This window comes from Saccostrea echinata, unplaced genomic scaffold (assembly GCF_033153115.1).
Source record: "Saccostrea echinata isolate AGI-Se365-2 ecotype Australia unplaced genomic scaffold, CSIRO_AGI_Sech_v1 ptg000010l, whole genome shotgun sequence".
Classification (NCBI taxonomy): domain Eukaryota; kingdom Metazoa; phylum Mollusca; class Bivalvia; order Ostreida; family Ostreidae; genus Saccostrea; species Saccostrea echinata.
The window spans coordinates 3,206,796-3,278,884 of NW_026889759.1; the positions used below are offsets into that span (position 1 = coordinate 3,206,796).

The window sequence follows — 72,089 nt, forward strand, 5'->3', positions numbered from 1 at the left end:
ACTGGATCACCTGGGAGATGGATGACGTCGTTCCTATAACATCCGTAACAATAATGTGGTGTACAAAGATTGGTCAAAAACATTGTGAGGTACAGTAAAAAAAAAAAACCCATGAAGAGATAAACAGTTCGATCCCCTTTATTTTCAGTTATTAATCAGTAAAGGTGTAGCTGTATTCGTTAGTCGTTTGAAGCCTTTCAACATCAGATTTGAAATTTCAATTTTTTTTAGCTCACCTGAGCTGAAAGCTCAAGTAAGCTTTTCTGATCACACGTTGTCCGTCCGTCCGTCTGTAAACTTTTCACATTTTCAACTTCTTCTCAAGAACCACTGGGCCAATTTTAACCAAACTTGGTACAAAGTATCCTTTGGTGAAGGGAAGTTTAAATTATTAAAATAAAGGGCCAAGCCCCCTTACAAGGGGAGATAATCAAGAAAAGACAAAAATAGGGTAGGGTCATTAAAAAATCTTCTTTTCAAAAACCACTGGGCCAAAAAGCTGAAAATTATGTGGAAGCATCCTGGTATAGTGTAGATTCTAAATTGTTCAAATCATGACCCCCGGGGGTAGGGCGGGGCCACAATAGGGAATCCAAGTTTTACATTGAAATATGTAAGAAAAAAAACTTTAAAAATCTTCTTCTCAAGAACCACTGGGCCAGAAAAGCTGAAACTTATATGGAAGCATCCTGAGGTAGTGAAGATTCTAAATTGTGCAAATCATTGCCCCCGGGGGTAGGGCGGGGCCACAATAGGTATTACAAGGGGGGAAATCTGGTAAAGAACAGCATGGCCAAAGTTACTCAGGTGAGCGATGTGGCCCATGGGCCTTTTGTTTTACTTATTTTGAATGTTATTTACACAGGGTGACATTAAGTGGAAAAATTTCCAGAGGCCTGGAAATGGTGTACGTCTTACTGACATAGAGCACAACAAATATTTGATATTTGGGGTCTCTGTACAATACAAAAATAATACCTCATCAGGACTCACATTTGCAACATGCTATTATCAACAACCTTATTCTCGGGATGGTACGTATAGAGTCGAACTTGTTAATATGGAGTTCCTGATGGCACTTAGTTCTTTATTATATTCAGATAAGAAAGTCCTTAATGAAAATTGAACGTTTCCTATAATCAAAAGTGTTCAAGAATGTTTTGAGTGTTAAAGCGTAATCACCAAATTTTTAAAGATATTTATACTAGTACTTCATAATAAATACAATTTAGTTTACCTTAGGGAAATAATATTAATAAAAATTGGGGGGGGGGGCATAAAAAGCACATCCCTTAAACAGATTTCACTACTTGAAGTAATATAATAAACAATGGGGGATAATCTTTGCTTCATTGTAATTGAGATGTTTATACTTTATTAATGATTTTCCCCCTCAAATATTATATAGAAAAGAAGTGTGGGTCTTTCCTTGGAAGTATTTTACCGTGTTTTTCTCGGCATATTAAGATTTTTTTAAAAATGCATTAAGACGAGAATATGTTTGCCACTTTATTCAAACATCACATCTGCCGATCGATTTTTCTTGTGTTCACTTTGATTATATTTTATTCTACTTAAAGTTTTTTCACCATTCGTTTCAGTCACTTTAGTATACATGTATTTGAAAGTTTTTTTAATTACTGCTTCCTAGATTTTTCTCTGCCAAAAAGTTTCAAAATTAGATACTGATATTTCTTTATATTAATTTTCAAAAAGCAGATCGAAAGTATTTCTTTAAAAATTATTCTGTAGTGAAGGCTGCAATTCAAATTTCAGACTTCAAATTAGCTTTCAATGCCAGACATCTAAAGAAGAACAGTAAGCAGGAACTGGTCATTGACCTTGTATCATCTGTTTGTCAATATGAAAGCAGACCATTAACTTACCAAGTCTTCTACCAAAAGCATAGAAATGTGAACATGAGGTGCCCAGATGGTAAGTTTTATTTTTAATCCAATCAGATAATAAATAAATACATTTCTTCACCAAAAAATACCATGTAAATTATTCATCATTATTTACGAATTCAAATAAACATATTTTTCTTAATTCAGTGTAATATAGTAAAATAAAGGGTTGTATTCAGTAGATACTTTAAATAAATGTTAGCTTGCCCTCTCCCGACTCAGCCGGTCGGGAGAGGGCAAGCAAACATTATTTTATTTTACAAAGTTGCTTGGTTTTGCTTAAGTATTTCTTTTTTCCAGATTTTTCATTGAACAGAACAGAAAATGTCAGACACGATCTTCGAGACGTATCGTTGACAAATATATATCCTGGAGAGCAATATGATATTTGTTTGGGTGTAATACTAGCAAACAACCACACAGTATATAGCGAAATCCAGACCGTCTCATTTCCAGGTAAAAAAAATAGTTTAAATAAAAAAAAAAAAGAGAATATAATTTACCCACGATGAAAACAGGGAAGATAGAGCAACAGGCTTATATAATGAAAAAGGTGAAGATAACGAACAGTGATCGATCTCATAAAAACTTTAAACAATACTAATCTGTGAATAGGGCATAAACATGGACCTTTGAAAATTCCAGAGGTGGGTTCGGGTGCCTAGAAGGAGTAAGCATCCCTCGTTGACCCGTCACAACTGCCGTGAGCCCTATGTATTCATCGATTATTGATCAGACGGAACATTCCGTAGTCAAATTTAGCACAAAAACAAAGGACTAACAAGTCAAAAATACGACCCAGTGACAGGTTATATTTGCTAATAAGGTCATTATATCATGATACAGGGTAAACTATATTTCCTTTGTAATGTATAATAAACATCACACATTTCTACATAAAGTATTCTTAAATCTAAATGTCAATTTTATCAGATTGAGAGATAAGTTACACTGCACTGTAGATCTCTAACTAGAAATATGAAATGCTACGTATAAATTAAGAATTTAACCATAGCTTTCATTAACTAACTTTCGCTTCTTTTAATCTAAAATTCAAAATACAATTTCTATCAAATAGCCATTATATTTGAATATTTAATAATAACTATTGTAAATAAATGTTACATTTATGTCATTAGAAAGCGATACTATTGCTGATGATGAAACTACAGCAGTTGCCATTCTTGTGCCAATCTTAGCAGTGTGTATAATGTAAGTCATTAGTTAATAGTTAATAGTCAATATTTTTTAATCGGTTTAGATTAATAAGATAGGTAGGAATCTATAATGTTGGTTTTAAAAGTTAAAGTTACATTAATCATGGTGAAAAATGCAAAGAAAGTAAGTGAATCTGTTATTGATTTATTGGTGATGATTTAATTTTCAGTCAAAATTAAAATTATTGCAAAACTCTATCGAATAGATTTTGCATTTAATTTGTAAATGTCCAAATACTGCGACTAGATTTTTTTCATATTCTGATAGTGCTTATCTTTTTTTTTTTTTTTTTTTTTTTTTTTTTTACAGAATGTTCATGGCGTACTGCATTAAACGAAAATGTACTTTTGAAAAACCTGATATCAAGATGCCTGACATTGAATCATATGTGGTACGATTTCATCTCTAATTAATTATTTAATTCAAAAGGCATTTTGCTTTTCAAATGTTCACCTATTTAATATTAGCATTCGAATTTTGTGTATACAGCCCGTGTCGTCAGTTGAGACTGTAAGTAAAGCAGATGCACCAATAGAACTCTTATTTTCGACATCTTTAATTTTCTTCTCTACTTTGTGTACTTTATAATGAAAGGTTAAATGCTTAGATCTATACTAACTTTTGATTCTTACTTTGTAGTTAAAAAAAATACAGCACACTTTATCATATCATAATTAGTTCTATTCAGTAGTGATTTAACATTGTGTTATCAAGGGAGTTTCTTTGCTATTTAGTTATTCACTATTTCCTTTTGAATAACAGTATATTCATGCATGTCATCTTTTGCAAAATACACTTATTAACCTCTTTCTCGATTTGTATATATGTTTCTCAACCTTAATAATCACGAAATATTGAAATTCAAAATGAACTCAATAACAATATAAAAAATTTGCAAGTTGATTATTGCATCATTAAACATTTTTGAAATAATTTTGATTTTAGCTAGCAGACTGCTAATATTGCGTTCATAAACATTCAAACTAGCTTTACATGTGTACATGTACCTTACTATTACTTTTTCGCTATCATTTAGTAGTGATACGTTGAAATTGATTATAAATTCGATTTTTAAATATTTATTGTAGAATCCAGGATACAACAATGGTCTGTCAGATGAAGAAAAAGATATACGTGTAAGTAGTCAACATTGGTTTGATTTGGTTTGAAAAATTTTTATAATATTATTTTATAGAAAAAACTTGGAAACAAGTTCGATTTACATTCCAGACTATTCCCAAACATTACTAAAAAAACCTAATTATGATAACCTATTGACTTTGCAAATGATAGATAAGGTTATAATCTATCCTTTTGTTTATGAAATTCTGTCTTTCTATGATTTGACTTTGTATGTCATCATAACAAGTCTTCATTTTTCAATGATTCAACGTTATAGATTGTGGGTGATATATTGACAATAACATTGGAAGAATTTAAGGGATCTGCAAACTCTTGTTCTTTTCCCCCGAAAATGCCACTTTTTTTTATTCGTATTACAACTTTAACTATAAATTATTTCTCTCAGGATATGGGTGATAGTGGTACTCATAGTTCGCCGGAATCCATTTCCTCTGAGGACCAAGGACCGGAAGTTGATAGGGAAAGTGTAAGCAGTAGTGGCATAGGGTCCACGAAATGTGAATCCGATGTCTTTTCAGTGCCAACTACACCGATTGACTCAGACAAACAAACCCTTATATTCAAAATGATGATGGAGAAACCGAAGCAAACACACACGGATCTCACAACCTGCAATGTTTCAGTTATGCCAGGTGAAGAAAAGGCGAAAGTAACCTATACCTCAGAAATACCTCACATTTCTAGTAGTTGTTCAAGCCCAATTGATAGCTACAGCAGAGTGGAGGAGGAGGGGAATACATTGCATGACATGATGGATGATGACTCAGGAGATATTTCAGGAGGTTATAGAGATGTGATGTGTTCTAATTACTCTTCCACTTGTGCTTCCGATTCTGAAAATTTAGACACGTGTCCTTCCACTCCAGAACTCGAGAGACAATGTAATCCCTGTGATAGTGACACGGTTGTAGGCACTTCTCAAACATTTTCCATAGGAAGTGACAGTTCCCAAAGTACAGTTCCCTATGCCACAGGTTTTGAGATTGATTCAAGTGGGAAAAATGGGATAGATAGTTGCCAAGAAAGCAAAGATAGCGAGTTTGCTATAACATTATAGGAAAAATAGTAACTACAAATGCAATGTCATAAATAAATCATTCAAGGCAACAAATCCATCAGTTCTGACACTGAATGCATGCAATACTGTGTTGTGCTCAAGAAATATCAAATGGTTTGCCTAATTAGTGTTTCAGGAACTATTGCACCAATATACTCAGGGACTTTTTTAACTGAAATTTTAATCTCGTTTGAGTAAATAGATATACATTATTTTAAAATTAGGAGACCATAATTTTAAATCAAATTCCAAAGTATTATTGGATACGGATTTAGTATTATTAAGACAGGAAAGATGGAGTTCGTACAGAAGTTCGGATGAGGTTAAACCTCATCTGTTCAAGCAGGAGAGGTATTCAGATGAGGTTACACCTCATATGTTCACACAGGAGAGGTATTTAGATGAGGCTAGTTTTCGGATTAGGTTAGATCTCGTTTCTTCACAAAGGAGAGGTATTCAGATGAGGCTGAATATTCAGATAAGGTTACAGCTCGTTTATTCACAAATAAAGGTATTCAGATGAGGTTTCACCTCATCTGTTCAACAGTAGAGATATTCAGATGAAATTAGCTATTCGGATGAGGTTAAATCTCGTTTGTTCACACAGTAGAGATATTCAGATGAGGCTAGTTATTCAGATGAGTTTAAATCTCGTTTGTTCCCACAGTAGAGGTATTCAGATGAGGTTAGTTATTCAGATGAGGTTACATCTCGTTTGTTCCCACAGTAGAGGTATTCAGATGAGGTTACGCCTCGTCTGTTCATTATGTACGTATTTGACATTTGGTATATATATTTGTACAAGCACGAATTTGGAACTCAAAAGCAAATGAAAAGGAAATGAGTTTGTTTAGAAATATCACAGTGTTAAAAGCAACCTTTAACTTGGACCCGGAAAAAGTGGGAAAATGTTTGCTATCGGAAGCTAAATTAAATTCTTTTGAATTGTACATACTGAATTCCCAAACTGGGAAAAATATTCTTGGAAAAATTTCAATTACATTTTTAAGACGTTGTTATACAAGTGTGTTCATGATATGAAAGTTTTTAAAATCTCTTCAATATTTATTTCAATTTAACATAATATTTTTATGACATAGTTCTCAAACTTTACCTTTTCATGTATTTACATTTACTTTAGTTTGTGACAATCGTGAAAGAACTAATTTTGACAGCTATTGCTATTATTAAGTCATACTAATAAGTATTAAGTTTGAATGGCAAGGATTGCTTTGGAAATAAATGGGAAATTAACCACTTTCCTTTTCTTCTAACACAAATGGTTTCAACTGCTGAAATTTGTAAACAAGAAACTCCTTAATATGATGTTGAATTTTTATTTGATTTTGTGATTAGTTGAGTCACAAAAAATGAATCTGTCTGTTTTGTTCCGGAAATAAATGGGAAATTAACCCACTTTCCTTTTGTTCTAACACAAATGGTTTTAACTGCTGAAATTTGTGAACAAGAAACTCCTAAATATGATGTTGATTTTTTATTTGATTTTGTGATTTGTTGAGTCACAAAAAATGAATATGTTTTGTTTTTGTTAAGTCGGGTTTTTCTGTTACTTATATTCAGGTATAATGTTTCTGTAAGCCTCATCCACCTAAAAAGATCATTGTTTTCCCCTAAAAGTTACATCATAGACTGTTTGATCACACTACCATTTTCCTTATTTACGTTTTATCATTCACAATATGACTGATTGTTGATGTTGGACAGGAGTTTGCTCTGAGAGTTATAAATAAAGTGTTCATTATTAAGCAAGTTGTTTGTATTTGTATTTGAAACCAACATTTTACAATTTCCTAAGTAAACATATTGACATCAAACATAAAAAAAACAAGCACATATATTTCCAGTAATGTTCTGCCAAAATATGGCTGAAATATTGCCGACTCGGCGTTAAGCAATAAACAATCAGTCAATCCAACAACAAATATTCATTTCTTCCCAGTTTTCCCATTTCTAAGCATTCCCTTGAATTATCATGCATTCCCTTGAATGATCATGCATTTGATGTAAATTGTCTTTGATTCCCGTTTGTAAATCTTACTCTGGATTAGATTACTGATGATTTGAAATGCAGTTTAAATGCTTAGGTTAAAATTATTAAATCAGAATTGGATACGGTAAAACCATTGAGCTATGATTTCAAAGTAAGGACTTCTCGTCACAAACCCGGTTTTTAGTTAAAAAGCTTTATAATTACTGATCTAGTTTTAATAATTTTGTTTTGGTAGTAAGACATTTATAAACCTGTAATTCAAGAACTAAGTATATAAGAATGAAGATCCTTCGTTCTAACAATGATAAAACTGATATTGAAAAAGGCGCACACAATGGAACATATTTTACCAGTATCCTGATATTTTGTTGAATACAAAACATTAATATATATTGTTATTTTTATTTTTTTAATTTTCGATTTCACACTTTTTTGCTTAAGAAATGTTTTAAATATTTTTTTAATCAATATTCAGAAATGCATAAATATCGCTTAATATATCAAATGTTCTTATAGAATACAAAGTATGCCAATGGTTTTTAATGACCAAAACAATTTTTTTTTAAGATAAATTTTGTTTTTACACTTATGTCTTTTTTTCGAAAATGTACATTGTTTTACGTCTTATATTACATTAACATGTATACATGTTTTTTTTTCTTCCTCTTTTTTTCCAAAGCCAATAGATATTACGTTACGATGTTTAGCTGCTGTGTGATTCAACTGCAGATTTCCAGCCATTGGTTCCGATTTCCAATCAATAGAAGCCTCCTGTTGGGAGACCTGTGACTGAGATCTGCCTGGCACAGTCCGTGAAGGAGGATAAACTAAAAAAGAGGAAGTTGAGGCATACCTTGAATAAACACAGGAATGTGAAGCACACAGAGAAAACAAAGGTACAGTAGCTCATGTAATGTTTGTTGATGTGCTTGTATGTTGAATGAGATCAATGTGAACATTTGTTATCAAAGTGATCACTATTTTCATTGTTTATTGCATTCGGAAATGTTGTAGAGTGTTTAGCAAATGAAGGTTTTATGACTGTATATCAAGACATTTTTATTATTTTGATTTATCAAACATGAATGATTTGGGCGTTAGAAACTTTAAGGTGCCTTAACTTATCAAATCCTTCATTTTGCATCGTGACAGAAAATTTAATGCGATTTATTTAATATTAATAATAATAATAATAATGTTCATTTTTTGAATCACACTGAAGAGAGAAATACCTGGTTTAGATCATCTAAACGCTCATATGACAACTTAATCCTTTCTTTACCTTTAAGAATTAATTCTTTGAGTCACTTTGATAGCGCAAATTCCAGCCAATAAGATTTAATATGATTATACATGTGTATGTCTATCACTTGCTGTCTGATATTTGTAATCTACTTTTTCCAAAAATATAATATTATTCGGAAATACAAATTGGAATATATCATTTTCACTTATTTTTTTCAGAGCACCTGCACTGAACAGGTATGTTGAAAAGCAAATTCGATTTTAAGCGTTTTTAGTTGTCACGACATACTTTACATGATCAACATTCTAATGAATATCACGTTAAAAATGTTCCACAAGTCTCCTGTTTAATTTCATTTAACGGTGGCCAGATTTAATGAAAGTGTAAAACGATCAATATAATATGCCTTTCAGAAGCATAATGGCAACCGTTCACGTTCACCTCAATTCGTCAGATCCAGATTTGCTAAGAAAATTAAATAACTCCTTGATTATTGAGATCAAAGGAGAAACTGTGACCTTCAAGGACAGCAATCTTAATGAGCTGCTGTACGTAGTCGTGGTGATAATGTTCTATGGCACAGCATTAATGGTCCTCATAGCAACCCAAATCCGGAAGCAGCGCAGAGAGGGACAGGAAGTGGATTATTATGACGAATACCTGGAGAGAAACAATGAAGACAGCAAGAAGACACTTTTACCAAAAATAGACCTCAAGGTTAATATACCTTTGGAAGCGGATGAAATTAAGGCAGAAAATAAAAGTCCTTCTGTAAAACCCCTGAAAACTTAGTACAATTTCATAAAACACAGTTAATTTATGTATGTATGCATCAGAACACGAGTGTTTATATATCTAAATTGATTTATGTGCGAAACTGGAACGTGAAAATTTTTGATTATTAATATGTATTTATACTATTCATATTTATAAATGCATTGTTAATTCATCAAAAAGTGCATCTGCATTTAAGTATATAGAATATTTCATATTATCTTCTAAATTTTTAATTCTTGAGCAATTGATAGAGTTTGATAAGTGAACGCACTTAATTGCAAAGAGATATTGACATTATAAAAATGTACAAATCTTTAATAAATAAAATTGAATATATTAATATGAGAAAAGGTGTTTTAGCAACAGAACAAATGAATTTTAAGTTTGATTTTAATCAAATTACTTTAATTTAATCAGAAACTGAACATTCAACATAAAATTGGAGCACTCACAATTTGAACGCTCCTTTTCACGTTACCATTTAAACTTGATGGTCATCTTGCATGTCTTTGGTGATTAATATAATATTTAATTATACACTAAATCATCTGTGATCCCCGTGGTATAGTATGATGGAATTTCGATAAATCTTTGACACACTCAGGAAGGGAAATATCATTGAACAGAAAATAAACGACGGCTATGGCGTCACCTTAGGGAAGATATCTTTCAGGAAATGTGTCGATATGTCTTGTAATTCCATTTTCAGAAACTGGCAAAATTTTAAGTTCAGCCAAAAATCAATGAATTCATAATTCATACTATACAGAACTGTAGAGAAATATGTAATTATAAATATTTCATGTTTGAACATGTAACGAAATTGATGATATGCTGTAGTATAATTTAATGAGTTTAGATCATTTCAATGCATTAAGCGATACCTACTCACAAGTTATAATTTTTACCCAATGTTAACCTTTTTTTTCTTTTTTCTTTCTTTCTTTTTTTTTTTTTTTTTTTTTTTTTTTTTTTTTTTGGTTGACAGATTTCATTCATGTTTTTCAAAAAAAGCAAACAAAAAAAAAAAACTATTTATAGGTTAAAGAAGTAAATCGAATTTCTTAGAAAGTCACCCATACCCTTAAGCTTATCTGCTGTATATGTGTATGTTTTTGTGTATTTAGGATGAAGATTAGAACATAAAAGTTTTTCGAATAAAAAAACTGACACAAACCTTACTATAGTATATAATTATATATAGAATTAAATACTATAGTAAGCTTTGTGTCAGTTTTATTATTATTAACCATATCATTATATACTATAATTATTAATTATAGTATATAATGATATGTTTAATAATAAAATATATTTTATAGTATATAATTTAAAATAACCTTACGATATAACATGTACCTATATACATGTACCTTTTGATGAACTAAGCCTCTCAAGAAATTCAAATTATAGCTACTTAAATAATTTTTTAACTTTCCCTTTTCAAAATAAACGTATCCTGGCTATAACATGTTACTTTTTTTTGAAACGTGTTTTATTGCATATGTTTTTTTTTTTTAAATTTCTTTTAAAAAGAGCCAAAAGTTTGTGGTACGTGATATTTAACAAAAAACAAAACATTTATTCCTCATGTATGGTAGATTTGAATCAGTTTCCAAAAAACCACACAGAATATGACCTTGTTCTCTTTTTTTAATGCATAAATGCTTCATTTTTTTTTTAAATCTAAGATAGTTTTCATACTTACAAATGCAAATTGCAGAACAGTATGGTTATGCATTGGCCAGACGGACTTTTGGTTAATTTATTGCAAGTATATTGCAATGTTATAAAGGTTAACTATAAAGGTTAACAGATAGATTTATACAAAAATATTCTTTCACAGATATATTCATGTATCACCTGAAACGTGTATGTATGAATGACTATAATAATCCGATAAGTTGATTAATGAAAACCTGTCAAATTAATAACTGTGCAACAGAAAGTTCATGGTTTCTTTTGTGTTCTCATGTTAACACATTACGAATAAAAGAGTTGAAAAATATATTAAAAAAAAATTTACATACTTGATTTTCCTGATAGGTAATATATATAGGCATTATAAATTCGGCCTTATGCATTGGCCAGTTAAGAACGTACAGTGCTCCGTACCACATTAGGACTAATTATCCTGGACGTCCGCAGTCTCATAAAAAATATTAAAGTTCTTACAAAACCTATGAAAGGTAGAAAACATTTCTTATTCATTCATGTGTGTATAAAATGAACGTGTTATAAAATAGATTATTGTGTTGCTTATGGATGAAAGGCATTTCATGCCTCGAAATGGGTAATGTAATTTCATATGCTGCTTGTAACAATACTGTTTTTGACAACCTTTAACTTCAACAATTTTTCCAAAGGAAACTGACTTTTTAAATTCGTCTTTAGTAGATAAGAACAGATTAATTTTCACTTGCATCTTGTCATACGTCTCAAATTACCCACGTAACATTTTCTTTTACACTTAAGTGATTCTTTAATTTGCAAATGCACAATATGGTTAATTCTTTTTCTAAGATTAAGATAGATAAGCAAATAAAAAGGACGCCTTTATGCAAACAAGAAAGTTACACAAAATCAACAGGTTCAATGTTGTTGGTTTTTTCTCTATCCTGGTATTACACTTTCAAACATTAAGCATACTACTTTACCTAAGAGTTTTAATTTCAAAAGTAACATTTAATGTCATATTTAATCCTGTATAGATGTTATACAATGTAAGTCTCAAGAAAAAAAGGAAACGGTAAACCAAGATTTCATTTCCAGTCTTTTTTTTTGTTCTAAGATCGTAAATGTCATTTCCAAAATTGAGGTGATAATCTAAGTGATAATTGATGTGATTATTTATGAGGAGTAATCATCATTCTTTCTAACAGTCTTTAATGAGAAGTCACTCTTTATTCAAGCTAAAATCCAGAAATAAACAAAAAAATTTAGGTTACTGCCCTTCTAAACATCTATTTTGGTTGACATTTGGAAGTTCATCATTTATAAAACAGCTGCAATTTTGCTTGTTTCAGAAAAGGGATTGGTTCAATTACAAAATTTCTTTACAGATCCTTAAAGTGTTTTTCCTTGTGAAGAAATAGGCGCAAATGATATCTGCTCAATTTGTAATTTTATGTGTTAACACGAGGCGATGTTGTATGTGAAAATCAATTCGCTTGTGTTTTATTTTTGTTTTCAAAAGAAAAGGTATCTAAATTGTTGGCGAAAATTCATCAAAAAAAAAAAAAAAAAGGAAATTTGAGAAAATTTCTCTAATCCTTCACACTCTTGTTGTTTCTGTGAATTCTGTTAATCAAAATCACTTCTGAATTTGAAATTTGGCATTGTTTACAAAATTTTTATTTGATTTTCATGGTAGGAAGGGGCCGATTTGGACTTCTCTTGTTGCTTATTATTGCTTGGTTAAGTAATTGAATACGTGATAGATGAAGATAGACGCCAGGACGGGTACGAGTGGTGAATAAGGTGCAGATGGATAAGTCAGCGGTTTGTACATTACTTTCTGACGATTTAAGTTTTGTTTCTCTAACGTCCCTTCGAGAATTTTCATTCATATTGAGACGCCACCACTTGCCACTGGAGGGCTGCAAATTTAGGCCTGTGCTCGGCACTTACGGTCTTTGAGCAGTGAGGGATCTTTTTTGTGTCAGTGCCTACTACGACACGGGGCCTCGGTTTATACGGTCTCATCCGAAGGACCGGTCTTCATGACACACAGTGGGATTCGAACCCGCGATGTAAGGATCAAGTCCTCACTCCGCAACTCTAGAGCAAACGCTCTAACACTGCGCTACGCGGATGATGATGGTTTAAGTATGGGAAGAGTGTAAGAGAGATGGGTATTATGTTTATTGAAATCTGCAGACTAGCCATATAAAAGAATCTTGAAAACGTTATATATCACCATGTCATTGCCTTGGTTGCCAGTGGTTAAAATAACTTTGAATTTTCAGTGGTTGAATTCCGAAGATTGCAACACCCATCCTATTTCACACTTTGAATTTGCTTATCTTCCGTTCCCGAGGGTCGATTTACGAGGGCAAAAGATTGATAATGAAACGAAATGGGGCAAAGAATTTCAGCGCATCCCTTAAAGTTTGGTTCGTTAGCATTTGAGAATGGATTAGGAGTCACGAGAAATGTATAAGTACTAACAAAGGCCATTGCACTTTGAAAAGTTGACGATTAATTAAATTCCTTAATTCAAGACGTAAGCTGACTGACACTGTCTTATTTATTTTTTTTCCAATGGATAATGCGGCCATATTTGAAAGCATCTTGATGACCAACTTAGGATCTAGTTGTATCCCTTTTATAAAGCTGTCCACAACATGATTTATTTCATTTATTATATGAATGTTTTGGAGCCTGACAACATTATTCTGAATAATTTCTTAATATGTGTTTAATTTCGTTCATTGCAGCAGTGACCATTTACAAATTATTAAAAAGCTATTTGCTCCCAAGGCATGCATGGAGATAAGCCTTCTTGAGATGTTTCATTTCTTTTGTACTTAATTTAAAGGTTTATCTTTCTTTGATATTTTCACAATTTGTTCCACATCAAGAAAGTAAAATATCATTATCAACCAATATGACTATCCATAATGTGTTTAAGAATGAAAGAAAATATACTTCGAAGCAGAACATGTATCTTCGCTTAGGCCATCATTAAAAATATCTTTGTTTCCCCTAACCCGACCCTAAATTCTCAAGTTGGGTAGGTAGGTAGGTAAATTATTTTTTTTCTGACAGAAGCTTTGAAAATTATACATTCTGAAATTTTAATATGGAATAATACCTTTATAAATAATAAAAGTACAAAAGAAAGCTATTTGTAAACAGAATATCATACAAATGCCGTTTAAAAGCAAAATTTAAGGCAAATTAATTTACAACTGTTATTCAGTTGAACTTGTGAAATATCTCACGCCAGTGTAAATTTATTTAAATCGAATAAAAAAAAAGACAAGATTCTCAAATAGGCAAAGACTGACATCCGAGTATATTTTTTCAAACCAACTATCAGCTGCCAGTGAGTACACAAGCAATGTACTTTTTAAAGGGCCATGAGTTGTACAGTGTGGTTCTAGAACATTTGGTTTTGGAGTCCCGTAGTAAGGGGCTAATTTTAAGTCGCAGGTTCAAATACCAATGAGGGACGTTGAGAACGTCCTTTAAATGGGACCGTAAAAACTTAGGTCCAGTGTCGCAGTAGATGCTGGCACGAAAAAGATCCCTCACTGCTTATAATGGCCAGAAGTGCCGAGTAAGGCTGAATTTGGAGCCCTCCATCGGGGAAATGTTCAAATGTCGTCGTCCCAACAAATTTCAAAGGGATTTAAACAGTTAAAGCAAAGAAACAACCAATCTTCAAGGGCCTAATTAAAGAAAAATACACTGGATGTCTCAGGAAGCTGTATCACGATTTCAAAACTATTTGGAAAGAGTATGTAAACAATATTTAATTGAACCAAACCGTATCTAAAAATGATAAAAATACCATACACAATATCATAGTCACGAAGTTTAACCCATGAATAAAAGGCATGAAGAAAGGATGTCTGATTTATATTCATCAGGATGAAATAAGCAGACATATTTACAACAACTCCTACATGTATGGTCCCATAATGGCATAAAGTAAACAAAGGAACATAAATGAACTGATCAAAACTCAAATTAAATAAAATGAAGTGAAATTGAATGATGTGTTCACAAGGCGAGTCCCTTGTCTACTCATGAGGCAGGCCTTACCATGTACTAAGTACCTTAATTTAAAAAAAAAAGATAGGTTTGTAAATACCACCGAAACACTTTTAATCATGCATAATTATTCATGGTAAATTTTATTATCGAAATGGTTCAAGAGTGTTGGATTCTAATTAGCTAAAGGCGGAAGTTTGATATGTCGTCGTTGTTTTATGACGAACTAACCCTCTGTGACCATATCTGGGCGCCATTTTGTTTCCAACAAACGCTTGAAAATCACAGTAAAACAATGTCGGCCGTTCTGATAAAAACTTATTTCGATGAAATTGTATTTTATAAAAGTTGGTAAACATTAAAAAAAAATTTGAATCATCTTATCTAAAAAATCTTTTCAGTCGGCGCGATTTAATCGGGTCGGTCGCGTTAATGGAAACAAAGGTATTTTTTTATTTTGGCCTTACATGTATCCTTCATCTTGTTCTGATAACTGTTATTTTGCATGTAGGAGTAACGTTGACATGAAAAAAAATAGTCAATGCATTGAAACACCTGGATTTTAAACACGTAATGTGAATGCAAATAGAAAATCCGTAAAAAGTACAAATCAAAATCTAAGCATATAAATCGAAATACTTTGTACAATATACAGTAGTCGTCAACAACCCAATAAAAGAGTGCTGACTGTATCGACGTATTGAAATCCGTATCGACTACAAAGCCGCTCCTGTATCTTATAAAAGGATTCTGATGGTAAATACAGATTGAAGGCAGGAATTAACAGTTAATCTTGTGTATGAGAGAATCGTGGTTACATTACAAAGAGCAAATGAAATCCCAAGTTGATGAAGTTCTATCCGTGAATACATCTTGAAACCAATGAAACAGAGAACGAGTAAAATAGTTTAACTTAAATACTTTCAATCGCTAACATATGATTAATTCAAAATTTTGTACGTGTGTCCTATATTGCAGCCTTGCAATTTGTGGCATCCCAACACCGGTGAATTATTTTCAAAAGACCATGTAGCAAATATAATAGACTACCAAGTTCCTTTTTTTTTTTTTAAGAAAAATGCTTTATAAAATTTTCAGATACAATGCCAAATCAAAACATTTAGGTTTAGATGATTTTAAAGTATAAAATAGAGAAGAATCAATGATTTTCCCAATTGTAAATGCTTGGAGATCGCTTTTTTTGACAACACGCGTCTATTCAGAAATTTTCAAGCGTTACGGGCATAGCTAGTTACTCGAAATATCAAGGCCTTTAGCTAAGCACATCGTATCTTAATTCTAAACAAGATATTGAATTTGTTAACTGTTTGAAAGTAAACAAGTATGCAATATATGCCGTTATAACAATTGTATTTTTTAAACAGATTGCTAACTGTTTTACCTCTACTTGTAAGCCAATCCCAAAAAGGGCAATAAACCCAGACAATGACTACTTCGGAAAATCATTGATTGCAGGAATGATACACATTATACTCGACCGACAATCAATGTGTTGATGGCATCTTTGTATGATTTTGAAAGCACTGCGTACTTTTTGAAATCCGGATAAAAATACTATATCAGATTATAGTCGGAAGAAGTCAACAAAACATTAAATAGTGTTCAAAAAATAAGTGGAGACTTTGAAACCCATTTTCACGAAGACACTTATATCCGGTGGTAGTATTCAATGCCAATTTTGAAAACTAAACCTTTTCTTCAGAGAATTATGGTTATTTCTAAATAATTATAATTAATAAATAATTAATATTCACTGTTATGCATTTACTCCTAATGAATATATTAAAACAAGTGAAGGAGAAACTTCAGGAGCACTGTACAACAGTATTTACCAGAAATGTGAAGAAAGGATACTTAAAAACTCCAAGGAACTTTTAGAAAGTGTGAAATCACAAAATTTTATCAAAACATCAAAATGTATGACTTTTTAACACTTAATACAACTATTCCCCAAGATAAATCAAAAGATCGGGCTGTATGATATCATAGACAACTGCTTCTTCAATAAAAATGGAATATGTGAATGTACATATCTTGTAACTGGTCAGCTGTAAAATTATTTTATTAAAAAAATTCTTATTCTATATAAAAAGATTCTCCGAGGTTGATATTAATACGATGCTTAAGTTTTTCATTGACAGTACTTTTCTTTGGAAGCAGGTCTTCCAATAACCTGTTGGAAATCCCATGGCTACTAAAGATACCTGTTATTTAGCTTGTTTTTATGGAGCAAAAAACTTTTACAGGAAAAGAAAAAGTCTCCTTTCGTGGCCTTTCTCCTTTCGTGGCCTTCAATTCGACATTTAGATACGGTATATCGATGACGTTTTATCAATTGATAATGCATGTAGCTACATGTACTTTCATTCATATGTCGACTCCATATATCCCATTAAACTAGAAATAAAAGAAACCAAAGATTCTGACACATCTGTTTTATATTTGGATGTTTTACTAGAAAAAGATTTGATGGCAAACTTACAATTAAACTTCATAATAAATGTGATGACTGCAGCTTTTCTATCATCAACGTTCTTTATTTTATGTAACAATATATACCATTATCACCTGCATATGGAATTTATGTATCCCAGTTGATTCGATACATAGGAACATGTTCTACATATGTACGTAAGAAAAATTTCTAAAACAAAGCAGGCTACTCGCGCATAAGTTGATGATACAAGGATATCAACAATCTCTTTTGATAGTCGATACACTGGCATTGTTTGCAAATACAATCCATCGTGAGGAGGAATATTGACTGATGTCTTTCTTGCGAATTTTTAGGCCATTTTTTTCTCACTGAATTATTTACCGATTTTTCCGGTTACTGGATCGTGACGAGGGGCACACAGCGGATGTGACCGGTCAACAGGGAATGACCATTACTCCATGGCACCTGATCCTGTCTCTGTTTTCAGAGGTCCATGTTTACTCTGCTCAGAATCTGTATTGTTTAATTGGACTTTGAGAATGATTCGATCGTTATCTTCACATTTCATCGAAACTGAAATTGGAAAACAAGGAAAACAAGTGAATTGTGAACAAAGTACTATAAGGCAATACAAGACACGCTTTTACAGACTTTTATCACACAAAATAATGACTATCCGTTTTCTTAAGCAAAAATTATGTTATGGTGGGAAATTGTTATTTGAATTGTTCTATAGCACATTACTATCGTATTGGTAGATTTTTAGCAAAAATAGCAATTTGTCCTGAAAAATCGATATATAAATATAGCGAAAAGTAACTTTTTAAAGGGATTTTTGATGATAAGAAAGATTACACTTACCTCCAGTGCAGAAATTAAGAATTGTATGCAATATTCTATTTTATTAGCGATCGTAACACTCTAAAATTGGACCCTCGCTAAAAATTCTGCTGAAACGATGTTCTTTAGATACCACTTAAAACAAAACTATCAATGTTGAAACAACGCATTGTATCTATAAAAATTTATTATACTGTATTTCACATGCAAGAGAGTCATTTCTCAAAAAGCGATGTTCGGTTTCATTAAAGCTAACTTTTACCCTTATTATTTTTTTTATATTATGATATATATACATGTATATGGCCTAAATGACGCGCCGATCCAAATAACTCATTAATCTCATTATCATCGGAATGTTATTTGTCTGGAAATATGGCAGAACAGAGAAATAAGATGAATATTGTCATGGTGATAAAGACGTCTCGCGAACCTGCAGCATTGATTGACTAAAATCTTTAATCAAATGCAAAAATAGATTGTCTGTGTATGGTGATAGGATATCAATATTCCACAAAAGTGCTTAAAACTGGAAGGATAAAATAGACCTCATCTCATGTTGTCTCGATCTGGTATTTAGAGATCATCTTTAATTGTAAATGCCCAAAACCTTGTAAAGAAACCTAATATACAAATATTTGTCAATAAGTCTTGGCATATTCTTTCACAGCAGAGTTAGGATTTGGATATTTCTTCCACGTACAGTGTAATGGCTATATCATTATCATCTTTAATAGCGTCATATGAGGGTCTGATGGAAAGTTCCCTCGCTCCAAGCGCATCAAAACAAGCTTCTTAGCATCCGACACATTGACGGATGAAGATGATGACTTATAATGTAGCTGCAACGTCGATATTTCTTTCATATTTTTTGTCGGTAAAATCTCCACACTTGAAGCTGTTCTATTTCACAACTTCATAGAAATATGTCATATACAAATTCAATGATGAGTCAACTGTACCTTAATGGTCAAAGAAATGGCCGAATACTAGTACCTTATCTGCTATATTTTTCATTAATTGTTTACTTTTAAGGGGGACCAACCCTCTGATAAGAGAGATAACTCACCGAGTAAAATAATCCAAAAATGTCCAAAAGTTTGTCTCACCAGAGTTTCTGCAATTCAAACAGAATTTATATGATGCAAACATTGACTTCTACTTTCTTTTGCAAGTATTATATATATATATATATATATATATATATATATATATATATATATATATATATATATATATATATATATATTGATAATATTTAAAATAAAACATTTGCACCCAGTCTTGAATTTAATATGTTTGACACTATATATTATTTTCTTATAAATCTCATACATGTATTTTTAATTACATGTTGAGTTTAAAAATGTGTCCTCTTCCCATTCTCTATGTCAACGTTCCTCATATCATTATCAGGTATAATATTCATTTCTGGGAAGTCGCCCGAGTGGGGCAGTGGTTAGAACGTTTGCTATAGAGTTGCGGAGTAAGGAGTTGATCCTTACAGCGCGGGTTCAAATTCCAGTGTGTGAGGCAGACACCGGTCCTTCAGATGAGACAGTATAAAATGAGGTCCTGTGTTGCAGTATATGCAGGTGCTTGCACGAAAAAGATTCCTCACTGCTCAAAGGCTATAAGTGCATTCTATACATACAGGTCGCGTCATCAAGCCAACACAGTGAATAGCACGTGACCTGTGTGTACATATTACTATAAGTGCCGAGTACAGTTCTAAATTCACAGCCCTCTACGGCAAGAGGTGCCGTCTCAAAATGAGTGAAAAATTCTCGAAGTGACTTCAAACAAACAAATCTTTTCTGAAAAAGCAAGCACCGCTTCGTACTTTATACTTTTTTCATTTTAATCTAGTGCCGTAGTTTTTTAATCAAATCAATGTTGGGAAGTTAAAAATTTTTTGTGAAATTTACAGCAGATGGTCATTAGTTCCTTAAATAGATTCTGCAAAACATTCAAACTATTAAAAACATGAATAAGTCGTACGTGTATCTTTCTGGCTCTGTTGCTACTAGAAAATGTGTATACCATAAATGAGAAGTAAAAGGTCATTCAATCAAATGCTAATAATTTTTAAATAACATTTTAGATATTTTTTTTAAAAATAGTTATCAATAGAAATACTAAGTCAGACATTTGTTTTATTAGCAACACTTTAATGTTATTAATTTTGGTCAAGACCAGAATTGATACAATTATGAATCTTTATATAGTGTTCTTGAATACATTTTTTATTAGTGAATTCAGACTGTAGGAGAGATAACTTTTGAAAACTGTGGGTAGACAAAAGGACGACGGACATCAGGCTTTTGGGATCATTGACAATGAGAGCTAAAAATTATATATTTTATCAAAATTGGCTTGGTGGTAACTATGGTCCTTTTCTATCAAGAGGTTGGTCATCAATAAATAATTTATAACTTTAGAGTTATCAATATTTATGTAAGATAACCATTTTTCGCTTTCAGTGTTTACTAATTTGATATTGAGAGCAGTTAGGCTAACGAAGTCTATAATTTTTTTCATATGAAATATGAAGATAACGAACAGTATTCAATCTTGAAAGTCTAATGAAACGATACAAATTTGGAGCAGAGCAAACACGGACTTCAAAATTTAGAGGTGGGATCAGGTGCCATGGAGGAGTGAGCATCCCCTACCGACCGGTCACACCCGCCGTGTGCTCCTTGTCATGATCGAGAAACAAAAACCGGAAAAATCCGTAGACAGTTCAGTGTATAAATAATGGCCTAACAATTAGTATGAAAAACGTCAGTTAGCAATTGACTCAATGATAGGTTGTTTGTGCTGACAAGGTCATTGTATCGACCAAAAAACTTGCGAAAAGATGACTTCAAACGAGACTGTTGATATCCTTGTTTCGTCAATTTGTTTGTCAATAGCTTGCTTCGTTTTAGAAATTGTTCATACGTAGAGCATGCTCTTGCGTATCGAATCAACTGAGAGACATAAACCCCATATGGTTAAAATTTTACACATGTGCGGTAAACGTGACGAAGGAAGGGCACATCATGTCTAAATCACATTATTGGTATAAAACTAAAGCAAAATAAGAAAGCTTACATATCAATATTCTTGAAATACATATTCTTAGAAAGTTAGAAGGTTATCCCAATAAATATTTTGTCAATCCCTCGGCTTGAATAGTCGAAAATAAAAACAAATAAGAAAACTATTACTCTCATGTGGGAAAAAAGATTGTAGTACTTGTATATGCATTAAAACTAATAGTCAATATATCTTTATATATCATTTGCACGGTTCCAACACAAAGGTTTCAATTTATACCCTAAACGATTATGCACTGATTTAATTTTTCTTATTCTTGTGGATGCATTTTGTTGAAGTGTTTCAAAATGAATATGATTGTCACATTATCACATCGATGCTTATTTTTTTTAGGAAAATTCTGGTTGTCAGGACTCCTCATTAAACGCAGTAGCAAAATTGTCTATTGGAATATAACGTGTGGTGTCCTGTAGACGTGCAGTAAGATTTAAATTTTCATTTTTATCCTGGGGCCAAGGGGGGTGGGAAAAGGTTGGGTTTTTTTTTTACGGAAACTTGGCTCCCAGAGTAAAGAGATTTGGGAATTTCATTTTCATCGAGGACGGCCAAAAACAACATTATTCTTTAAGAAAAAAAATATATATCCCCTCTAGCATTTTATGCAGTAGACAAATCAATTTTCACAACATGGTTGGCTTGTCCTGTTTTTACATGTAGTATATATATCATAGAGATGCATACCTGTATTTGAATTAAGTTTTCAGAAAATTCTTTTCCATTCAGGATGCCAATTGGGGACCTAAAACTTATTTTTTTTTGACACAAAAACAATTCTTCCTAAACCTTTTTATTTTCAAACAGAAGTTAAATTTCATTTAAGTTCTTAAGTTTCTTAACTATTTCTTAAGTTTCAAACTGATAATGAATTTATTGTGTGAACTACTAACATATAAGGCCCAGTAGCTACGTGTTCACCTGAACATTCTATGCTCAATTTGATACATGTACATTTGTGTTAATTATGGAATAATTATTGTTACTTCTTCTCTAGTTTCTGTGTACCTAGGTACAAAGGAGAAAAAATTAGAGGTAAACACGCACAGTTATTACATACTATCACAATATTTAGCATCGGTAATTATTTAAATCTGATAGGCATTATAGACACTTACACTTTAAAAATTCAAAAGAACAAGTTTGCACAATGTTTCATGTCGTACTAATGTCCTCCTAACCTCAGCTTGCTGTAAATTCTGATTTTACCAGAAAGAGACAATAACACTGGTTATTACATGATAACATGCTGGTAAATATTTCTTTGTAAAATTACATAGGATTAGATACAGTGTAGGTTCAGACAGCATTCTTTATATTTATAGATATTAATGAAATGTGAAGATAGCGAACAGTGAACATTCTTAAAAGTCCATTTAAACAATACAAATTATGAGCAGAACAAACATGGACCTCTGAAAACAGAGGTGGGATCAGGTGCCATGGTGAAGTAAGCATCCCCTGTTGACTAGTCACATTCGTCGTGTGCTCCTTGTCATGATCGGGAAAACAGAAAAATCGGTATATGCAATTCAGTGTGAAAATAATGGCCTAACAATTTGTGTAAAAGGCATTTGACTTAACAACAGATTGTATCTGAAAAGAAGGTCATTGTATTGACCTAATTGAGAATTTTCAAAATGTTGAGTATAAATGAGATTGTTGATATTCTTGTATCAACAACTTATCTGTGAGTAGCCTCCCTCGTTTTATTACAAAGAACATGCTCTTGTGTATCGAATCAACTGGGAGACATACATTCCATATTCATGTGATAATAGAATATAGTTAACGATAGAAATGTTGAAGTCATCAGGTTTATCATAAATGTTAGTTGTTATTTTCCCATCAATGTCCTTTTTCAAGTAAAACATCTAAATATGAATTAAAAAAATATGAAAGAGTTATGTCAGACTCTGTGGAATGTATTGAATCTATGTGGGAATGTTTGTTTTTTAACGTCCCTTTCGAGAATTTTTCACTCATATGGAGACGCCACCACTTGCCGGTGGAGGGCTGCAGATTTAGACCTATACTCGGCACTAAGGGCCATTGAGCAGTGAGGGATCTTTTTCGTGCCAGCACCTACTGGAGGTTTTATCGGAAGGACCGGTTTCACGTCCCGCGGTGGGATTCAAACCCGCGACGTAAGGATCAACTCCTTACACCGCGACTCTAGAGCAAACGCTCTAACCACTGCGCCACGTAGGAACCAATTTAGGAATGAAACTGGATTTTGTTAATTGACAAAGCGTAGTCTTTATATCTAAATGTCGAATTGAATCCTACTGCAAAAGACTTCTTTATGTAGAAGTTTTTGAATAACTTCTGCTTCATATGAATGCAAAAACAGATCTGTTCATAACGGGCTACAATTAGTAACCACCTGAATTCCAACAGATTGTTTGAAAATCTGGTCTCCGAGAACTACATAGACATTGTCAATGAGAAACTCAAGCATCTTTTTAATATGAATCTCGGATTACGGTTAGAATGTGTTTATGCTGACGACCAATGACAATATATGCAAATTTACGAGTTCCATTTTTATTAAAGAAACAGTTGTCTATGATGTTAAAAAAAAGAGTCTGGTATTAAATAAATCATACTCTATAAGATCCAAATTTAGCCATAGAGATAAAATAATTTAATTAAAATAAAAATAGAGTAAGGAAAATTATTGCATTAATAAGTATATGAGTTTTTCATTGCTCCAATAATGCACAGGCATTAAAAAAACGTACAATAGAACATGCATATATCCACAATATTTATTTATATTTCCAGCAGACAAATAAAAACCCTTAAACAATATACGATTCAAAATTAAAATCAAACTTAGCTGCTCGGACTCATATCACTTGCTCATATAAAGCTTTCGTCAATAGTTTCTGAACAAGTTTTCCAACCAAAGGTAGACAAGCACAACAACAGTGAGAAGATATGACCGTTGGATGAACTCGTCTCTTAGTGGCTTCTTTTTTTTTTCCATCTCAGAATTTTTTACAGTCATAAAAATGTATTTATTTAATTGAAAGCATTGAAAAGGGGCTTTAATCGTTGTGTATAATTAAGGACCCTTTTTTGTTATGTTTAATGCATGTGAATTTAAGATTTAAAATTCGGAAATAAAGTGCATATTTTCCATTTGCAACTATGAAACCACTGAATTCAGTATTAATATATGCGTATTCAATTATATTCGTCTCTCAGCACAAAAGTATATTATTAATGAGGTTGGGAAGTTTACTGGTGCATTTACTAATGTTTATGATTTTGTGACAAAACGAATGATTCCGCATTTGACTGAAATGATCTTTTGACTTTGTTTTGGTGCTTTGTTAAACGAGAATAGTTTTAGTTTCACATAAATATTGATTCACGAACCAAAGTGCATAAAAATTATCAGCATTACACTATTGTCATAAATATATTCCAGCACTACGAGGGGACAGAATGTGCCTTGCAGATAAATAGAAGTTTCCAATTAAGATATTCCTTTCTACTTTAAAAAATCCAAGAAACTCTACTTTGATTGTTTTTTCTTAAAATACGCATTAATAACCATTTTATACTGAATATTATCAAAATTATACATGTAGTAGCTGTTGTTGACCACTTCTTTATGCGCTACATATAAACATATATAATATATATATATATATATATATATATATATATATATATATATATATATATATATATATATATATATATATATATATATATATATATCAGACCTACATGTATGCTCATCTTAGTAAAAGAATAAAGTTGAGTAAAAAAAAAAAAGAAATAATATTAATAATAAAATTGAGAAAAATATCAACATATCCATTCTTCAATTCAAACAAAAAAAAAAAAAATACTTGCTAAAACTACTAACTATTGATAGGAAAAATAAGATAGATTGAGAAATTGAGGGAACAAAACTTAGACTGTCCTCTGGTTGATTTTGGGTGTGTTAAGTACAGTGTATGTTTACTACTTTTACAAAGTACTTTTCCAAGACCATCGAAACTATTGGTATCCAGAAAAGACTATTACTTTCCTTTTTCTTTTTTATGTTGTGGCTCCTCAATTTAAAGGTCAAAATGACAATTATTGAATAAATTGCAAATTATGAGGTTAACTGGAGTTAGAAATTATGCCTACGACAAATTAGCATGTTACAGTAACTGACAATATCAGAAAGATTTAGATTTGGTTCTGATTTGGAGAAAATTGCTTCCAAAGTTGAAATGCAGCGAAATCTTTCCCTTTTTCATTTATAACGATTAACAATACCATATCACAATAATTCAACTGCCTGTTCGAGTTTTCACGAATACAGCTGATTGAGAGAAAAATGGGTTTAATTCGAAATCAATTTCTGCATCTTCCAGACTAAAACAACCCTAGTGTCACTCGATTTTATCAAAATAACAAATGGCTCAAACAAGTGTCATTATCAAATTATACACGGAAAATGGCCACGTTAAACCTTTTCAGTCGCAGTAGGCAGTCATTGCCAACTGTGTGGATGTCAAACTCATAAATGATATTTCACGACCATATTTAATATTTAATGGTCTTCTCTCTTCCCGTGAGTAGAATTAAGTCCGCCATGTTTAATAGTATGTCTGCGTCGAGATTACAACGACATCCGCCGTCTGCTAAGCGAGGCACGTGTCGTTGGATGAGATGGCTATCGGCTTATGGTGAAGATAGAGACCAATTTTCTCGCATCATCATTCCTTTTGACAAGGTACGTATACTATATTAGTTTTATCAATATGGCATGATATATGCATAACAATAATTTTGTTTCTTGGACTTATTAGGAAAATTTTTATTTAATATGCAAAAGGTTTCAAAATTTGAGGCATTTAATTATTGAAAGTACGGTATGAAATTTGTTTTTAAAATAATAATAGGTAGTATCAAGGACTTATTAGAAAATATGCATGTAATAGGGTTATCATTAAAGTTTACTGCTAAAAAAAATTCTTTTTTAAATGTTTGATTACTCTTAACCAAAGTAACTTTGACATACTAACACATAACTTTTCTGAGAGATATACATGTCATATATAGTCGTGGTGCTACAAGGTCCCTATGGAACTATTCCGATAACCATATCTCCTCTTTATTTTTGGTAAAATGTTCAATTATAAATTCATAAAATGAGTTTCTTAAATCAAATTGCATAAGTAATATGGGTATGATATGGATACATTACTCCGTGGAACAATTTTATGTTCAATAGATATTCAATATTGTCTTGTGAGATATGCGTAAAATTACAAACGTTATGGGTATAATTGAGAAATATTCCATTTGACCAAATTATGTCTGTATACAGTACGTTGGCTAATAAGGCATTTGTTTACCATACCAGAGTTTATTTACCATATCAGACATAGAGAGAAGTAGTTATTTTTAAAAATGCTTACCTCTACCTCCCAAACGAATCAAGGAGATGTAAGAGAGCACCAAAGATAAATAAACTTTCAAGTAAGAAGCCTAGCTTAAAGATATTGTCTGCTTTTTAAGTACATGTATATAATCATGGTACAGCTGTCATATTCAACCAGCAATGTTTATTTTTTTTCATGTTCTTTCCACGCTCAATAACATTTTAAGATGTAAGTCATTTTTATTGACTTTTGCAGCACATATTGAAATAACCCCGGAACATCTTATTGAATGTTTACCTATATTCCTTACATTTATTAACAGCCGTTTCATTCATGACTAAATGTTAAGATTAAAAGAACAGACTATGGATATGTGTATTAAATTAATTAGCTCCGTCGATCGTTGTACCCAGTGCTTTTCTTTTCCTTTGTTTAACTAACTAACTAAAGGAATTCATAATAAATATTACCGTTGATTAAGATACAATTTGACATCAAAATTCTTCGTATGAACTAGAATTTATCTCTCTCTCTCTCTCTCTCTCTCTCTCTCTCTCTCTCATTTTTGTAATGATTACGAATGGAATATAATTGCATTCCTAACATTACAGAAGATAAATATACATAGTGGCTCATGTGGGATCGATTTAATGGTCTATATGATGTGTTAAATCACAAACAGAATCCTTAATTAAATTGGTAGAACAGTATAAAAAATAATTATAATTATTATCAACATCATTTTTTTTTAATCAGACAGAAAATTAGAAAAAAAAAGTAATTAATCATTTTTCCCCATTTGATAAAATAATATGAAGAAGGGAGAAAGAGAAAGGGTAAAGTGAACAAACAGCACTCACATCTTTACGATGAAGCTTTCTCTATCCATAAACAAAAAATGAAGATGTCAAAATAAATAATCCTGTCCTTATTCTTTTTAAGTTTTATTTATTTATTTTTTTAATTATTTTATCTAGGAATTTCTTGATTTCTCATCATTGCAAAATGAAAATGCGGATGAATAAACACCTTACGGTTTATTAAATTTCTTTTACAGTCACAAAATACTTATCTTTTCATGTGATGTGGGCCCTATTGGATATGTTACATTTCTTCTGTAGAAATCAAGGACATGAACTATTTCAGGTGTATGACTGTTAAGCAATGAATATTTTAGAGGAAAAAAAAAATTCTAGATAAGAAATATGTCTCAAGAAATATAAAGTCATTTTTCTGCTATGTAACCGTTCGTATGTTAGTTTGGGAGAGTGAATAATTTGATATTTTAATCAGTAAAAAAAAAATCATATCATACTCGTTTTCTTTGAAATAGATTATATGCAGAACAAATCTCAATGACAATAAATCATTGCCCACATTTGGTCCCTTATCATCGGAGCAATATTCAATTCAGTTGTAATGCTTTGAAATGGAGTACTCAACATGATGTTTGTCTCAATTCCAATATTGATTTTCATGCAACATATATGTCTACAAAGGTCATTTGAAGGTTTTCTACATTTTTTTCATATTTTATATGTTTGTGCTATTTTAGACACTTTTTCCCTCAGAAAAGTAAAGAGAGATTGTCTATTTATTTTCATACAGTGTATTCGCTATATTATAAAGAGCTTGCAGTTTGTGTTTCCTGAAACAAAAACTAACCTTAAATTGACGACTTAAGTAAAAGAAAATGAATGAATTCCAATTCTTCAAGTGACCATTATAAACACTTTCCAATTAAATCAATACTCCTTAATTTTCTTAAGTAGTAAATTAGAAACTTTTGGATTGTTGTAATTTAATGTCATTGGAATAGGGTGTCAAGTTTGACCTTTGCCTTGTTCTATATTTTTTTTTATCCTCCCTGATCGAATTTGATTTTTTTTGTTCGTTGAATAAAAGGAATTACAGACACAATTATTATTTTTATTAGAAACTAATTATACTGTTCTACTAAAGATGAGTTTTGAAATGAACTCATTAATTTTTCGCCGCCAAACATAATTTACAAACTTCAAAATTTACAAAATTCAGGGCATATTAATAAATTCTTCTCTTTGTTCACGTAATTTTGCCGAAGTTTTGATATTTCAAGACGGTGATGTTGTTACAAGTCAATAATTCCTCTTGGTGCATGTTTCTACTCATGCTAGGTGGTAGGTTTTTTTAACGTTTGAACTGACGCAGTCCGTAGTCAATTTTGCATCAAATGTCTAAGCAATGCAATAATAAATCAAATGCCTAATATCTGAGCTCATGGAATACTAACCATCTTCTGATTGCTCTGTAATTTGTCGGCATAATCTCATCAGACCTGCTAATCCCTGTTCTGGGAAATACATTCAATTTACTCATTTTAATTTCAATGTCAAAAACTCCTTGTGGAAGGAGAATTAATTTTCCTAGAGTTGAGATAAATGATACGAAAATAAAATTATCGAGAACTACAAATTCAAAGCAACGAAAGATTTTGTAAAGATTGTCATTATTCTCTTGCAAGTTTGAAAGACGAAAGCTACCATATAATGCTAGTTTGTATATTTTTAAATTTTGTGAATCATAATAATGCTAAATCCTAAAAAAGGATAAACTATATTTCTGTAAAAGTATCAAAAAGATTTTGAAAGCCATCGCCGAGAACATTTGCGGATAAAATTGTAGGGGAACGTCGCAAAAATGGTCAACTGACAGCATCTTTTCTTAAAAAAATATTCTTGAACTTATCTCTGTTCATCCTATTCCGATTGAACTGCTAAGAGTACTTTGGCAAGACTCAGAACCAATCCTTTATAGCTAAAAAAAAAAGATTAACTGACAATTAATGGCTAAATTTGTCTGTTTCCATGACAACTGTGGGAATTTGAATGTTCTGAATGTTAACTGCACAACGACCGTTAGTGATCATCATTTCTATAAAGTTACAACAAGGTTGTCACAGCTTTCTGCAAGAACATTGACGGACAAAATCATTAAAATTTGTAGCTATATTGATCACGTGATGACAATTTTTCTTAAATAATCGTTTTTTCCGTTCATTTTTTTTAAATCATTTTTTTGTTTGTAGCAAATACTTTACCAGAATAAAGCTAACAACACTTTAAAGTTTCAAAAAGATTTGACTGGCAAGTTACTGAGAAAATTGAAATAAAAAATTCTAACGTTTACTGTTTCCATGGCAACGGTGGTCATTTGAATTTTTTTTTTAAAAAAAAAAAGGTGATTGTAGAACTACAATTTTTTGAAGTTATATCAAGTTTGCAATTCCGAAATTTCAAGAAGGTGATGTTGCTACGAGTCAAACCGCAATAATTCCTTTTGGTGTGTGTTTCCACTCAAGCTAGTTGGTTTGAACTGACGCAGCAGTCTGTAGTCAATTTTGCATCAAATGTCTAAGCAATGCTATAATGAATCAAATGCCTAATATCTGAGCTCATGGAATACTAATCATCTTCTGATTGCTCTGTAATTTGCCGGTATAATCTGATCAGACCTGCTAATTCCTCTTCTGGGAAATACTTTCAATTCATTCATTTTAATTTCAATGAATAAAAAAACTCCTTGTGGAAGGAGAATTAATTTCCTAGAGTTGAGGTAAATGATACGAAAATATTATTATCAAGAACTGCAAATTCAAAGCAACGAAAGATTTTGTAAAGATTGTCATTGTTCTCATGTTTTCAAGACGAAGACGACCAGTTAATGCTAGTTTGTTTATTTTTCAATAGAACAAAATTTCTGTAAAGTGTCAAAGATTTTGAAAGCCATCGCCGAGAACATTCGCGGACAAAATTATAGGTGGATAGTATCTTTTCTTAAAAATTATTCATTCTCTCTGATTATCCTATTCCAATTGTATTGCTAAGAGTACTTTGGCAGGACTCAAAACCAACCCTTTTTAAAAAGTTTTAAAGATTAACTGGCCATTAATGGCGATAAAATGAAATTAAAGTGTAATCAATTTTTGTCTGTGTCCATGACAACGGTGGGTATTTTGAAAGTTCTGGATGTTGACTGCACAACTACAGTTAGTGATCATCACTTCTGTAAAGTTTCAACAAGGTTGTCCCAGCTTCTGCGAGAACATTGACTGGCAAAATGATTTACAATTTGTCGATAAAATAACTCTTTAAAGTTTCAAAAAGATGCGACAAGCAAGTTACTGAGAAAAATGAAATTAAAATCTCTTATTTTTTCTGTTTCCATGGCAACAGTGGTCATTTTGAAATTTAGAAAAAAAAATTTTGATTGCACTTCATTTTTTTTTTTTTTTTTTTTTTGCGTTACATCAAGTTAAAAGTCAAAAGTCAGTGATAATATGTCGCCCGGACTACGTTCGAGGTGACATAAAATTAAGATATTTAGATATTCCCAGAAGTGGAAAGAGGCTTCGTCACTTTAATGCATTCCTTATATTAAGCAGATAATTCTGTTATATTCTAAGCACCTTTCAACGACAAAACGCAATCGTAGTATTAAAATATATGGTCATGTACGAGTTTCTGTTTTAGTGATTGCAAACCCAAGTCTCATAAAAAATGAAACCTTATAAAATTCAGATTCGTCAAAACCATTTATGTCGCCCTGAACGAAGTCGGGCGACATTGCCATTGCTAGATCTAAAAAAAAATCCGCGAATGTTCTCGCAGATGGCTGGGAGAATCTTAATGAAACTTCACAGAAACTCTAGATGTGCAATTTATATATGAAATAAATGGCTACCTTTCCATGGAAACAGATAAAATATGCATTTTTATATCGTCCCGAATGTTTAGGGGCGACATATTGTACATGTAATTGATAAACCTGCTATTTTGTCCGAGTATTTTCCTTCTAGATGACTTGAACATTCTTAATGAAACTTTTCAGAAGTGATGATCAGAAACTCTTGATGCGCATTAAACTTTCTGATTTATCAAAATTGCCGCCGTTGTCCATCCTTACAACGTCAAGTGCCCTGTTTCAACTCGTTGACATGGGGACCCGTGACAAATTTCATTCGATATCTTACGGGCTGCGCCGTCACGGTAGCTCAGGCGGTAGAGTGCTCGCTCCGGGATCGGAAGGTTGTGTGTTCGAATCTCGGCCGCGACTGACCTAAGTCGATAAAAAATAGGTAGCGACTGTTCCTTCGCCAAGCGCTCGGCACTTTGAAGTGAAAGTTGCGGGTCCTTCGGATGAGACCTTAAAAACCGAGGCCCCGTGTCATGGTAGGCGTTGGCACGATAAAGAACCCTCACTGCTCGATGGCCCTGAGTGCCGAGTAAAGGTCTAAATTTGAAGCCCTTCACCGGTATATAGTGACGTCTCTATATGAGTGAAAAATTCTCGAATGGGGCGTAAAACAACATACAATTAAAATCCATATTACAGGCTGACTGCAGCGTATCTTTCGGGGAAATTACAAATCTTGATTGTTTTTCTTATCTCTCAACAAATCACACTAAGCCTTTCGATGCTAAACAAAGCGTAACACTTGGATTTTTAGGTGTCAACAGATTCCGTTCTGTTTACAATATCTGTCTACTTCAATTTGATCGGTGCTTTTCAATGAGAAAAGCAAACCGGCATAAAACAAAATGGTAGCATGGCAACGAGTTCACACAGGACCCCTTGTGAGGATGTCCATTGCCATGAAAACAAATAAAATGTGACAAATTTTATCCTTGAATGATATCTCAGATGGCTTGGACAACCTTCATAAAACTGCACAGAAATAATGATCACCAACTTTAGATGTGCCATTTACATGCATTAGAATTTTTTAAAATGGTGACCATTGCCATGACAACGGTCGGCCAAACTTTCGCACACAACGAATGAGTAAACTAACAGTCTGATTTTTTTTCTCTTCTGGGACTTAAAAAAATTGCCGTCACATAATCATTGTGTTAGACAACATGCGCTATTGCTTGCAGTAATAAAAACACTCTAGTTGATATTTCATATTGCTTAGCATCAAATCTAATGAATACTAGGGTGTTGTTGTTATAGACTAAATATAGATTACTCAGCATTACATGCAATTTTTATTTTTTATCCAGTATTATCCCAAGGTCACTATATCCAGTCAAACTTCAGATAAGTCACGCTCAGGGGTGTTGTAAAGTGGCCGACGGTTTGATGTTTGATGTTTTATGAAAAATAGCATGTCATGAATTGTACATCATAAAATAAGGTCTTTATTTACATCACTGAAATCTTTTATCTGCTCCATTTTCCCTTTGATTTAACACCACTTTTACTGGAAATTGTCGGATAGATATAAAACCTATTAAGTGTTATAACGAAAGTTTACGTCTAACTCTACGACGTCATATCACATAATAGATGTAAAAAGGAAAAGGAATTTGCCATTTATACATCAAGGAGTGCAATGAACTGATTATAATTCTTAATAACTAGCTTACTGAGTTGATTCATGGTCAGTCGAGGGATGCTGAATATTGTGAGCAAAGGCCCAAACCAAGACGTGAAATGTTTACATACAAATATTATAAAGTTTATATTAGAAAGACGCTCTTCATTGAAAATATTTACGTGGTCTTTGGAGATCAGGTCTTCCAACAATCTGTTGGAATTTCTATGGATACTATTCAATGGACTTTTGCAAGAAGCACTGACTTTAACAGTCGACAGCTTACTTTGACATTGAATTAAACCTATACCTTTTGTAAGGAGGTACGGAAAAATAGATAAGAAAATCTTAATAGTGGTTATAGGTATTTTGTTTGGGGCACTTACATGATTAAGTGGTATGAAATCAACGTAGGAGATGATGGGAAGCAGAATTACAGAGCTTAAATTATTTATTCGTGAGGGTTAGTATATTCCTTCAATCTCTTTTTCTGAAGGAATCAAATAAGGAAGAAAAATCATTCCGGGAGGAAAACTAAGCAGGAGTTGGTCAATGTGGGAAGGGAGGGGTTGAGGGTAGGGTTATTGCCGTTCTCTTCCTAGACAACGTAATATGTGCTTTGAAATGGACCATTATTATAGTTTAATAAACTGTTAAGCTTAATATTTATATCGCAATAGAGCTTCCATATACATGTACCATCCTAGTGAAAAAGTAAGCCGTCGATTGTAAAAGTCAGTGCTTCTCGCTAAAGTCCAATGTTTGTGCTCCTTTACAAATAGGGTGTTTTTTAATTCTTATGAAGCAGAATTTTTATTAAAGAAAAATGAAAAAAGAAGGTTCTTGTTGTTGCCTTCTATCTCGATGTTGTTTGATTAATATACAATACTTATTTTTATTCATGCGTTGATTCGATTAATCCAGCTGAACTCGAAATACATGATACCACATAGTCTGATACATCTTCTCCTAGAGTAAGAAGTTGATGGGAAACTAAAAACTAAACTTTATGAAAAACGTGATGTCTTCAACTTTTCTATCATCAAATTCACTTATTCTTGTAGCAATATACCATTATCACCTTTATACCATTATGGTGCATACATGTATATATCCCAGTTGATTCGATAACAAGAGAATGTTCTACGTACGGACAATTTCTTAACTGCATGAGGCTGGTTACTGACAAATAAGTAATCAAGAGTATCAACTTTTTCTCTTAAAGTCAACATTTTGCAAATCCCATGGTCGATACAATGACAAATTGCAATACAATCTGCCGTCAGGTCAAATGTTGTACAAATTTTTTGTACAGAATTACCTATACATTTCTCCGTTTACCCGATCATGACGAAGGCACGTAGTTGGGTGTGACCTGTCAACAGGGGATGCTTACTCCTCCATGGTACCTGATCCCACCTCTGATGATTTTTGTGGTCCTTGTTTGATCTGCTCTAAATGTGTATTATTTACTTTAATTTTACTTTTGAGCGTGATTACTATTCGTTTTCTTTACATTTCGTGTTGTACATTAGAGACGACCATATAAAAAGAAATTAACCTCCCTCAAAGAATTGTTTTCAAAAGACTCCTCGATCGCATTGTTTCTGCTTTTCTTTTTCTGACAGTAATTGGTATTTCGTCACACTGTTCTACGTTTCCAGTCCCTTCCTTTTGTTTATAATATTTGCATTTACTTTGATAAAATGTTAATCCTATATATCACTTGTGCAGGATCAAATAAACATCATTCCTTAAAAAGAAAGTGACTACAAATTTCATGTAGATTTTCCGTGATTATTTTGTATTAACCAAACTTTATTTCTCCACTTTGAAACGACTTTAAATTCCTTTTCATCTCTTGTCTCCTGCAATATAAAATGGATTGCTGTCATGTCCGTAACTCATCACCAATATCCGTTGGCTCTTACAAGGATCCAAAGTATTCAGAAAATGTGCACAATAGGTCAACCACAATCAATACAGAAGATAATTAATCATCTTTATCATGAGCAAAAACACATGTCTTCATAAAATACAAAACCAAATTAAAAATTATGATACAGTACATAGTCCTTTATCAATATATCAGAAAATACAAAATTTACTATGAAATTTTAATTGAAATTCTAATTTAATTGAATTAATTCTAATTTAATTGAAATTTTAAATGAAATTCTATGAAACTATAAAATTATTGTGAAATTAAAAAAAATGGATCAATACTTTGCATGTAGATAAAATTCAGAAATATATGATATGCTACCTATAAAAGATTTCTAAAAGACCGCAGTGTGAACAGCAAACTACAGTGTACACATAACATTTTCAATAAAGGTAGCTAAAGTGAAAAACATGTCTGAAAAAGAACCTTTAACAAAATATCTCATTGCATTTTAAGGACATATGCAACGTAGTTTGAACTTTATTGTCTTTCCCCCTGGCGTTGAAGAGTTCTAATACTTAAAGGAACTGTGTGTTACATTTTAATGTCTATATATGCTGTTGTACACTTCAACACAAGTTTGGATAAACAAAACATCTAGAATATATGTTTAGTAATTTTTATATATTTTTCTTTGAATTATATAAGAATTTTCATCAATTTATATCTTTTCAAAACCCTTGGTAATGCATGCTGATTTTTCGTCTAGGAACATCTGATGGCACAATAATCTTAAATTAATAATATCTTGAAAAATTATCAGTAGATAAGGTACGTTGCGTATGTCCTTAAGTTGGTAAGTCCACACACACACCCTCACACACCCTCACACACCCTCACACACACACACACACACACACACACACATATATATATATATATATATATATATATATATATATATATATATATATATATATATATATATATATATATATATATATATTAGAATATCTTTCATTCATAAATGAATTAATATCTTTGGTCGTATCAACCACGTCTTTGCGTTTATTACTCATTGGACTTTGAAGTTAAACACATATTCCGCTACAGTAAGCACTAATGCGATACTTCAAGAGAAAACAAAACTTAAGGTTTTTTTTTTTGTGGTGAAAGCGTCTTATATCAATGTACAATAAGTAAAAAGAAAATACTGAGGAATTATGTTAAATCGTGGGAGTCAATGTTTGTGGGCAAGCAAAATGTTACTTGTTCGCGGGGACGTAATTTATGGTATATTCAATGAATCAATATGTTTACCAAATAAACTTTCGTGGAGATGTAAATTCGTGGGTAAGGGTGACCCACGAAATCCACGAACATTGGTTCTGCACGAACAATGATGATTCCATAATAAGAAAATAATCAATGGCAAATGATTTTGCAAATGCAAAAATCGCAAAAATAATTTTGGGGGAATGTTTACTGTAAATATCATAATGCATAATGGTATTCAGCATAAATAAGATGAAAAGTATATGGATAATATCGACTGTCAACATGAATAGTTTATTGTCAACATTAATAAGTAAAAATTTGAAACAATCCTAAATGAATATTGGTGGTGAAAACAATGTTCTTGCATTTTACAAAAGAGATGTCTTTCTATTGGCCACACTTTATTGCTTTTAAAATTTTTTACTCAAAGGTTCCTTTGTTGCATGTAAACTAGATATTTTTTGCTTGCTGAAGCCGGAAGAACATTTTCTGTATGTTAATTTTGACGGTATAGCTCAATGACACTTAACAGAATGTCAAACTTAAAATAGAGCTTTGCAGATACTTGCCGAAAGTTTACCCTAATATAAGCAGGGCCTGATAAAGGGTTTATAAAAACAGCTTGGTATACCAACATATTTATCAAGAAATATATATTTCTGCATTCCTATGTAAATGGATGTTTAACGAGTATCTGATGTATGACTTGACATCACAAATCTTGATTAAAATGTGACTGCGTACTGACCTATTATTGCATCGTTTTCTGTCCATCAAAAAAAAGGAATCCTTTTCCTCCAAAGGATACAAATCTCCTGTGGGTAAAGCTGTAAAGGGTGATTGCTGGACACTTTGCCCACGTAATCCCCACCAAGCCTCAAGTAAGCCTCTTTCATGACAATCAAATCTCATTTACTCGAGCCTGAGAATCCAGCCTGTATTCAATTTTAAACGTTGTCCTATAATTACACCATCGATTTTGGGTTTATGTATTCAATTCAAAGTGGAATAAAAAGGAATCAGGAGAACATTGATAATTATTTAACACAAAAGTAAGTAAAGCATTATTATTATTTCAATAAAATAATTGTTTATATTCTTGCGAGGAAGGTAGAAATTATTTATTTTAGAGAATAGTTCTTAGTAAACATAACAAAGCCATAGTTCTTCATCTTGTCTTCAGAGAATACAAAAAACGACAAGAAGTTTGTATCTTACATTGGATGCTGATACCTGGATGAGACCTGGCTGGAGAGACTAGAAACCTGGTTTATGAAGGTAAACCTTTTTCTATAAATAAAGTTAAATTTAATCCAAATGACTTATTATTTATACTCAATGGTTGTTTGAAGCTGAACACTTTCTTGGTATGTTATAGGCAAAAAAATTTTCAAAGGCTACACAGTTTTAAGCATTAAAATGAATTTAAAAAAAATTGAAGAAATACTTAGAATCTTCTCCATATTTATTATATGTCGAATTCTTTCGGGGGTCTGTGAACATTGCAAAACAAACCTCTATGCAAACATTTCTCTTTAAATTGATGTGTTGTTGTTTAACTTCCCTATCGAGAATTTTTCACTCATATGGAAAAATTGATATGTGAATGACAATAATTAGCTTTTTAAACAACCTGGTGTTGAGACATCGTGGCTTATCGTAAATTGATATGTGAATTACAATAAGCCACGATGTCTCATTGTAAATTGATATGTGAATTACAATAAGCCACGATGTCTCATTGTAAATTGATATGTGAATTACAATAAGCCACGATGTCTCAACACCAAGTTGTTTAAAAAGCTAATAAACACAGAGAAAGACTTTTATTAAGGCAGATATGAACCTACATTTTGATAAAACTGTCCACATAATTGGCAATACATGACTAAATCTGCCAGATGTTGCCAAGCTTTGTATGACATCGTGCTGATAGCCCAAAGATTACCCCTAGAAATATTCTGAAAAATGCTCACTTCAGTGTCAATATTAAGAGCATCCTACAATAAAAAAAACTTATTGAAAAATCTTCTACAACAACCAGTGATAATCAGTATACAAATAATAGAGTAAGATATCCAGATAAGTTATACTACACACTTCTGTGTTTATTTTGTTCATAGTTTTGTTTCATAATTTAGAAAACAATTTGTGTTTAAAATATCTATTATTGAGGTGAAGAATTGACAAGACTCATTCAATAATTGCAAAGACTTTAAAAAAAGAGTTATTCTTAGAGTTTATGTGTTTGTAATCTTGATTGTTTCTATATATTGAACAAATCTGTGCTTTCAAAGTGAAGAATTCTCTGTTAGAGATTCAAAACTGCAGTAGCCAATAACTGCAGTCATATTTGTATTGATGACTTAATCAGAGATTAGGCAAGGGGTTTTGCATTAATATATAATTGATAATTCAGAAATCCCTATTTGTTTAACTCCATTCAAATAAGAAGACAGACAAAGAAATAACAACGACTGTAAGCACTTTAGACATAGGGATATCTCCAAAGAACAATCGATGTGATATGACAGAAATGGCATATTCAGAAAATACTGTCAAGGAAAAAAAGTAATTGAGCCACCCTCTTTAAAGTTATTTTATAATTATTAATAGTGGAAGTACAGATGAGTTTCACTTTTCTCACTTTTTTGACAGCTTAAACGTTAAAGTCAAAGTACCATAGCAGATATATGTCGAAACCAAACATCAATGATAAAGGAATGGTTAGACCAAAGATATCTCCTATAACAAATCTTTTGACAAGATTTTGCTCTTAACGTCTGTCCTGTCTTATATTAATTTTACATCGCACATAAATTTTTTTCATAGTAATTTTCCATACAAATTTATAGAAAAATACAAATATTTATTTTCTGATTGTATCTGTTTTATACTTCCATGAATATATGCGACAAGGAAATATTACTTGGGAGAATTCAATACTAACAATGTGTTCATATGCACTGTTTCAACTTTATCTATGGTTTCCTGTGCAGTAATTAACTGTAATTATAGACTTTTTTCCAAGAGATGATTATGAATCCACTGTAATCTTTTGTTTTAGAGAAAATCCTCTTTAAAAGCATGCAAGCTTTGAAATTCGTATGATCGATGTTTTAGAAGATTATAAAGTATTTTTTTTTTTCTATAAAAATTGTTCATTTGTCTTTTTTCGTTCGATCTATATAACTAATCTCAATGTAATAGTCTTATTTAACTTTATTCAACACATTCATCAACAAAATATCATACATTGAATCTGGGGGGAAATCTCTTTATATGGTGTCATACAATCATTGAAAAACAAGATTTCTAACTCCCCAGAGTGGTGGTTGTTTTGATATGATGCACTTTAAGCAAATTAATTTGATTTCTAGCAGACTACAGAGAAAGGTACTAATTAACTTTGATAACAAAGTTACTGAAATATGATAAAGCATTAATTAAGGGCCTGATGTCTTTCATATCAAAGCCAAGGCTATTCCTTCATTAAATTGTAATCACAAAGCACGGATTGAGATATTTTCTCCACTATAATAATACCAGCTCAAACCCACTGATTTACAATCTTGTGACATTTGAATTTATTATTCCTGATTTTGTGGACAAATGATCTAAATAACACAACGCTTTCTAGAAAAACCTATATAAAACAAACCAGAATATAATAAAAACATATTAAATAAATAAACAAGCGTAAAAGACAGTTAACTCTAAGGATTGAAATACAATATGCGATTTACAATAAGCCATCATTGGGTGCTATAAGGGAGAAGAAATAAAATCAAATTTTTTTGTCAATATTCATTTTTTGATTTGAAATATAATGTGGAAATAGACAACAAGTATTTTGGAAATATTAGCAGAGGTCTATAAGACCTTTGACCTATGGGTTTATACTCTGAGAACAATCAATTGTTAAACCGAGGCAGGCCACTGACAGATAAGTTTATGTTACAGGGATTTCAACAACCTCGTTAAAGTCAGTATTTCGGAAATTCTGTGGTCGTTATAATGACCTTGTTACTATATATAACCTATCATTGGGTTCGTTAACTTCACCTTTTTTTTTTTATTTCAGACAGTGACAACTTGATGGAAAAGTAGCAACTTGATGAATGAAAATCAATGAGAACAAACATGAGAACTAGATAACGTGATTGATGGCGTGAGTAGTGGGTTTAATCATGGAATAGGTATTAGTATACAAAATTATTTACCAACAGTCAAAAAAGTCTTATAAACATTATTGTCAATAAGCAACAATGTTGTTTTTTTTTTTTTTTTTAAAAATGACATTTTTTTCCCTAAAAATCTTCTTTGCAGCTTATTCATTCTCGGATTAGTCAAAGATCATGAACATACTCTGATCCATTCAATCCATTCATGTCATGAAGAAGATTTTTTTTAGAACTCTGAAGAACTATAATTGCAATCGCAAAAATTGACCTATTTATTAAAACTGAGAAAGCGTTCACCCAAGTTTAGCATGTGTTTCCAATTGACGAATTTACAATAAGGGAATTTCAAAATTCAAAGACTTGCAATAATTCTTTCCCAAAATGCTTTATCAATTCCCTGCCCTTGTTTTCCGATACCCTTTACATAAAAATACAATTATTCTAGGTATTCGTATATTGTACTAGAATGCAATGAATGTTGTTGCTTGAGAGATGAGTCCTCATTATATGTATTTATTATTTTGTGTTTCTGTTCAATCTTAAGTTTCTTAAGTAAATTATTTGAGAATCGTGTTGAGGATTGATTTAAAATATTGTTGTTAACAAAAGCCTATTGGTAAACTTCAGGAATATGTTTTGTCTTGAAGTTTACATTCAAATACCATCATCACCTACATATGGTGTTTATGTCTCCCAGTTGATGCGTATGATGTTTTGCGTACGGACAACACATAAATCGAGGCAGTTACTGATAAATAAGTTGATGTAAGTTGATGAACTCTAGAGGATATCAACAATCTCGTTTAAAGTCATTATTTCTCATCAAATTCTATGGTCGATATAATGACCTTTTTGCAAATGCAACCTGTCGTTCGGTCGAATGTTGACTGACGTGTTTAAAACAGATTGTTTCATTATTTCCATAATATAGTGGACTACGGCGTCATCCATTTACCCAATCAAGACAAAGGGCTCACAGCGGGTGTGACAGGTCAATAGGAGATGCTTACTCCTTCATGGCACCGGATCCCACCTCGGAAGTTTTCAGGGGTCCTTGATTGCTCTGCTATCAATCAATTTGTATTGTTTATGTGGACTTTTGAGCATGACTATTGTTTATTATCTTCATATTTTATCCACAAATACCCCCTCCATAAACTTCGATTGTTTTAGTAAAGAATAGATAAAGGTGTCTTTTTATGCTTTAAAATTTTAATCAACCTCTCCTTCTGACATGTTGGACACACATACACACACATTTATACATTCAAATGTAGAGAGGTTGATTTTGCTATTGATTTCTAGATATCAGTCTTCCTGAAAGCTAATATTCATTAGTCTCTTAAGAACGGTTTAATTGGATTACTACATTTTAAGAATCTACCAATCGATTTCTTCAAATCTATATTTTAGTTTGGAAACATTACACCGAGTTTTAATTAAATTATTATGCTGATCCAATGTCTGGATGGGTGACGTATTTTTCAAGTAATTCAAGTACACACTAATTTCTATGACTGAATCGAATTAGAAATTCTTAAAAGTGCCAATTTATCATTGCACTTATCATATACTGAGGAAAATTAATTGCGCTAAATTTTGAGTCCATTATTGTATTTAAGTTTATAGTAAGTTATCTTCATCTTCTCTGTTGTTCACAGCGTCGTATTTGGCAAAATAATAATTTAAAAAGTAGCAATAGATAAAAAGTGGTTTATCAAGAATATTTAAAAAAGAAAATATTTGATTTAAAGTATGTCCCAATGTCATTTTTGCATTAATATCAAAATACATGTCACACGTACATTGACTTTCAAACTTCTTCCCCCACAAACGTTCTGCTTTGAAAAGATCTCTCGCGTTCAACTAGTATGTATCGAATCAACAGCTAATTCGAAGTCTACGGGGATTTACCTTAAAGTAAATAGCCACCACTTCAGAAAGGGATCCATCATTATTCCTATTTCCCTTTTCGTCAGAAGCGTAATGAAGTAGCACACATGCAGAATCGATTTAGAGGTCACATAAAACGACTACTCCCCTCGGCAGCAGTCGCCGAAATTAACATTGTAAATTTCTGTAGTCTTGGAAATTTTTGTCATACGGGTTTGTCGTATGTGTTTAATCTGACTAGAAATTATTCAGAAATGATAAAAACTTGTTTAATGTTTAATGTTTTTTTTATTCGTCCATCAAACAAATATGGAATTATTTGTTTGCACTAAAATTGTTTTTTTTTTTTTTAAAAAATACTTCAATTACAATATGAAGGCAAAGAACAGTAATCTAACTCAAAGTCCATATGAACAATACAAATTTGGAGCATAGCAAACATGGACCTCTAAAAACATCAGAAGTGGGATCAGGTGCCATGGAGGTGTAAGCATCTCCTGCCGACCTGTCACACTTGAGTTTTTCATTGAACGCTTTTTAATCTAACATTTTTAGAGCAGACAAAAGTAATCTCTATATTTGATTGATGATTGAAAAAAAAATCATTAAAATTTTAAGTTTTTATCATTTCTAATTATTATTTTTTTTAGTTTTTAAAAGCACTGGGGCTCAAGGAGGCACTAACAAAATCCAAATTTCAAGGTCCTTCCAGTCATATACAAAACAGTTTTTGATTTATTTTCTCTAGAAAATTTAGATGAATTTAAAGAAGAGAAAAGGAAGAGTTGACAAAGTTTTTAATTTTCATCTAGCATGCTTATTAAATCACAAACAAATTCACACTTAAAAGGTCTACAAAATAAAAACTTTTTTTTTTGATGTGACTAATATTAAAAGAACACAGTCATTATCCTGCTAAAGAAATGAAAATTACACCTTAATTCCTTAATCATTAGAAAAGATTAAATATTAGAAAAGAGTATAAAGTGTGAAAGTTTTCAATCAAGAACTGAAATGAAGCCTGGATCAAAGTATGATTGATTTTAATTTACAACATACACAAAAGCATCGTAAAGTTAGGATTAGGGGGCAAACCTTCTTCAAATTTGATAAATTTTCATCAACTTTAATACTGTTTGCACTGGAAAGTAAGTCTATCTTAAATTTTCACTTACAAAATGAATGAAAATAGTGCAGAAATTATTTGTATATTTGAAAGAGAAGTTTCTTTGCGTTCCATGTTTTCTGAAGATGTACATTAAAATTGAAAAAAATCAATGAAAATTAAGGAAATATAGAAAAAAAACAATCAATTCTGCTACCTTTTCTTGATCTTTGTATGTGTTATAATCAGAATTTTTTCAGAAAATAATATTGTCAACGCGTGTTGTACTATATGTTATAATCAGAACTTTTCAGAAAAAAATATTGTCGACACGTGTTTTACTATATGAATCATTGCAATGTTATGTTTGTCACCAATAGAAAGTTGAGAAGCAAAAATGGGTCTTTAACCTACCTTGTTATTCATCAAATAGAAAAATACAAGTGTACTTATATGTCAACGTTCTCTTAAGATACTAGTGAAATATCCTATATCCTACATCGACCTTGGTAATTGAAGTCGTGATTATCTGTTTTCTATTGGGATGCAAAACAACTCTTTAAAAGATAAGTTAATACATCGAATAAGAGTTATTTAGGTTTTTAGGAGAATATAACCAACATACTAGGAAGAAGCAAAAAAAGATATTTCACTTGATTCCCGGTTGACTTTCATCTTCTTCATTAACAGCCATAAATATTCAGTCAATATACTTACATTTTCAACAAAAAAAAAAAAAAAAAAAAAAAAAAAAAAAATATATATATATATATATATATATATATATATATATATATATATATATATATATATATATATATATATATATATATATATATATAGAGCATGGCCCCACCCTATTCTGACTTCTTACCTGCCTCTTTTCCTAATCAACTGTAGATATTGTAATATATATTCTATAATTTCTATGAGAGAATATCGATGGAATATAGTTGTGACGATACTGTTTTATTACAAGTAAAAACGGTAACACCAGAAAGCATTAATGCAACGTCAATACGTCTGTACAAGTTCTAAGGGTAAATCATATTCGTAAGTCATTATCAAGATTTTATCGTAGACGCTAATTCAAAGCGCGTAAAGGAGACGTAAAAACCTGTCATATCGGCGATCTCCGATTGTGGTAAAATGGCACAGCAAATAAGATAGCCAAGTTCTTTTATTGATAGTTCAGTACTGAAGCCATATAATTTACAAAGTATTAACGAAAGTTTAATTTCGATCGATAGGTGTTCGTTCCTGCAAATTCATCGAAGATTTGTTTCTTAATAAAATGTTTCATTGGAACAATTTTTCTTTCCAGAAATCAAATCCGAACACTTTGTTCAAAAAATGAGAAATAAATTAGATATATACTACCAAAGATTGTTCATGGTATTGTCTGGCTTGTAAGAGTGCGAATTGATGTTGCTCGAGGTCTTACTAAATGAAATCTAACGAAAGATGGAGAAATTGTAACAAAATGACCTGCAGGGCAAAAGTTTAATTTTTACTAATTCAAACTATGAAGATTAAAGTAAAAATGGATAAAATTTTTCCACTGCAATGCAATAAATGTATTTTCTGGATAATGTGGTGTTAAAAATGCATTAATATTTGTCTGTCTGACTTTAATATTGTACGTATGACTGAGACCTTAACTAGCTCGGGAAATGAAAGACTCAGATTAGTGGTAATTATTACTTTTGAAGGATGACGTTTACTCAGGGTTTTAGTTGACACAAACGGAATGCTAGAAAGTACAAGATGTTAATTTAAAAAATGTTCTAAATGCACAAAATACATGTAACAATGTTTTAACTCAGTATTAATTCAAAAATTTGATATTTTCTTATTTCAAGAAAATATGCAAGAACAAAAGTAAATTTATAGTGACGCAGAGGAAATTCGGACTAAATTTTTAATTTTAATTTTTTTTCACAATTTTTTTTCTTGCAATATTGTTCATAATGTTATGATTTTGTGTGATTTTTAACACCATTTTGCAAATATTTTGTGTGTTGATGCTTATATTTTATTTTAAATAATGCAATAAGGAATTTCAAAAATATGAACAAAAACCATTCCAGACAACATATCTTAAGAATTTGATCATTGACCTCATATAATTTTAATGTCAGCAGAATAAGGACAACAAAAGTAAACTGTTTCTATAAATAGTTTACAGTTCTTATCATTCAGATTTGTGTAATATTAGATTAAAAATTGGTAAAAATTAGAAAATTGACAGAGGAAATTTGGACTGGAATAATAAACAATTTTATTGTTCCAACTGTTATTGTTTTTTTTTTATATTTAGCAAAACTATTCCATTTTGTTTTCCAAAGAGTTTTGTTAATTGTTATATTTTGTTTATAAAAAAAATTGGTCATATTGTTAAAAAAAAAAAAAAAAAAAAAAAAAAAATTGAGGTATTTTCCAGGAAATAGTCATTGGTCACTAGCACGTAAAGTAGTTATTTGAAAGTGAATAATAACATTACAATCATTCTTTAAAAATTTACACTAGGTGGTTTTTCATTCTTATCAGCGGAATTTTTTTTTGTCATCTGAGTAAACGTCATCCTAAATCAGCAATTCATTTATCTGTCAGCCGGACTTTACTTTTAATGACGTAACTGATATTCTATCTGTTAGATTTTAATTAGGTAACCTAACTTTTTTATATACCATTTAACATTTACCATCTCCTTTTGTGATAATGTACACTTTGCGAAAGATATAGCTATGTTGGTTAATTTTAAATTTTTAATTATGTAAAATGTATTTGAATCATGAAAAAAAAGTTTCTTCTTTACCAATATGCATTTATTCATCCGGTTTAATATTTATTTGTCGCTGCTACTTACATCCTATTAAGATAAACAATCATACATATCAACTTTCAACACAGATTTTAAACGGTGGTGCGGCATGGGATTCATAGCATACCTTCTTCTATAGGTGTTAGAAATATTAATTTGTAAGATTTTTTTGTACACACCTTGTTAAAGCCGGGATATGGAGATTTCTCACACATTTTGTGATGGGGAAGTGTTCTATGATAGCTCAGCGGGTGACATGGGATAGACGGGTATCTTTATTCACCTGAAGCATTTACACGGCCTACGCATAGAAAAAAGATTGCAAACAGATCAAATTGATATTGGAAAAAAAACTGATAGCGACGGATCTAGAAAATATTACAATTGGAAATTGCACTCTTTGAATTTTTTGCTAAAATGCATCAGTAAAAGATATATTTGATTCTGTTCCATTTTTAATTTACTCAATGTGACTTTGATAACGTAAAAGTTTAAACTATTTAGGACTATGATGAACCGATTAAGTCAGTGCTAAGTCTGTATAAATTTCATTTTTGCAATTCAAATCAGTCATTTTTGATATCTATGAAACAATTTTTCATAAAGCAGGGCAAAATTAAGAAGTGACCTCTTCAAATGAATTGTTAACAAAAGGGTATAAATGTATACAAAGAAAATTTCACAATATAAACATTTCATTTTGGGTACTAATATATTAAGTGAAAGGGGGGGGGGTGAAAAAACGGAGCAAGATGTCATACATTGCAAGGAGAGGTAGAATGCTGATTTATAAAGAAACAGATTTATATGAGACCTTAACGTTATTTGCAAATTTTAGTTGCCTATTTGCATGTCAGTTTCGCTTTAAAATCAAAAGGAAACCTCCTCCTAATATCCCTTTGAAACAGAGAAATATTGCTTTTTTTTCTTGCAAAAAAATGTTGAGATCAGTTGCATGTATTAAAGAATCGGTTCTTTAACAACATCTTTTTCGATCGATACTTGCTGTTCGTCACTTTGTAGTGGGATACCAACATAGTTTCACATATCATGATTTAATCAAATACGATTAGAGTCGAATAACATCATATAAGTACTAGTTATTTTAATATACTCGGTATACTGAGTTCTTCCTTCGATGTTTGCAGAAAAGGCGTGTGCCTTCTGCCGTCCTCTGAGAGGAACTTGGAATTCTATTATTATCCAACGCAACCACAATGTCTTATAATGAAAGCCCATCTACTTAATTGTGCAAAACGAGGCATGAAAATTATAATGAAAAACTACTGAGTTTGCATACAAGTTCATTTCATTTGATGGTCTCTCTCATTAGGGAAATCTTGAACATGGAAATTTTACTGCTGTGTATAATTAAAGGGTTGTGTTTACAATAACTTAGATAAATGAGTTAATTGTGCTATATTTCAGATATGTTATGAAAGCTCTCCTGATGGCCATTACAAGAATATTGGATCAGAAGAACTGCCAGATTTGGTAACCCGGATGCCGTCACATAGGAAATACGAGATCGCGTAGGAATACTGCAATACGGTAAAATGTCAAATGTTTTTATATTGTCTCACAGTGCTAGAGTTAGTAATAACAATGGATGTAGCAGCTGACAGTGAGTAGAAAAGCTGTAATGATAACAAATAAATCACCTTAATTAAAGGAAGAAGCTGCTTGACTCCGCATCCAATATTTCTACACAAGAATGGGACTGTGATTTCAGAGTACAATGACAAGTTTATGCTTTTTCCGTTAGTGCTATAATGGATAAAGGGATGATGTAAATTATTGTTCAGCTTAAATAAAGAGTAGAAATTGAATTTATGGTTGACAGATACAGAATGTTCTGAAGTGCGTCTCTCTGGACCCTTTGTCTCTGATGATTTCTCATTTCATTTCCTTGCACGTAGAAAATGATGGACATAACCAGCAAACTTCGCTTTCGGATAAAAACGGCAAACGAGACATTTGAAGCCATGGTGGATAGCTACCACACGGACGAGGACGACATCGGGGCCTTATATTACGTCGTGGCTGTCGTCATGATTTACGGACTCTCCATCGTTATGATGATTGCGTCACATATACGCAAAAACAAACAAGACAGTCAGTTGAGGAGCTATCTCAAAGAAATGTCTATTCTTCGCAAGAACGACAGAAGAGAACGGGTTTACAATCGTGTAGCCAACGTTCCGTCTAGTGCTAAACCACTGCTGGGTAAAACTCGGAGTGATCCAAAAAATGGAGCCTTACAAGAAACTGACGATGAATTCAATGATGTGAGGATGACGAGTAACGGCGATGAGACCAGTGACTCAGTGTTTCAAATGTCGTATGAGGACACATCGGAAGTTGTTACTTCTGTCGAAACACAGAGCAGAAAGTCTAGTAGACAAAGTAGTACCCAATTTCAAGTCATTGATGAAAACGTACCTTTGTGACCCGAATTTCTATGTTCGAATATATGTATTCATGTCTAAGGATTTGAACATGATTTGAGAAACGTGTGTTCAGTGCGCTATTTTACAGGAAGCTCAGACAGTTTGGAAACAAAGGGTACGTTTTGCGTCGTGAAATGATTAAACCATATTATTATAAATCCATCGAATTGTTTAAACATTTTTTTTGCATCCTGTTTTTATATATTGTGTAATTTCCGTGAATGTTTTGCAAATTGTTACTTACAACTTTATGTTTTAAATCAAAAAATCTTGGAAAGTTGAAACAATATGTGTAATTGTATCTATCGGTCGTTGTGTAGCAACGTGTTATCTTATGAAAAAAACTCTCAGTTATCACGTAAAAAATAAACAAATATACTTACTATGTAAATTTGTTTATTTTTTACGTGAATACTAAGAGTAGATGTGTAAAATTCCATGTGCAAGTTTACGTTTTTTTCCGTAACTTAATCTTTAAGTGTTTTTATGTTGTCCGTTGATATTGATTTTGTTGGGTGAAGCTCGAACCCTGAAAAACTTGAAGCTCAAACTCTAGGAGTACATGCAACTTTTCTTTTATTCTATATATGTGAGTATCTAAAATCACATCATCAAATTGTCATATGGTGGTAAACCAAATTATTTTTATATGTAATAAATGTAATTAATTTTTCTCGGTTTTCGATTTATTTTCTATCAAAAATACATGTATACTTAAATGTATAAAATGTGCAATCGGCCATGAGAAAACTTCGAAAAAAGATTTCAAATATCCCGTGAGATTTTTTATGTTAAAACAAAATGGAATTTTTTTTAAAGGATTTTTATTCCGTTCAAAGTTTGAAGTGTGCTTTAAAGTAACAAAAAGAGATATAAAATCCACCATTGATAAAATTTGGCATTAATGGATTAATTTGAATCCCTCAGTGATATAATTGTATCATATTCAACTTCCTTGTTAAAGCTTCTGTCACACCACGGAGATGGCACGGCGTTAATAAATTTCTGGGATCGCCAATGGAATTTTAGAAAAATTATGCAATTTTTTTTTAAGTTTTAAAAGATATAAAGAGATGTCGCGGCGTCCTGAAGTTTCTACAGAGCTTACGCGGCGTGCTACTGCGTTCCTATGGAGTTCTCACTCCCGCAGAGTGCTAATGACGTGCTAGGAGTTGTCACTTCATGGAGTGCACAATGCGCTAATTGTGTGCACGACTTAGTGGTATCCCAAAGGACTTCGAGGAGTTCTGTGCAAGCGCCGTCGACTACCACTGCGTCCATACTGCGATCATGTGCGTCACTAGAGCTAACGGAGCGCAATGGATCTCACGTGGCGCTGTTGAAGATCTTACCGCACTGCTACGATGACGTTTCTACGGCGTATATTAGAATGCAGATCGAGCCACGGTGCGTACTTTGTGTATGCCGTTGCAGTTGTTCTAGGCGACCCAAACGTGTCACTTGCAGATGCCACCGTATTGTTGTGGCGCTGTTAGACACTCTTCTGCGCGCACCTTGGCGTTCTGTTTAATCTCATAGACGCAGCGGAATCGCCGCGTGGACGCACAGGGGTTGATACATGTAATTAATCTCTAATGGTGCGACGTCCATCAATGATGAATCCTGTATTTGCCACTGGTAGCGATGTCTTTCACTAATGAAGTACAAATTCGTCCACTTATGATGAAAATGACACATTTCATTAATGGATGCAAAGAATCTACTAATGCAATATCTTATATCATTAGTGGCTACTACCGAACACATAAGAAATCTGTCTGTTGGGAGTTGTCGAACTTTGGACAGTTACAAGGAATACTCCTACAGTAGCACGTTTTAAGAAAATGCTGACTTTCTCGAGTAATTTCGCAGCTTTTCACGCACATGAACTAATTAAAAGCTATTCTTTATTACACAGTTTTATTTTCTGGACCAATATAACTCTCTTTCGAAAGGTTAAAAAAATTTCCCTCAATATAGACAACAGTGTTTGCTAAAAAATGACAAAATTTTGTCATATTTAGAACAATTTTCATTAATAAGTTTTCATTATTTCATTTTTTTTATTTAAGAACATGTATATTTTACAAAGTGAAGATCATCAATTTTTTGATAAATTATGTCTGTATATTAGTATCCAATAATAAAAAGTCTAAATAAAAGGTTTTTAAGAAGTCACCGAGCTTAAAATTCTTAAATAAGATCATACGAACCAATTTTGAACGTAACCATAAAAGATGAACGATATTTGAGATCTTGATATTTAAAGAAGGTGGATTTTGGCGAAATATGTTTCAAAACTGAGATACAAGCATGACAATAAAACTTAAAATATCTTATGATTTTTTTCATAAATTAACCTGTTGTATGCATAAAACTGTCCATAAAGTTATTTTTCTGCAAAAAACGACGTATACCTCTCCTCTTGCATATATTTACGTTTACATCAAATTTACTACTACATGCTATGAAACGTTTCAGTATAATTCCCATTTTCCTTGGGAAGGCAATAGTCCGATTGTTCCATTAGTTGATGAAAGTCCTATGCCGAATATGTTACAAATCCGTGTCAACAAGTCCATCCAATAACAGGATATTTGCTGATATTTGCCTTTTTCCATACTTCGATCAATAAAACAAAGTCTTATCAGATAAAAAGGTATTTTTCATGCATTACTTCATTGGTTTTTCGCCCGATTGTGTTGATTTTATCAAGAAGTCTCAATGCTTCTGCTAAACAACGAACATACTTTCAGATATTTACAGAAAGGAGATTATCAACGTTAATTCTGTTGCCTTTGTATTGCTTTATTGTTATCGACATTTTTTTGAATAGGAAACAGTTTTATGGTTTGAAAAATTTATTTAATTGTGTACCTAAAAATACATTACAGCTACATTTGCAATAAACATAAAAAACATACACATAAAAGAAACAAATATGCTGCACTTATTTATAGATCACAGACACTTGTTTGGCCATTTGGATACAACAAATACATTGTACAGATAAATAATTATATTTAAGACAAACTACTTTTGACTAATAGTAAATTTTACTATATTGATAAATAAAAAAGTCATTAGGGAGCAAAATTCTTCTCTGAATGTTTTACATAATAGAACATGCTTTGGACTTTGTACTCAAGTACATCAGTGTGTCGGAACTCGGTCTAAAGGCAGGGGCAGGTTCAATCTCCTTTAGTATTATTTTATCCGTTTTGTCTGTCGCAATGGCAGACACTGGTCTTGACTGGGGTGCACTGCCACCCTCCTCAACTTTGTCCCAAGGAATAGAACTGCGACGCCCCGAAACAATTTTCGGTTCCGTTAATTGTCTGCTGCCGAGATGTTCAAGAACTGTGTCCGGGTCCTCTACTCTTGGATCTATCAAGACATAAGAAGCGATAGAACCGTCTTCGCATCCAACAACCAATGTTCTTTGGTCTCTACTGAGTTTCAAGCAACAAATATTTGAATGGACGTCGCAGTGTGCGATTATTTCACCGGAACTAAGACGGTACGCAGACAGTACACTTCTGTCATAATAAATAACTACAGTTCCATTCAAAGCAATAACTCGGGGTGGAGAATTTTGTTTTGGTAATTGCCCAATATAACAGCCTTCACGTAGGTCGAAGACATTTGATTGGTCGTCCAGACAGAAGGAGTAGCTTTCATCAAATAAAAGTTTTCTTTTGAGTTTGAAGCTTGGTACTAAGAATGGATCACAGATCGTGACCACAGAACCACTGCAGATGTCAAGGATCATAAACCCGTATCTGGCTCCGCCACCAAGTCCTCCGAAGGGACTATTATCATTGTAGTCGAGGATCTCTTTTGACCTATACATTACAGCAATCGTGTACGGATTGTCAAAGCATGGCTGCATGTCCACTATGGAGTCAATCAGGATAGAATCTCGAAAACTGTCTGGTGTAAAGTACGAGACTTTCATCTCTTCGTCCATTGAAAATGTACATATGGTTGGTGTTTCATATTCATCTCGAGATTCGTGATATTCATGTGCGGTCAGAACAATCAAGTATTTATCATTGCTAGTCAGGAAAGGTTTCTCCAAAACAAACCGCAAGGCCAAAGGATGAGTAAACTCTTCGACTTCACCATCGCTCATCTGGAACATGGTTATGAAGTAGGGCGCTTTAAAAGCAACTTCTTGCTGAGACACAAACAAGATAAAGTTGCTCTTGTGTGGTGAGATGCAGTAACCTGAAGCATTACCAAATTCTTTGATGACCTGTCTCTCTTGCAGATTCCAAAGTTTGGTACAAATGTCCTTTTTCTTCGGTTCAAGAGATACCAGGGCATAATCACCACTTGGTGTGATAGCAAAGTTGACTACAGGACTTTCGTGTGTAAGGAGATCCACCATTATACCACTCCTCATCTCGATGACACCGATCTCATCACTACCTTTGCACATCACGTAGGCAGTTTCTCCATCTTGAGTGAGTTGAATATCTGAGATTGGTCCCGTTAATTTATCCAGCAAATTAACTGGTTTCACAGCGTCGTCAAGATTCCACACCTGAATTTCATGACAATGTTCAATGTGAGTAATCAGAAGACTGCGTTTGGGAGAATATAGCATTTCCTTTACTATTCCTACAGGAGCTTGAATAGTGGTCACTAGTTCGTTAGTGGCAACATTCCAGAGGTAGATATTTCTAAAGATTGTTGCAATAACAAATTTACCGCCATGCGTAAACTCTGCGTTTGTGAAGAACAGATCAATGTAGTGGCTTCTGGGAAGTTTGAATTCTTTTGGAACGTCTACTGGTCGCTTAAATGATGCCAAGACTTTTTCTTTGGATCTATTGTAGACAACGATGTTGTTCAGTCCCCGAACAAGAACCATGTCGTCCTTAGGAGAAACTCGCAGATCCATGATTGTGTCTTCAGGCATATATTTGTCTAAAACACTCTTGTACGCCATTTCCACTTTGCCATGGTTCAGATGAAGTATCATTAGCTTTGTTTCAATGTTATTTGTCAAATAAGCTCTCAAGCCGTCTTTGCTAACAATTATGCAACTTGGCCGAAATCCTATGGAAAACGTTGACAGAAGTTCTAATGTGTACAAATTGTAAGTAAACAGAAATTCATTGGAATTGCAGAACACGTATTTTCCATCATGCGATATGGTACAAACATCACATTTCCCATCAAGACCAATAATTTGTAGAAACTGACAAGTTTCGATGTTTGCGATGCAGAGGTAGCTTATGTCAGTGCTCACGATGGCACATACTCGGTCGTTTGTGAGACAAATTGACCCCAATTTATATTTCTCTTTTGGTTTCAATTCTATGTGATTCAGCACGATCAGTTGACCAATGTAAGCCCCACTATCTGCGTTGTGAACTTTAACGGCCTTTTCTGTGACATGGTCAACAATGATAAAGTATCTGCCGTTTGGAGTCACGTAAAGAGCACCATTAGAAGCAAAAACACTGGACTTCTTCTCTCCAAGAACAACGTCAAAAATATGCACAAAGGAACTTTCGCGTTCTTTAGTCAGAAGTAAACGCTCATCGCCAATAAGACTAAAGTATTCCATTGGGGCACAGCACTGTAAAGCAAACTGTAGAGAACTTCCTGGTATCTGAAGATAGGGGAAGTTCGGTATCAAGGCACATTGTTTCAATCCAGCTGTATCACACTGGTGCACTAATGCACGAATGTTTGGATGAGATTGGTAGTAAGGCAGCAGATGGCCTGATATTTCAGATGCCATATTGTCGATGTCTTTCTCAATGACCTGCTCAGCGACTCTTAAAGCTTCCTCAACAAGGGAAGCTTCATTGCTGGGATTTAACGCAAAGTCTGCTATGATGTGTTGCAGGGACAAGGCCTTAATTTTGTTGTAGATCCATTCGTAATTGAACAAAACAAGACGATTGAGTTCCTCTAAACGTTCGGCATTGTATAAATGGCGGGGAACTTGGTCGTATTTTCTCCTGTTAAACCGAACCTGCCCATTGCAGTCAAAAGTAAGGGGTTGTGATGGTACCTGCCGATCAAATGATTGGCTTTTCGTCTGTTTCCCATTATTTGAGAGCGGTTTGGGTTTCCCATGCCAGATACCCAAGTAGTAGTCTGCGATCAAAGAGTATATTTCCTTCGACTTTGACTCGTCACTTAGATATCTTGCTTTAACATTTTGATCGAATTGTTCGTCTTTCCACCGATATACAGTCACTCCGTCCACTTCCCTTTGAACTAGAAAGCGGTCTATGTCGTCTTTTAATCGCAGCCATTTGCTATGGGGTATTCTCCAAAGAGACGGTTTGTGATTGGTGTACACAGTACTGGTCACAGAATCGTCCAATGACAACAAGTCTTCCATTTCGCAATCACTGAGCCCAGTAACGGATCCTACTAAATAAGACATGGACCTAGAAACCAGCTCATAGCCATGCATCTTCTCCAAGGCTGTAAACATGGCACTGATGGCGTCATCGAAATTTGTGCAGAAGTCGGCAGTGTCAATAGAATCGCTAGAATGAATACATTTACACTTTTCAGCACACAAGGACACAAACAGAGGTTGTGAACACTTTTGGAATATATTGGTAAATGCACTTCTTTGTTGCTTTGACAGCGTGCGACCATAACGGCTGAGGTAGTAACATAACAAGCCATCGGCCTCAGTCACCGACAGTGGTTTCAAGTCTACGTAGTATTGAGAGCTTTTGGTGCCATCATTGCATAATTTTTGCGCGATTGCATTGTCCCCTGTATTGACGCTGAGAACGATTTTCACATTTGACTTCAGAGATTGTGGAAGCCAGGTCAACAAATGTGCATTATGGTCGGGGAGAATTCGTTCAATGGCATCAAAGAAAAGCACTAATGTTTTGTTTTCTGGGATTGATTGTAAAAGAGATAGAAAGAACTTCTGCAGTTCTTTAAAGTCCCGAGTAACAGACGCGTGGTCTCGTTTTAATCCCACCAGAATTTGCGTACAGACTGAAGTTAATAAATTCCGGATGTCTGTGCTTTTCGGAGTGTATCCCACGTACTTAATTATACAAATATTGTCAGCCGCCATTATGTCGTGCACCTGGTAAAAATGAAAATCAAAATATCAATTTAAATTTCAAATCATTGAACGCAGGAATTCAAAATGCATTTAAATTTTAAATGGAATTTAATTTGATAAACATTTTCATTGAATTTACATTCGAATCGTTTGCTAAGAGGATATTATTGAATGTAAATAAAATGTTTAACTTGGAATATGACACCTAGATGTTCATAAACACAGACCTGAGAGGCGACTTTGCTCATCAGAGACGTTTTTCCAACGCCCGCAGGGCCATGAATTACCATAGGTTGGTTCGTCTCCCCACGAAGATATTCAACAAGTTTCCCATATTCCAAATCACGGCCGAAAAAATCTGCAGATATGTGTTTGCACCTTAACCAGTGTTGGTGGCACTCATCGTAAAGTTCATCTTTTTCATCAACCACAACTTTCGGGACTTCTCTGTCAATCAGCTCTTTCAAAGCTGACGACAAGTCAGAACACAGATTGGTCAAATATTCTTTATGGTGTTTTGGACTGATGACGTCATCATAACGCCATAAAACGCTGTAAAATGTTGTGTTCTTGGCAGTGACTAATTTTGTACATCGCTCTGACATCGTTTTTATCAGATGGGTAGAAACTGGGTCTATTTCGAATTGTTCTGTTCTTTCGTTATAGTATATATCCGCATACTTTTTTGCTAATGGATCGTCCACATAATTTTTCAGATCAGCAATTTCCCGAAAAGCAATCAAACAACGATTTTGTGGTGATGATAATTCATCTATTCCCATGACCATTAGGTTATCAGTCGCTATAAAACAGATTAAAACATAATAGATTAATGGATTTTGATGGAAGTGCATTACAGGAGAACTAACATTTGATTTCCACCAATAAAGAAAAAAATAATAAATGATGTTAACAGGTTAGAAGCTAATTCGTATCAAATTTCGAAAATAGTATTTCTTAAAATCTCGTGGGTCGAATGCTATCATTTATTTATTGTGTATGTGACAGATATACATGGCATAGCAAGTTAATCGATTGGCGACTAGGAAAGGTGCATTTGTTGCATCATGTTTCATTGAAATATTGATTAAGTGCAGAATTTGACTGGTTTATACCTGACAACACGTATTTTTGTTTAATTCCCTCATCGATAAGGCCCTGAAGGTAGCAGGCATCCGCTGCTTTGTGAAGCAATCTCATCATTTCTTCTTCAATTTCTCTCCATTTTTCTAGCCCTTCGTTGAATTCAGAATGATCTTTCTACAATAATTTAAAAATACATGAAGATTAGCAAGAATTAAGCAAAATCCTTTTTTTTTTTAATTTCATTAATGATATTAACTAGGAAAAAAATTGTCTCTCAAGGCAGGCATACCGAGAAAAGTGCTGGAATTCCTTTTCCAGCGTCTTTGAGGAAATAGACTGGAGGCAGAGAGTTGTAGTCCTTAGTGTACCAATCATCCAATAGGGGTGCTGTCCTTGTGTCTCGACTCTTTTGGTTATGAAGCCACATCCTCAGAAGTTCGAACTCCTCGGCTGGTATTGAGGACTGAAGACAAGCCTTGCCGTACCGTTGTCCTATGAATGCCTTTTTAAAGTACAGTATTTTTTTAAATCAACAATTGTTCTTTCTAATATCATTTGAAGACAAAAAATAATATTAAAAAGGAAGAAATTCCTGTATATGTTGATAGCTAAATGACGTAAAACACCCATTTATGAACATGTTTTTAATTATTTTTTTTTTTACTAAGTCATGATTTTGACGAATTTTGTATGTTATATCTGGAAGGAATTTATGAGGCCTCTGACCTTCATGATATGATGTCTGGGAGTCAAGTTCAGAAAGTTAACGATACCCGTGTCCTAATTATATATCGAGTATGAGTGATACTGTTGTATTGTTTTTGGCATAAGATTAGAGCAAAGTACACCAAGATATTTGTATAGCCAGTGTCACTGGTAAAGGTAATTGGAATGGAAGGCAAATAAGCCAGAACTTGCGTTTCTACATTGTCTAAGAATTTAATATACGTATGCAGAAACGATGCACATCAAAAACAGATCTGTTCTCGTGCTTGATTAAGCCACTGCTTTTTATTGATGCTGGCGTTTATGTGCATATTAATTTTCCGTGCATGTTCACTCGGAAAAAATCTTTGGAATATTAATTCATTAATCATGTGTTATTTACACACTCAAACCGTTAATAAATTGCTTTCACATAATGAGCTAATTAATCTTCTACAGATTAATTAATTATAACAGCTGTAATGTGGTTTTTTAAATACCCCTTTTAGTCAATGGGAGATCAAGACGATAAAACAAACATTATATAAAGTGCACTCATTAGCAGAATTCACATATTTAATAAATCTGTAAACACTTTGTCATGAAAGTTTTTACTTACCAAAAAGCTCGGTCCGGCTGAGAGAATTTGACATCTTCGGAGTTCACGCAATCTAAAGTCATAGAACGTCTGGTCCAAATTGACACAGTTTGGGTCAGAGCCCCAGTCTAGGTCCACCAGCTAAATTAATTCATAACAGTATCAATTATAATACTATTACAATGCTTCAAAAACATAAATCTACAATCACATGTAAAACATGAGAAGCATTTTTTTCATTTAGTTTTCTTTTTACAACATTTCGAGACCAATTGTTTTATATTTAATTTTTTAACTTTAGAAAATCTTCATTGTTCTTGAATAGTTCTACAAATCATACATATTTTCTCATGTAGATCATGGATTTATGAAGAGGTGGTTGGGGAGGGGGTAATTTAAGCTAAGACTAGGGTTACCTGAAACTCCACCCCATATTTCTGTCGGCAATAGTCTCGGAGCTCGGGGTAAACTTTCTCAGCAATAGCGTTTCTCTCTGTCACGCTGTCTATAAAACAAACACGCCATTTATTCCTTTGTCAATATTTATCATACAATAACAATGTACAAAACTCAAATATACGAAGATTGATTTAAAAATTAAACCGTACTCTTAAATGAATGCAACAATGACAAGGGCCTTTTGTTCCGTCAAAGAAAGCGAATTTTCATAAAGATTATACTTAGGCACTTCAATGCTTTGTGATATGTTTAAACATTCTGTATTAAGATCGAACTTTTTGCTTAAAATAATGGACAGAGATCAAAAGTTATCAAAACACAGAGTTTTTTCTCAAGCTTTAAATCTATTCATAAGCCTTTCAGTCAATTTAATAATGTAGCGTACATGGCATGTCGATCATATGTTTCTATACACAAAGCTAGTACAATGTATCACCCATCAAATAATGATAAACTCGTTTTAATTTTATCTGCCCGTTTCCAAAACCATTTTCACGTAAATAATTATAACGTCTTTACCTTCAGCCGCGAAGTTTAGAAAAATTCGAACGGTTCTCGCCGGAATTTCTGGTATCTGCTCTATCCGAGTGTGTCCTGATAATAGCTTTTTCGTCACTTCATCCATCTTCTTTATTCCTTTAAAACACTGTCTTTTTCACGGCTACTGGGTTTCATCTTCACCGTTCCTCAATACCGGTGCGATATTCTCCATGCTGTGGTCACAGTGTTGACATTCTCACGATTATTGACAACTTACTATAACATGGATCATCGGTAACCAAGGACGCTAGGCTAGAGTATTTTAAAAATAGTTTTATAGCCAATCAGCCATATTTAAATGGCACAAACTATCACAACTGCTCAAGAGGAAACTCAAACTTGTCGTGGTCGTTAAAAAAATCTAAGTGGATGAGATATACGCAATGAAACACTTGTCCCTTTAAAAGCTATTGAAAAAAAAAATAAAACGTGCGCAAATTCTTTTTTCTCCCATTCCACAAGGGTTATCTCATTTAGAAGCCAAAGTATTATAAGACTTTAAAGTTAGGGAACATTTTTAAATCACCAAATGATTTTAACTTTTTGCTTCGTATAAATAAAACCTTTCATTATCAGGGACAAGCATCATTAAAACAGCTTGACAAAAAAGTCCACAAAAATGCATGTTTATGCAGTTTGTTGTAATTTTTCAAATTCATTTATATTTCTTTATTCTATGCAAAACAATTTCTTAAATATAAATTCATTCCATAACCCCCTCCCAGCCATCGAAATGATTTCTCACAGACATAATGCAGTTATTGAAAATATACTAATGCAAAATTTCTGAAATATCTTAGCCTTGTGGGGGGAAGCGAACATATAGGCAAAGGGAAGTATTTTAAATCACACATGCTGGAATGTATTTAAAGAGTAAATAAAAAGGATTGGGAAGATCAGGGTTTTGCATTTATATGCTGGACTTGCACTAATTAATCAATAATTAGTCAATTGTAGTAGAAGAGAAACTCAGTTTTGTTCAAATGACTCTCTCTTCCCAAAAGTTTACACAGCGATATAAAGGTTTTTAAAACAAAAAAATATCATCTCATGTTCATTTTGATATGGCTTTTAATCATTAAATTATTATATATACATGGACAAAATGGTTATTTATTAAGATCTGTTCGTTCTATTTCCCTCGATTTAATACACACACATGTAGGTCTCTAAGGAGATATCAGAGGAACTTCAATTGAATTTCATTTCTGTAAGAGTCAGCTATATGGCCGCCTATAACCTATTCGTCGCCATAAACCACATCATCTCCGCCCTGCCTTTTGACAACAATTTAATAAAGTACACAAGCACGGATAATTCAAGATGGTATATATGAAATTTTTAGCTCTACCGTATGATGTATCCATCCACCCATTCCTATTTTTTTTCCGCCCACACATTTAACGTTTTAAATTTTCAACGATTTACTTCTTCAGTTGGACAAATACAGTAGGTGTAATTTAGAACATTTTATAAAGTAAAAATCTGCAACAATAATACAAAAAAAGTCATGTTGCAGATTTTCATTTGACAAAATGTCAGAAGACGGTCTCATGAGTGGTCCGGGGAGAAAAAATTATTTAGGTAAAATTTGTAGACTTAAATGTACATGTAGGACATAGGCCTCATGTAGTGTGACTGACGCACCAATATCCCGAGATGAGATTAGTATATTTTTTTTCTTCAAAATTCACTTGCTGTTCTGCTCTTGAAAGGTTCTAAAATCATAAATATGAAATAGAATAAATTGTAAATAATCTGTCAAGAAAAGTAATTACAGTTTCTATGCTTAAACATTGGATTTTTTTTCTTTGAATGTTTGCGTGCCATTAGTCTGGAACCTTTCTTTGCTAGCTCGGTCGCACGAGGAAATGAAGAATATTAGCAAAAAAAAGTTTTTAAGTAAATCCTTTGTTTGATATGCCTGTCAGACATTCGGCAAACCTCGGCAGATTTCGGTACCCTACATCTTAGATGGAATCGGCCGAGGTGATCCGAGTGGCCTCTCAGACTCTCACTTGATAAAAAACAGCTTGATATTTGTTTCATGGAAAATTACGATATCAATCAATTTTGAAGATGCATGTAAAATTTTCCTCTCATCCGATCGGTAGCAAAGGTTTTTCGTGGGCGGCGAAGTTAATATTAACTGGCTATGAACTTTTGATGTTAACATATCAGTATAGCCAAAATATATTTAAGGCTGGTTTCTGCAGAACCAAGGAGTATTTATTTATCCATCAAAATTATCAATATATATTCCATACGTATATTTACTTTGATTTTACTTAAACATACAAGAATTATTTGGAATTTGTTTGACATATGTACGTAACTCTTCGTGTCTTGTATATACACACATCGTTTAAGCATCGGGGGCAGGTAGATCAAAGATTAACTCTTGGGCCCTGTTCTCAAATTACAGAAAACCAACAATTGTCCCGTACGAACAACATCTTTTTCATTACACAGCTTTTCAATACGAATAGTTCCGTACATTTTCACTACTTTTTAATTTGTAGCTACAGGATTATCTATAGTTTTAATGGCTGTTATGGTTTTTCCAGAGACCATTAGCCATACGGCGAACAATGGAAGCCCAGTCCAGTATTTTTATCTACATACATAAAGTTTGGGGAGAATAAGTGGTATACCTATATTGCCGTTTTCTTTCTTTTCCGTCAGTGAACCCCAAAAAAACGATTCGACTAACAATGTCCATGATTTTACCCCGTAAAGACAGGCATATCGATATAAAGGCCAACATTTCATTTACGCTGAGGTTTATTTTTTGTGTATTGTAGTATATTTCGTGTCTCACTTGGATAAAACACAAAAAACACAGCGATCGAGTGCAACATTAAGAATTCTTTCCGAAACAGCATTTGGAAATAACATCGTATAGATTAAAATGAAACCTGAGTTTATCGGATCAATTTATTTCACTTATCTTTTCTTTGCATCCTGTACATCGACTGACTTTCCAGTGAGAATATCGAACTCTGGCAAAATTCGCGGACGAGTAACTGAGCGCGTCGCCGGATTTCCCGTGGAAGAATACCTAGGAATTCCCTATGCAGCCCCACCAACGGGAGTAAAACGATTTCAGGTATTGTCTGTTTGTCTGTGTGTGGTTTACTTTTGTTTCGTAATTGCTTTCTCGTTAACCCAAGATTGCATACAGAAACAGCGATGTGATAGAAGGAATTGTTTTTGGCAGAACACATAACGCATTGTGTGGAAGCGAGAAGTACTCTCCTCATTTTTCTTTCCACTTAATTAATACACGGCAAGGGTATGTGATAAAACTTTAAATTAACATTAAGATCAGAGTTATGATGAGTTTATTATCAGATTTAGATCTGTTTCACTAGGGCTACTGAATTTGACCCACAGTGAATAAAAATCAAGCTCTAACCATACATTTTACGATTGTTAATTACTTAATAAAAGTGTTAACACGGATGCATCCTGTGATTGATACTCGTCTGATTAAAGAGGTATCTTATTTTGATATCGTTTACAAATGCTTTATTTATTTATTTATTTATTTTTTTATTTATTTTTATTTTGTATTTTATTTATTTATTTTTATTTTGTATTTTATTTTATTTTATTTATCTATTTTTTTTATTTATTTTGCGTAGAAATTTTAAAAATTCTATCATTTTATTTTTTAACTTTATTTTCTCATGAATTTCTTTGCAATTGTCTAAAAAGAATGTTTTAATTTGCAGTGATTATTATACAGAACCTAAAAAAATTTAAGATGCAAATAAACTCTTTAGAGTAACTATAAAAATGTAGGACTATAGCTTTGACTTTGGCAGTTAAAACATTTGTACAGTATAATTAGAACAACTTCAGATTTAAATTATTTCAAAAATTAAAATTTGTTTGAAAAGCAAAATCAATGAACTGGAAATTTATAAAATTAGTTTTTATTTCTTTATTCAGTTCTTGATTATTTATTTATTTATTATCATTTATTTAACAGAGACCTCGTGAACACGTCCCATGGACAGATATATTGAATGCGACAAAACTACCCCCGGCTTGTTATCAAGGAGAAATTAATGCTGGATATATTAAACAACACATGCCAGATTTTGATATGAATTATCAAAATGAGGACTGCCTATTCCTAAACATTTATGTTCCAAAGGTATCGTAATTATTGTCACTGTCAGTTTAATTAGTATTGTCAGTCTGATCAGTATTAACAGCATTTTCAATTTTATTTATGTTTGTGCAAAGACATCAACTACGTGTAAGAATGGTTCCATTTGATAATATTGTTGAACAGAATGTTATTGCGTTTGAATCATAATTATAGGGACTGGAGGGTTAAATTATAACTTGATTTGGTTCTCTTGGATAAGCTTATATTTTTAAGTGCCGTGATAAAAGTATATATGATGTTGGTGGTTCTTGAAAGTTAAAACTGGATCATAATAATACATGTATCAAAAAATACATCCGCCTTTTAAACAACTTTACTATACCAAAAAAAAAGAAGTTTATCAACGGCTAAATGAACAATTCAGATCTCCCTAAGAAATAATAATTGAGCTAATTTTTTCAATAGAAACATTGGGGAAGTGTTTCCATTAATGTTTAGCAAGCTATCTTAATATGAGGAGCAGATATTTTTGCCACCAACTTGATTTTACAGTTCCATACATACCCCTATACCTGTACAAATAGGCTACCTTTAGTTTAGGGCCGTGTAAATTCACAACAGCATAAAAACATGCTTCAAAATATTTTTCAAGGTTTATAGCTATTAATTCTATAATAATATTTTTAACAAACTTCCAAAGTTGCTTACCTTCACCATTTTATTCCTTTCAAAATGTAACATTGTGAGAATCTAACGTCACAAAAATGACGTCACAATTAACATTATCGTCATTGATGTATGTTTCAGCGTATTGAAGTCAATGACGATAATATGAAATTGACATAAAATTAGAGAATGTAAATATAAGCATTGAATTCTTATGTTAGGTTGTCGTCGGTCGTTACTGTACGTTATCTTCATCCCAGTCATTCGCATAACAACTCAAAGCCGTACTGACAAATTATCATACCGCGCGATATTCAACTTTTCGGCACGACCATGTACTGTCAATAAAAAAAATAAGAATTCAGTGCTTATATACTGACAGATATAGATATAAGACGTCTAATATTTTATGTCAATTTCATAAATCTTAAGTATGAATTTAGCGCCTTTCAGAACTGGTGTGGTTGATAGACGTAAGCCGTTTTGACGCGGAAAGTTAAATAACGCAAATGAATATTGCGAGGGGAAAATGACAGATTAATTTTGAACGTTATATTTTTATACCAGTTTAATTGTCTTATTGTTCTTAATGAAAATGAGCCAAAACAAAATACTTTTTGTGTTCCTTGTGTATTGAAAGTGTATGTAGTTCCTTTTGTGTAGCCTACCGTGCCGTGACAAGGTTGCTTGTGTGCTATGTGATGTCATTTAAAAAATAACACAAGAGCAAACCAATATTTCTTTTCCACAACCTAAGAGTATGTTCAATTTCAACCACATTTAGGGGGCAAAAATTCATGTGCCGTCCACTTCTTAAAATCAAAATGACGCCATCTTAAATTTTTTCAGTCTTTGGAAAAGAATATGAGCTATGCGGTAATGTTTTACATTCATGGCGGGTCCAACAGAGCAGGAATGGGTGCCATGTTGCCAGGCGACATACTGGCTGCCCACGGACAAATCATCGTCATCAATTTCAATTATAGATTAGGTCTTTTAGGTACTGCATCTAGCAAAGTCAATATTTAAAAACCTAACTGAATCAATTTGTGAAAGTTACGAAGTTAAAGTTATAAAGTGCCAAAGTTTTTATCAATTTTAAGGTTTTTTGTCTTCGCCCCAACACAACTTTACTGGAAATAATGGACTTTTGGACCAAGTTGCAGCCATGAAATGGGTTCATTCTAACATTCATTATTTTGATGGAGATCGGGATCGAATCACTATTGCTGGTCACAGCGCAGGCGCAGGAGATGTTGGTCTTCACTTAGTTTCACCACTCACCAAAGGTTAGCTTTCAAATGACACGAAGTTTTTGGTGACTTTATAAAATGCACATATTTCGATAGAAAATCTCTTCTTCTACTTTTTTTTTTCTTGGATATTAATAGAGTTTTGCAGGTTTTATTTTGGCCAATAAGTTTTTAAATAATGTGTTAGTATCGGAATAAATATTTCTTTCTTTAAACCTTTCGATAATAAATTAGAAGTTACTCTTGGGCATTGACACATTTAATATTTCACTGAATTAAAATTATTTCAAACAAAATTATATTGCATTCCATGGGAAAGAGGTGTCCTCTGTAGTTATTTATTTATTTATTTTTTATAATGGGTTGATGCTGATATTTCTTTAGACGTTTTGCTGCATATACTGATACAGATATACAATTTACTTCAAATGTTATGCATATTGATATGCACTAAACTCCAAAAAATTACATGAAGCCCATGCCGATAAGAAATAATTAATTACTTCTTATTTGATTACTTAAGGTTTATTCAGGAACGCAATCCTAATGAGCGGATCACCATTAGCACATTGGGCAATGGCGTCACCAGACCTAATCCCCGGCTCCAATATCAATTCCACAATTCTGCAATATGCACTAGATGTAGCAGACATCAGAGCTATAGATATCAAAGATATCAAAGCTATTGAGATGATATTTTCTACGGTAACTTGTAGTTTTACTCTGTTTAGACCTTGCTTTATGTGAGTCAAGTGCTAATATTAATGATAACCAAAACCAAACAAAATTAATTGTTATACATGTACCTTTAAAAATTGTTGCCTATATAAATCTTTACTTTAAAAAGTCTAACATTTTCAATTTTTTCTGAGCGGTCAACAAAAATCGATGTTGGACCGCTGAGTGAGATATTGGACCTGTCGATGAGACATTGGACCGCTACATGTATGACGTTTTTTATAGTCTCATTAAAGGCGGAATCAGCTATATCTTCTCAATAATCACAAACATGGAAACCAGAGAAAAATATGTCAAAATAAAAAGTAAAAGATATAATAAATCACCGGGCAAAATGCGTTTTGTCGACCCCTCGAACCAAACTGTTTGCCTAACAGTTTCGTTCTTGGGTTCGACAAAACACATGCTTCCCTCGAACACATTCAATAAATGTATAGTGTGTAACAGGTTTTACTGCGTTTTCCCCGGTCATTCTAAATGAGAGAAATGGTTTTAAAGCATACAAAGATGCAGTTTTTTCCACCTGCAAACTATACAATCGCAAACATTATGTTTGTGTATTACAGTCAACTTTTACGATATGTATACAGTAATCTTTTGTAAAATGCAATCAATAACCTTTTGTCTATTGCAGTTATTACCATTCAGTGTTGTTCCATATCCTGCTGTTGTAGACAATTATTTTCTAACAAAATACCCGAGATCCTCTTTTCAAAATGGCGAATTCCACGGAAATGCATTTCTTGTATCCTTTACTGCAGACGAAAGTTTTGGACCGCTCCCGGGTGAGCCTTCATAGCATTAACATTAATCATTTAAGAAATACACAAGGCTAAAATTCTGTAATTGAAATATAGTCTGTCTTATCTTGAGAAGCCACAATAACCTTTGGAAAACTTCATAAATTAAGATATTTTCCCTCTGTGCTAATACAACAAACTTAAAATATGCCAAAATTTAAAGATATGCCAAATATTATTTCTGGTGTTTATCATATTTTGTAGGTTCAATCTTTAAGTTAGATTTTCCGGGTTATCTAGTACGATATGAACCGTTTTATCCCACAATTTGTAATTTTAAAGGTAAGAAAGCAGATAAGTTGGTATAATATCTTTCCTTGATTAGTGTCTTTAGCTAAAGAAGTAATATTCTTAAATTACTCATACTATAAGCAAATTCAATGATCAACACAATTGATTAATTATCTTTTAGACACACTGAGTTCTGTGTACAGTGACATTGAAGATCCAGGGAGGAGTTTGGTTGAGGTACCTCCGGAGAAATACTTAGATATATATATTATCCAGAAATTGTAACATAAACATTTAAGAGGGATTCTGTTTATTAAACTATGATGACAGTATTGTTGACTATGTCTCATGTAAAAATAATTTTACCATCATAGCTTGTTTCATAATTGAAACAATCATCCAGAAAAAAAACCCTTTCGTTCGGAAATAGTCTCAAATAGAGTATCTGGATTTAAATTGACAATAAGTCTGTAAATTTTATTTGAAATACAACCTCTCTTGACAGGCTGAAGCAGATATGTTATTTTATGCCAGTATCATAGAACTGTCCGATCTCCTCTCGGACTCTGACGTCAAACCGTCTGTCAGTGTGTTTGAGTACGATATCTTAATGCCAGATCCTAATCAACCCAACTGGAAAGGTTTGTTGAATGCATAAATACAGTGAGCCTATACAATTTCAAGCGTACATGCCGCATGAGAATAGTAATGGCACATATATATGCATTAAAATAATGGAGGGGTGCAAACATATATGCCAATACATGTAGTAGTTTGAAGCTGTTTTTGAATTTTTACAAAATTTAAATTCTGTTTGTGTCGTTGATTGGTGTAACAGGTGTTGACCATGGAGAGGACATTTTTTATTTGTTCGGAATACCTCTGATAGGCAGCATACTTCGAAATTTCACAGAAGAAGACATCGAAGCAAGCAAATTGGAAATGACCTTATATAGCAATTTCGTCAAGACAGAGTAAGCACTTTTTGATTTTGCGGAATATCTTCCACTGTAACAGGGCATTTACCATTTCGTGATGTAAGAATATAGCGTCGTTGAAAAGGCAGAATATCTGAACAAAAAATTATGCGGTAAATGTTGCAAAATTAACTCATATCATCATCAATAATACTATATTAAAATAATAGACTCGAATTTTTGGCCTTTAATACCGATAAATCGGAAGAGTACTGTCTTTTGTTTGATATATTATAAACATCATTGGTACTTGAAGATTACCAATTTGTTTTTATTTTTTCTCAATTAAGCTTCGCTAATTAATAATCAACGAAAATTCCTCAAAAAATTCCGGAAATCATCTGGATTTTTTGGATTTTACAATCTTGCGCGTGCGCATTACATTCACGCTAAATCACGATGTTCAAATCAATCTCCCTTGCAGAGTTGTCGTTCGTTTCTCTCTCATACACGAATGTATGAGCCGTGGTGGAGAGTGTGTTCAAATCAGAGAAGACAAAAGTAAATACTAAGTAGATATATATTTGTTATTGTATAATTTCTCTAATAAGAAATCAGTAATATATATGAACAGAATATTAGCAAATTTCCAATGAAGATTTACACGTATTTGTCATAGGGGTCGGAACCGGGGGGGGGGGGGGGGCAAGGGGGGCTTAGCCCCCCTTTTTGCAAAGATAGACATTATATAGGCATTGAAAATTTGGGCTTACCTTTTTTCGTTTGTTTAGCCCCCCCCCCCAACTTTCAAATAGCCACCCCACTTTCAATTTGCTTCTGACGCCTATGTTTGTTTTTGAGTTTATATCCATACAAATGTGATATTGTGGCCACGTGGGTAATTATTCGCCATCTCGGAGACACATTTATTATATGTTATTTATATCTCTGGCCATCTCAACGGAGGCAAAAAGCTCATGATCGTAGGAGCAACATTAATGTAACTACCCGATTTATTTTATCCCTCCTTTCTTTTATGCTTTTTTGAGGGGAACTGAAAGGGGGGGGGGGTGTTACAACTCCAGTTAGAATCACATCTTAGTGAAGTAGGCATTCTTTTTCCGCTAAAAATTACAATAATAACTACTATATAAAAATTATAGACTCGAATTTTTGGCCTTTAATACCGATAAATCGGAAGAATACTGTCTTTTGTTTTATATATTTTAAACATCATTGGTACTTGAAGATTACCAATTTGTTTTTATTTTTTCTCAATTAAGCTTCTATTTTCATTACTTTTTCTATGTACTAATTCAAGGATATTACATTAATATTTATCAAAACAGACAGTCTTTTACAGATTATATACCTGTCTATTACCTGTGTATATATAAAGTATATGTATTAGCCGTGCTTAACTCTTTTATTGTTGAGGTCATATTTTGAACAAGTTGAGACCTGCAGTGTTAAAATTGTTACAAAAACTTTTACACCTTTACTTTAATAACTGATTGTGTAAAAATACCAGCTTAGCACATTTCTTCATTTCATTACTTTGCTGGATATGTATCAGCAGTGTGCTCAACTCTTTGCTGTTGTCATATTTTCAATGAACATCCATAATTTCTTTTATTAAATTTGTTTGGAAGGGTGAAATTTTTGTAAGCTCCGGCGTGATTCGAACTCAAGACTTGATTTATAGCTAACTGTTGGTCAAACCCATTCTGCGCTACGCCGTTACGCAACAATTAAAAAAAAACAAAACAAAACAAACACCAAAAAAAAAAAAACAAAACAAAACAGAATATTCACATTCATTGTTTATTTGAAAAATACCTTACAATATGAATGTGTCGATGTATCTATTTTGTAAATGTCCGATATGCACATGGATGCATTCATAACAATGTCAACCCGTGCACGCACGGGTCAAAGTCTAGTTTTGTCTATAAATTCAGGCCCGTAGAATTTTCCATTAGATGCTGGTTGCCCCCCCCCCCCCCCACACACACACTTTTTGATGTTGTAAGGCCAAGTACTCACTGGCAAATTCAAGAATTTGGATAGTAAATTAGCCTTTTTTCTTCTTTTTCTTCTTTTTTGTTTTTGCTTGTCAGATAATTTTGGGAAGTTGCCCCCCCCCCCCCAACTTTTGAAACCGTTGCCACGGGCCTGAAATTTTCATATTTGTTTTTAATGGCAAGGATGCAAAATGAACTCATATTTCTGAAAAAGCACATCGTGAAAATATTAATTTTGTCTGCAAGGAATAACAGCTTAATTTTGAATTATTCACAGATTATTTTCACTGGATGGTTTAACAAGATTGGGCAGCTTATACAACACACAACATCGGTCTTACTGCAGAATGTATTCTGATGGTAACAATGTTACCTTTGGATATTTCCAAAATTTTCGAAAATCAAAGATGGAATTTTGGAATAATGTGGCTCAAAATAAACAATCTCCCTGTGATAAAACTTCAAAGGCAACTTTAAATGATATTGATATATATTTTTTTATATTCATTGTATATTACTGGTTTGTTACTGATGTGTATTGATCAATAAAAAAGCGAAAATAGAATTGTTTGTGTGTGTGAGGGTGTATGTATTTATTTGTTTATTTATTCAGGAAACGTCTAAACAAAAAAAAAAAAAAAAAAAAAAGAAAAGAAAAATCACCCATCTTTGTTTTCTTGCCAATGAAGACAAAGTTTGTCTGAAGATTCCTTTTTAGCTCACCTGAGCTGAAAGCTCAAGTGAGCTTTTCTGATCACATTTTGTCTGTAGTCCGTCTAGCTGTCTGTCTGTCTGTCCGTCCGTCTGTAAACTTCTCACATTTTCGACTTCTCCAGAACCACTGGGCCAATTTCAACCAAATTTGCCACAAAGTATCCTTGGGTGTAGGGGATTCAAGTTTATCCAAATGAAGGGCCACACCCTCATTCGGGGGGAGATAATTCAGAAATAGTGAAAATTTGGTGGCATATTTTAAAAATCTTCTTCTCAAGAACCACAAGCCCAAAAAAGTTGAAACTTATAGGAAACCTTTGTTATATAGAGTAGATTCAAGTTTGTTCAAATTATGACCCCTGGGGGTAGGGTGGGGCCACAATGGGGGATCAAAGTTTTATATAGAAATATATAGGAAAAAACCTTTAAAAATCTTCTTCTCAAGAACAGCAAAGACATGATGAGTCATATTTATATGGAAGCATCCTCAGATAGTGTAGATTCAAATTTGTTCAAATGATGACCCCCGGGAGTAAGGTGGGGCCACAATGGAGGATCAAAGTTTTTCTTAGAAATATAAAGGAAAAATCTTTAAAAATCTTCTTCTCAAGAACAGCAAAGCCATGATGAGTCATATTTATAAGGAAACATCCTCAGGTAGTGTAGATTCAAGTTTGTTCAAATCAAGAACCCCGGGGGTATGGTGGGCCCACAATGGAGGATCAAAGTCTTAAATAGAAATATATAGGAAAATATTTACTTCTGAAGAACTGCAAAGCCATGATAAGTCATTTTGATATGGAAGCATCCTCAGGTAGTGTAGATTCAAGTTTGTTCAAATGATGACCCCCGGGGATAGGTTCGGGCCACAATGGAGGATTTTACATATAGGAACATATAGAAAAATATCTTCTCAAGAACTGAAAATCATGTTTAGTCATTTTGATATGAAAGCATCCTAAGGTAGTGTAAATTCAATTTTGTTCAAATGATGACCCCCGGGGGTAGAGTGGGGCCCAGGAGGGGGGTCGAAAGTTTTACATAAGAACATATAGAAACAAGATGTGTTTGTGAAACACTATGCCCCCGATGGTAACACAATTCTGGAGTGGGACATAGACTACAGTGCAATAGTTATGGCCAATGTTAAAGGTTTTAAAATGTAGGTCAAAGGTCACAGTTGAGGTCACATGATCAAAAATTTCTGTACCAATGGATAGGTCTTATCATAATGAACACTCGTGTCAAATATTAAAGCCTTGCCTTTGACAGCGCAATAGTAATGGGCTAGGTTAAAGTTGACAACAGACAGACAG

The 72,089-nt window shown here is 32.8% G+C and overlaps 4 protein-coding genes across 8 annotated transcripts in view; 3 read left to right on the forward strand and 1 right to left on the reverse strand.

Moving 5' to 3' along the window:
* The window catches only part of LOC133184160 (uncharacterized), a 16,622-nt gene extending 9,531 nt beyond the window's left edge, over positions 1–7,091 (forward strand). The window contains exons 11-20 of one of the 3 annotated variants that reach the window (XR_009720796.1): positions 1–89; positions 866–1,034; positions 1,777–1,935; positions 2,208–2,363; positions 3,047–3,119; positions 3,435–3,516; positions 3,615–3,635; positions 4,214–4,261; positions 4,654–5,777; positions 6,016–7,091. The exon at positions 1–89 is cut by the window's left edge and continues 45 nt beyond it. Coding sequence is in view for 2 of the 3 variants with exons in the window: in XM_061319059.1 (XP_061175043.1) it covers positions 1–89; positions 866–1,034; positions 1,777–1,935; positions 2,208–2,363; positions 3,047–3,119; positions 3,435–3,516; positions 3,615–3,635; positions 4,214–4,261; positions 4,654–5,325 (1,469 nt within the window). In the remaining variant the exon portion in view is untranslated. Of the gene's footprint in view, positions 90–865; positions 1,035–1,776; positions 1,936–2,207; positions 2,364–3,046; positions 3,120–3,434; positions 3,517–3,614; positions 3,636–4,213; positions 4,262–4,653 lie in introns of all 3 variants that reach the window. The other 2 variants (XM_061319059.1, XM_061319060.1) reach the window with 2 other exon arrangements.
* A 19,006-nt stretch (positions 7,092–26,097) lies between these two features.
* Positions 26,098–49,478, forward strand: LOC133184601 (uncharacterized). Of its 2 annotated transcripts, XM_061319688.1 has the most exons (4): positions 37,651–37,675; positions 40,482–40,568; positions 47,832–47,954; positions 48,323–49,478. In XM_061319688.1, exon 4 carries the CDS (start codon positions 48,326–48,328, stop codon positions 48,851–48,853), a length of 528 nt encoding a protein of 175 aa, XP_061175672.1. In that variant the 5' UTR covers positions 37,651–37,675; positions 40,482–40,568; positions 47,832–47,954; positions 48,323–48,325; the 3' UTR covers positions 48,854–49,478. The 2 variants fall into 2 exon arrangements, with proteins under 2 accessions (XP_061175671.1, XP_061175672.1); XM_061319687.1 differs by lacking the exons at positions 37,651–37,675; positions 40,482–40,568 and adding an exon at positions 26,098–26,224 and having other exon boundaries at positions 47,832–49,478.
* Positions 49,479–51,702: 2,224 nt separating this feature from the next.
* On the reverse strand, positions 51,703–59,624 carry LOC133184163 (NACHT and WD repeat domain-containing protein 2-like). Its single transcript, XM_061319063.1, has 7 exons — positions 59,287–59,624; positions 58,725–58,813; positions 58,330–58,449; positions 57,295–57,507; positions 57,035–57,179; positions 56,147–56,721; positions 51,703–55,940 (listed from the first exon to the last, which is right to left on the reverse strand). The coding sequence occupies exons 1-7, from the start codon at positions 59,390–59,392 to the stop codon at positions 51,966–51,968; spliced, it is 5,223 nt and encodes a 1,740-aa protein (XP_061175047.1). The 5' UTR covers positions 59,393–59,624; the 3' UTR covers positions 51,703–51,965.
* Positions 59,625–61,889: 2,265 nt separating this feature from the next.
* On the forward strand, positions 61,890–70,624 carry LOC133184602 (neuroligin-4, Y-linked-like). Of its 2 annotated transcripts, none has more exons than XM_061319689.1 (11): positions 61,890–62,416; positions 63,305–63,472; positions 64,946–65,096; positions 65,200–65,385; positions 65,873–66,054; positions 66,722–66,872; positions 67,092–67,169; positions 67,300–67,355; positions 67,624–67,759; positions 67,957–68,092; positions 70,337–70,624. In XM_061319689.1, the coding sequence occupies exons 1-11, from the start codon at positions 62,219–62,221 to the stop codon at positions 70,599–70,601; spliced, it is 1,707 nt and encodes a 568-aa protein (XP_061175673.1). In that variant the 5' UTR covers positions 61,890–62,218; the 3' UTR covers positions 70,602–70,624. The 2 variants fall into 2 exon arrangements, with proteins under 2 accessions (XP_061175673.1, XP_061175674.1); XM_061319690.1 differs by lacking the exon at positions 61,890–62,416 and adding an exon at positions 62,571–62,602.
* The last annotated feature ends 1,465 nt before the right edge of the window (positions 70,625–72,089 follow it).

Excerpts from the sequence above, each read along its gene's own strand:
- LOC133184601 (XM_061319687.1), top strand. The coding sequence starts at position 48,326 with ATGATGGACATAACCAGCAAACTTCGCTTTCGGATAAAAACGGCAAAC.
- LOC133184163 (XM_061319063.1), bottom strand. The coding sequence starts at position 59,392 with ATGGATGAAGTGACGAAAAAGCTATTATCAGGACACACTCGGATAGAG. Across the intron at positions 58,450-58,724 it reads AATATGGGGTGGAGTTTCAG|CTGGTGGACCTAGACTGGGG; the intron begins GTAACCCTAGTC and ends GAATTAATTTAG. Across the intron at positions 57,508-58,329 it reads CAGCCGGACCGAGCTTTTTG|GCATTCATAGGACAACGGTA; the intron begins GTAAGTAAAAAC and ends TACTTTAAAAAG.
- LOC133184602 (XM_061319689.1), top strand. The coding sequence starts at position 62,219 with ATGAAACCTGAGTTTATCGGATCAATTTATTTCACTTATCTTTTCTTT. Across the intron at positions 65,097-65,199 it reads TTATAGATTAGGTCTTTTAG|GTTTTTTGTCTTCGCCCCAA; the intron begins GTACTGCATCTA and ends ATCAATTTTAAG. Across the intron at positions 67,170-67,299 it reads CACAATTTGTAATTTTAAAG|ACACACTGAGTTCTGTGTAC; the intron begins GTAAGAAAGCAG and ends ATTATCTTTTAG.